Source organism: Phyllobates terribilis, unplaced genomic scaffold, assembly GCF_046119375.1.
Source record: "Phyllobates terribilis strain yellow unplaced genomic scaffold, ASM4611937v1 Scaffold_2__4_contigs__length_985480577, whole genome shotgun sequence".
Classification (NCBI taxonomy): domain Eukaryota; kingdom Metazoa; phylum Chordata; class Amphibia; order Anura; family Dendrobatidae; genus Phyllobates; species Phyllobates terribilis.
The window spans coordinates 379,881,417-379,953,505 of record NW_027362762.1 but is presented as its reverse complement, the minus strand read 5'-3'; the positions used below and the strand labels follow the sequence as shown (position 1 = coordinate 379,953,505).

General features: G+C 41.8%; 1 protein-coding gene across 2 annotated transcripts; it reads right to left on the bottom strand.

The window, feature by feature from the left end:
• Positions 1-26,703: 26,703 nt before the first annotated feature.
• On the bottom strand, positions 26,704-68,783 carry IL1R2 (interleukin 1 receptor type 2). 2 transcript variants are annotated; one of them, XM_073670496.1, is made up of 11 exons: positions 68,681-68,783; positions 68,527-68,588; positions 65,519-65,601; positions 62,387-62,633; positions 58,617-58,797; positions 46,456-46,630; positions 46,182-46,247; positions 45,820-45,952; positions 43,238-43,383; positions 35,396-35,528; positions 26,704-27,216 (listed from the first exon to the last, which is right to left on the bottom strand). In XM_073670496.1, exons 3-10 carry the CDS (start codon positions 65,598-65,600, stop codon positions 35,401-35,403), a joined length of 1,158 nt encoding a protein of 385 aa, XP_073526597.1. In that variant the 5' UTR covers position 65,601; positions 68,527-68,588; positions 68,681-68,783; the 3' UTR covers positions 26,704-27,216; positions 35,396-35,400. The 2 variants fall into 2 exon arrangements, with proteins under 2 accessions (XP_073526597.1, XP_073526600.1); XM_073670499.1 differs by having other exon boundaries at positions 68,667-68,732.
• Between the last annotated feature and the right edge of the window lie 3,306 nt (positions 68,784-72,089).

Below are 72,089 nucleotides of genomic sequence, written 5' to 3'. Positions count from 1 at the left end.
CTTGCTACTTGAGTTTGCATCGGGTACTCAGGTATGCACCATGTATCGCGCGTGCTCGAGTGACATGCTAGAGTCCTCGCCCGCATGTTTCATGGTTATTAGACACCCAAAAAAAAAGACTCGTGCATGGCAGGCAATCCCCGCAAGGTTTTTTTGGCCACGAAGCATATGGGGTGGAGACTCGAGCATGTCATTTGAGCATCCGCGATACTCAGTGCACACCCAAGCACCCGATGCAAACTCAAGTAGCGAGCTCAATACTAGTTGTCATATCGTCATCTTTTTTTTTTACTTTTGAAAAAACTCCCAACCCTAACCCCAACCCTAACCCCAACCCTAACCCTAGCCCAACCCTAACCCTAGCCCATCCCTAACCCCAACCCCAACCCTAACCCTAGCCCAACCCTAACCCTACTCCAACCCTAACCCTAACCCCAACCCTAACCCTAACCCCAACCCTAACCCTAGCACAACTCTAACCCTAGAGTTTATTTTTTACGCCGTTCTTCGTGCGGTATAAGTGATTAGACGACTTTATTCTTCGGGTCGGTGTGATTACAGCGATACCAGATTCATATCGGGTTTTTATGATTGACAGCTGTCACACACTAAAAGAAGCATTTTTTTGTACAATCTAGTTTTTGCATCGCCATATTTTGAGAGCTATAATTTTTCCACATTTTGCCCGACAGAGTCATGTGACAGCTTGTTTTTTGCAGGATGAGTTATATTGGTGCCATTTTCAGGCATGTGACAGTTTTTGATCGCTTTCTATTCCAATTTTTGGGAGGCAGAATAAACAAAAACCAACAATTCATTGGTTTTTTTTTAATTTTTTTATTCTGTTCTGCGTGTGGTAAAATTGATAAGGTAGCTTTATACTTTGGGTCAGTACGTTTACAGCGGTACCACATTTATATCGATTTTCTATGTTTTGGCGCTTTTACGCAATAAAAGTTATTTTATAGAAAAAAATATTTTTTTGCATCGCTTTATTCTGAGACCTATAACTTGTTATTTTTCGGCTGATGGAGCTGTATGGTGGCTTGTTTTTTGCGGGACAAGATGACGTTTTCAGCGGTACCATTTTATTTATATTCGTTTTTTTGATCGTGTGTTATTCCATTTTTTGTTTGGCGGTATGATGATAAATCATTGCTTTTTGCTTTGTTTTTTTTTTGCTTTTTTTTACCGTGTTCACTAAACGGATTAACTAGTGGGACAGTTTTATAGGTCAGGTTGTCCAAACGTGGCGATATCAAATATGTGTACTTTTATTGTTTTGTTTTTTTCATAATAATATTTATTGATGGGTATTTTATATTTTTATTTTTGGTGGATTATTTTTTTTAATTTTTTTTTATATTTTTACAATTTTTTTTTTTCATTTTTTAACACTTTTTTTTACTTTTATTCTTTGTCCCACTATGGGACTTTCACTTTTTTTTATTCTGATCGCCTCTATAGCAAAGAGATGGAGCACCATCCCTGCGCTATACAGGCTGTCAGCGCTGCAGATGCAGAAGATACTTTGGTCATGCACTACGCATGACCAAAGTATCTTCCTGCTGTTTGGTGACCCGGATGTTGTCATGACGACATCGGGTCATCATGGCAACATCCGGGAAGCCGCAGCAGACAGCGCTGGACGCCGGCAGGAGAGGTGAGTATCGCAATCACCTCCCCTTGCCACCGCAATGCTGCAATCGACTTCGATTGCAGCATTGTGGGGGTTAATGTGCCGGGAGCGGTGTGGGACTGCTCCCTGCACATAGCACCGGCTGTCAGCTGTGACAATCAGCTGACACCCGGCGGCGATCGCGCCCGCACAGCCTGTGTGGGGATGTGATCGGCATGACGTACTATTCCGTACCTGGCTCTTAAGTCCCAGGGCACAGGTACGTATTAGTACGTCATGGGCTTTTAAGGGGTTAAATATGTATTAACAAAGGATAAAAAGCCTTGAATAATACAGATAATAAAGTATGATGCCAACAAAGGTTCCACCCAAAAACAATATGATACTCCCACAGTGAATTCTTCCACAGTACCCCCCACATGCACAGTATGATGACCCTACTGTACCACCCTCCCTCAAAACTCCCTCTGGCAAAGTATGGCGACCCTATCACAGTATGATTCCCCAACTGTAATCCCCACACAGCCCTCCACACATTATAATGGACCTCACATAGTCCTCCATGCAGTATAATGGACCCCACATAGTCCTCCATATAGTAAAATGGTCCCACATAGTGCTCAATATTATATAATGGGCCCTACATAGTCCTCCATACAGTATAATGGCCCCACATATTGCTTCATACAGTATAATGGCCCCCGCATAGAGCTACATACAGTATAATAGGCCCCATATAGTGCTCCATACAGTATAATGAGCCCCACATAGTGCTCCATACAGTATAATGGCCCCCGCATAGAGCTACATTCAGTATAATAGGCCCCACATAGTGCTCCATACACAATAATGGGTCCCACAATAATGCTGCACAGTACATAGTGGGCCCCAAATAGTGCTTGATACAGTATAATGGGCCCCACTTCGTGCTCCACACAGTATAATGACCCCACAAAATGCTCCATACAGTATAATGGGCCCCACATAGTGCTCCACAGTGTAATGGGCCCCAAATAGAGCTCCATACAGTATAATGGGCCCCACATAGTCCTCCATACAGAATAATGGCCCCACGTAGTGATCCATACAATATAATGAGCCCCACATAGTGCTCCACAGTATAATGGGCCCCAAATAGAGCTCCACAGTATAATGGACCCCACATAGCGCGCCATAAAGTATATTGGCCCCTCACAGTGCTCCATACAGTTTAATGGGCCCCACATAGTGCTCCATTCAGTACAATGGGCCCCACATAGTGCTCCATTCAGTGTAATGGGCCCCACATAGTGCTCCATTCAGTGTAATGGGCCCCACATAGTGTTCCATACAGTATAATGGGGCACACATAGTGCTTCATATAGTATAACAGGGCCCTACATTGTCCTCCATACAAAATAATGGGCCCCACATTAGAAAAAAATATATAAATACTCACGTCTCCTCGTTGCCCCGCTGCTTCAGTCTCGGTAGCGAGCACTCTGAAGCTTTTCACTGCTCGGCACAGCAGATACGTTGTAATGACTTCATCAAGCTCACTGTGCTGAGATGTCAGATGCAGAGGAGGAATGATGGTGGAGTGAGTGTCAGCTGACGTTCCCTCCATTGCTTTCAACTGTATCGGCATTCAGGATGCCGATAGAATTGCAAGTGCAATGCCAGGCGGGGGGGCGTCGCTGGCCAAATATACTCACCTTGTGGCCTGTTTTTGGCCTGTGGGCGAGAGTTTTACATATGTGCTGTAGTCTGTAAACCCGCAAGGGCAGGGCCCTCTCCTTTCTGTACCAGTTTGTAATTGTTTAATTGTTCATTGTAATTTATTTGTATGTAACCCCTTCTCATGTACACCACCATGGAATCCATGGGGCTCTAAAAATAAATAATAATAATAATGAACAAAACAAAGTTACTAGACCTGTTGTCATAGGAATGGCATATATCTTTCGAAGGGGAGCACTTTAGAAAAGAAGGGGATGGGTGACCAGATCCTGTCCGCATTTACTGCAGTTATAATGCGAGTTTGTATTACACTTGGTTTTCATGTGAAATGTGAGCAGCTGCTCCCCCTAGTGCTTAAAATTATAAATACTTATAAAAACTTATTAAAGAATTTCTCATGTTATAGCATTAAAAAATTTAATATATACAGAATATATATATTTTTTATTATTGTTATTTATTATTATTTATTTATTTTTATTTAAGCATTAATGCTTGAAAAAAATAGTTTAAAATAGTTTTATTGATTTTTTTATTTATGATACATTCCCTTTTAAATGTGAACTGTATAACACACTCATTATTTCCAGAATTAGCCCCAGCACAACCAGATGATCAGGATGAATCATAACCTTGGATGCATGACACAAGACTTAAAAGTAATCTGTTATATCGCTCCATATCTCCCAGATTGTGACACTGCCCATCATATATAATAAGGTCAAATTCCTCTAACTATTTATTCGCGCAGCGCAATCTGGATAATGATAAAGTTTGTAAAGGCAGAACTCAGGACCTAGAGAGAAAGAGGTAAAAACAACTATTCATTATGATTCACAATCTGATATACCAAAAAAAGAGCAAAAATAATAAAACAAAAAACATGATTTGATGTTAACAAATAAAGAAAATTTGTCATCCAGAAGGAGAAACAGATCTATCATCACCAGCATTGAGTTCAGTTATACATATATTTGTCTCTTCCATTCTATGTACAGTAATTATAACCATAGTGATCTTATGGAGTCACACATGGAATAGCATCACATAAATTTACTGTAGGCAACATCAGACTGAACAGTCTCTTTCTAAATATTATAATTCACCAGTGAATTATCTTGGTCTAATAATCTCAAGGTCTAAACAGTTTGAAAAACTAATAATACTATAATATACCGTAATAATGATAACTTAGATTGTGAGCCACAATGGGGACAGTGAGTGATGCTGATGTCTTCAACAGTGCTGTGGAATTAATAACGTTATATAAGTCACTAAAATAAATAAATAAGGATTTTATAATCTGATTTTCCTGCAGTGTCCACTGCAATCTCATCTACAACAATAAATAGAAAACCTTGTTAAAGCAAGAACATTGTATGTGGACAGTGCAAAATTTACAGCCAAGAACATCTACGACAGTGACATCCTGTGGTAGGTCAACTCAATCGGCTTCTTAAAGAGGTAGACACAGGAACCGTTTTTATTTAAAGTCTGACAGGTTTATTGCAATCCTCATAAACCATGTCACCAGAAAACTTAAATACAGCCTTTGTCCGGCACAAGGTAAAACATAAAATAACAAATCCATATAATAGTGCTGGTTAGCTCACCTGGCTTAGAGTCCAGCTTCCATGTCCTTTAGCAAAGGACATTCAATCCAGGAGACCTGCAACCTCCATACTTCCAGCATGTGTGAAACAAACAACTCTCAATTTACCTGGTGAATTCCACCCAGGGGTGGAGATATGGTGAGCAGCCGTTCAGCTGCTCCTAATCAACCTGTCATGGCTGATTAACCCCTTTTAGTCCTGTATGCATTAAAGCATTGCTTCAAGTTTATCTCGAAACCACTAGGTGGCTAAAAGCCACCTTACATACCTCTCGCCTCTACCTAAAGCTGTGGCTTGGCACCTTCTACCACTAGAAAAAGGATTCTCAAGAGGGTATCGGCATTACCATGTAACTCCTGGCTCTATGTTCTGCATGGAAGTGGAAATCCTGTAGGGCTAGAAACTAGTGGGTAACATGAGTATTTTTCCCTTTTTTCTCCATCATCCACCAGAGTGGGCTATGATCTGACACCAGGCATTCCTATTCTACAATGGAATCATTTTTCTCCCATGCCGACAGTTTCCTACTCAGGTAAAGAACAAGATGCTCCTCTCTGTGTATCTTTTGAGAAAGGACCGCTCCTAATCCGACTTCTGAGGCAGAGTAAAAATTCCTTCTTAAAGTTGGGGTTAATCAGGACTGGCTGTTTACACAGTGCCACATTCAGTTCTTGAAATTCTGTGTCTGCCTCCAACGTCCATTTAGCCATGACTGATTTTGTCCCCTTAAGGAGGTCGGTGAGGGGTGTGACCACGATGGCAAAGTTTGGAATGAACCTTCTGTAGTACCCCATGATTTCCAGAAAGGCCCTAACTTGCTTCTTTGAGAGTGGTTTCAGGCAGTTCTGGACAGCGTCCACTTTATTGAGCTGGGGTTTGCTTTCGCCTCTACCTACTATATATCCAAAGTATTTGGCCTTTTCTTTCCCCATGACACATTTTTTTGGATTTATAGAAAACCCCGCCTTCCTGAGTGCATCAAACACTGCCTGGACCTTTCCCAGATTACTTCCCCAGTCTGGGTGAAGATTATGATATCGTCCAGGTATGCCACAGCGTAATTCTTGAGGGGTGTGAGGATCTGGTCCATTGCCCTCTGGAAGGTGGCCGGAGCTCCCTGCAGTCCGAACGGCATTTGGACATATTGGAAGCAACCATCGGGCGTAAGAAAGCCATCTTCTCCATGGTTTCTTGTGACATGGGGATTTGCCAATATCCCTTTGTTAGATCCAAGGTGGTTATGTACCTTGCAGGCCCAAGTCTCTTGATCAACTCATTGACACCCAGCATCAGATACAGTTGAAATGAGACGTTTAGGTACACTATATAAAAAGACACATATGCATGTTTTTCTCAATATCTGACATGCAATCAGAATAAAACTTTCCTGTTTTAGGTCAATTAGGATTACCATAATTTTTAACATTTGCCAAATGCCAGAATAATGAGAGAGAGAGAATGTTTTAACAACATTATCGCTTGTTATTTCTCTGGTACCTGCTAAGGAATTTCAGACATCTAGAAATATCTTCTATATAATAGCTGCTGGGGATAGCTGCGTTGAGATTAGTGATGAGCGAGCATGCTCGCTACTGCTCGGTGCTCGCCCGAGCATATCACTGCTCGAGATGCTCGGTGCTCGCCGAGTATTTCCGGGTTGCTCGGGCGGGTACTCGGGTCCCCTCCCTGCATGTTTGGAGCTCTTTAGAGAGCCAATGAACATGCAGGGATTGCCTGCCATGCACTGTAAAGCCGTAGCCATGCTGGTTGTGGGTATTACAGTGATTGGCTGGCCGCACAGCATCATCAGGTCTATATCAGACCTGGCGCCGCCATGCTCGTCACAGTCATTCCGGATCAGACAGTGTAGGGAGAGCTGCTGCTGCGTTACGGAGAGATTTGATTGTGTATTAGGTAGTGTAGGGAGAAAAACCGTACATTACACATATCCATCTTAAGTCTTAACAAACAGTCCTTCTGAGGACTAATCCATCTGCAGAGATATCAGGCAGGCAGGGTGTATAGGCAGGCGGTGTGTATAGCAGACTGCAGTGAATATAGCACAAGAGGCTCCATTCCAATTCTGCCTTCTGCTGCTGTTAGATATTTCTATACAAAGGCCCAGGTCTCAGGGGCCAGGAATACTTTTCTTTGGATCTTAATCCTCATTATTTGCTTAAAAAGCAATCCAGAGAACACAGTTTTTTCTGCGCCATTTGCTTGTTGGCACTACAGAATACAGCCAGGTCCTTTCCACATTACAGCGCTAGAAATCCAGCTATTTAAAACTGTGTATTCTCCGTTACACGGATCACATATACGTTGTCAGAAAATACTGCCATTTCTGGCCTCCATCAAAAATTTCCTTAAGTGTGTTAGTGAAGCAATTCACTGCAGTTTGCTGTTCAAACTACTTACCTACAGGTCAGGTATTTAAAACTCTGTTTTCTCCGTCAAACGAATCACATATACGTTGTCAGAAAATACTGCCATTTCTAGCCACCATTAAAAATTTCCTTTAGTGTGGCAGTGAAGCAATTCACCGCAGTTTGCTGTTCAAACTACTTACCTACAGGCCAGGTATTTAAAACTCTGTTTTCTCCATCACACGGGTCACATATAAGTTTGCTCCAAACTCAGTCATTTGTAGTGAGCGTGGAAGATACTGTCCTCCATTTAAAATGGGCAAGGCACATGGCAAGGGACGGGGAACTGGACGTGATGGTAATGGTGCATGCAGAGGCCGAGGACCAGGCCATGTGCAAGGCAAAATTGTGCCACAACAAACACCAACATCTTCTCGCCTGACCTTCCTGTCTCAATTTCTAGGGGACCGCAGCACACCACTATTGAACCCAGAGCAGTTTCAAAAGGTTGTTGGTTGGATAGCGGATAATGCTTCCAGTCACTTAGCCACCACCACCACCCTGTCTTCCACACGGTCAAGTCTCAGTAGCCGTGAGTCTGGACCGCATATTCCTCACCCTGATCCTCCTTCCTCCCACCATGCCGAGTACCCAGAGACAACTGATCCCACACTTGGACACTCTGAAGAGCGGTTCACTTTTCCATTTATAGATTCGGGCCTCTCGCCCGGTCCACTTGAAGCAGGGCAAGAGGAGATCGCGTGTAGCGATGCCCAAATATTTGAGCAGCCACGGTCACACGAAGGCGACGGTGGGAAAGTGTCACAAGAGGTGGACGATGATGAGACACAATTGCCAGAAAGTCAGGAGGAGGACCAGGGTGCGGAAGTGGAAGACGAGGTGGTGGATGATATAGTAACTGACCCAATCTGGCAGGACGACATGCAGAGCGAGGAGAGCAGCACACAGGGGGAGGGAGGCAGAGCACCCCAACAGGCAGGAAGAAGCAGTGTGGTGGCCACAGACAGAAGGCAGGCAACCGTTCCCCGTAACACCAACACAATACAACTGTTAGGTCTTCCCGAGTCTGCTTGTTTTTTAAAGACTTTGCCGATAACCCCAAAAAGGCCATTTGCACCACCTGACAGGCCAGCATCATCAGGGGTGGCAAAACGACCAGCCTGACCACCACCAGCATGAACAGGCACATGGCAGCAAAGCACCCGACTTTTTTGGCCGAACCCCAGGGTCCAGGAACAGTGTCTGCAGGTGGCACCATTGCTTCTTCTGCTGTTGTGCATGCAAGCCAATCCCCTGTCCATGGTGCATGCGAAGATGCCTCCTGCCCTGCACCTGTCGTTGCCCACTCTCAAGTAGCAGCATCAGGAAGCACGTCCATATCCTTGTCCCAGCGCAGCGTTCAGTTGTCCATACCCCAGTCCATGGAACGCAAGCGCAGATATGCAGCCAACGCCCCACAGGCCACACTACTAAATTCTCACATTTCACGACTGCTTGTGCTCGAAATGTTGCCTTTTAGGCTGGTGGAGACGGAAGCATTCCGCAACCTGATGGCGGTGGCCGTCCCTCGGTACTCGGTCCACAGCCGCCACTATTTCTCCCGGTGTGCCGTCCCCGCATTACACAAGCACGTGTCCCAAAACATTAGCCGTGCTCTCAACAACTCAGCTACCGGTAAAGTCCACCTAACCACGGACACGTGGACAAGTGCTTGTGGGCAGGAATGGTACATCTCTCTGACGGCGCACTGGGTTAACATAGTGGAAGCCGGGACCCAGTCGGACCTTGGGATGGAACACGTCCTCCCGACGCCAAGGATTGCGGGCCCTAGGTCAATCAGGGTTGCCCCCACGGTCTACAGCTCCTGCACCTCATCCTCCTCAGCCTCCACCTCCTCTTCAGCCTCCATCTCTGAAATGACCACATCAGTCACAAGCTGGAAGCATTGCAGCACTGCCTGGGCCAAGTGGCAACAGGCTGTGCTGAAGCTAATATGCTTAGGTGACAAATCGCACAATGCTGAAGAGTTGTGGACAGCTCTGAAAGAGCAGGCAGATCTGTGGCTCACACCGCTGAACCTACAGCCAGGCATGGTCGTGTGTGACAATGGCCAGAACCTGGTAGCGGCTCTGAGTTGAGGCGAGCTCACACACGTACCATGCCTGGCCCATGTGCTTAACCTCGTGGTTCAGCGGTTTCTCAAATCTTACCCGGAGCTGTCGGATCTGATTGTTAAAGTACACCGCCTGTGTGCCCATTTTAGAAAGTCAGCTACAGCTTCCACCGCCCCTTGCAGTGTTTCAGCAGCGTTTGCAGCTTCCGGCTCACAGACTGGTGTGTGATGTCCCCACGCGTTGGAGCTCTACACTGCAGATGTTGGGAAGGATTTGTGAGCAGAAGAAGGGATTTGTTGAGTACCAGCATCAACAAGGCCGTCGGTATTTAGTTCAGACTCCACACATAAGACCTCAGGAGTGGACATGGATGTCAGACATATGTAACAACCTCCAAAACTTTGAGGACTCCACCAAAATGGTGAGCGGAGATGACGCCATAATTAGCGTCACCATCCCACTTCTCTGTCATCTGAAACGCTCTCTGCTCACAATCAAAGAGGATGCATTGCAGGCGGAGCACGATGAGATGGAACAAGGAACCATACAGGGTGATTACACACAGCCAAGCCTCATCTCATCCCAACGTGGATTGGGTGACAATGAGGAAGAGGAGGAGGAGGAGGAAGGACAGGAGCTAGTTTCATGCACTATAGACGGTACTACCTGCACAGCTGTCATACTGTCTGTTTAGTGTGGATGGACAGAGGACAGTGAGGAGGAGGAGGAGGAGAGCATGGTCAGTCATCCTCTTGGTGAGGACACGGAAGTCTTGCCTGTTAGTAGTCTGGCACGCATGGCTGAGTTTATGTTACGCTGCCTTTCCCATGACCCTCGCGTTCTCAAAATTTTGGGTGACAGTCATTACTGGTTGGTGACACTTCTAGACCCACGCTACAAGGAGAACTTTATATCTCTTATTCCTGAGGCAGACAGGTGTACAAAAATGGGGCTGTACCAGAAGGCCCTTGTTGCGGAACTATTAAAAAAATTCCCATCTGAAAACGCTGGCGGCAGGGGGCACACTTCGTTGGACAACCAAGGAGTACAGGCGACAGAGACACAACTTCAATCCAGCAGAGGCAGGGGAACACTGTCAAAGTTCTGGGAGAGTTTTCTCAGACCCTCCCATCGCACAGGCCCTGAGGCGCGGGGTACTCTCACAAGGAGTGCAAAGTTTGGGAAGATGGTGAGGGAGTACCTTTTCGACCGTACCTACGTCCTCCGTGATTCCTCTGTGCCTTATAATTATTGGGTATCCAAGCTGGATACGTGGAATGAACTGGCTCTCTATGCCTTGGAGGTCCTGGCCTGCCCTGCCGCCAGCATTTTATCAGAGCGGGTTTTTAGTGCCACTGGTGGAATTATAACTGATAAGTGCATCCGCCTGTCAACTGAAAATGCTGACAGGCTGACTCTTATAAAAATGAACAAGGGCTGGATTGGGCCAGACTTCTCACCACCACCGAATGATAGCAGCGTAACATAAACTCAAATCCAGTGTCTTTTCTTGGGAGGTGTATTCCCATGCACCTTTTCACACCCACACATGGGTATACTCTTCCTGATTTTGGCTATTTGCTCTTGTCCTCCTCCTTCTCCTCATCCTCCACCACCATATCACCAGGGTGACCGTGGTCCGTGATGTAACACCCACATAATTTTTTTAAAGGGTGTTTATGAAGCCCTTAAAAAAAATTTTTTATACAGTATGTTCATGTATACCCCCCAGGGGTAAATGTTTGTCAGCCAATACACTTAGTGCATGGGCATTACACGTATAGGAGGCGCGCTCCTTTCTAATGGGAACATTTTTTTTATGAGGCGTTCCTCCACATCTCTTCCAAGGGTCATTGAAGTGCCTCCAAATTTTTGGCAGCCCTTGCATTCACTGCTTAGGCCAACACTATGGGAGACTCTCTCCGTTCTAATGGGAATTTGTCATTACTGTGGCGCTGCTCTATGTGTCTTTAAACTCTTAGTGGGGTTTTTCCTAAAATTGGTCAGCCGTTGGACTCACTGCATACCCTATAAGGCTATGTGCCCACGATGCAAAAATGCTCAGGATTTTTTCCTGAGCGTTTCTGCATCTCCCTGGCAGAAAAAAATGCATGCAGATTGTACATGCGGATTGTACATGCGTTTTCCTGCCAGGGACATGCTGAAGTGAAGCGTTCTTCAAATGCATTTCCGCATGCGGGTTGTCAAGCGCTTTCCAAGAGATTTTAGCATCACTTGGAAAGTGTTTGTCAACTTGGTCACACTATATAAATCCATGCAAACGGCATGGATTATATAGTGTGACCGAAAAAATGGTAAAAAATAAAAAAATAAATCTATACTTACCTTTTGATGGCCCCCGGTGTCTTGTTTCCCTCCGTCCTGGCTGCCGGCAGTGGTACACTGAAGGACCTGCCGACGTCAGTGTCGCGTGACCCGTCACATGACTATTGCGTCAGCGCAGGTCCTTCAGTCCATCGCTAGCTGCCGGCATGAAAGGACGAGTGCAGCGGGGGCCGCCAGAAGGTAAATATAATCTTTATTTTTTATTTTATTCTTTTTTTCAAAGTTTCTATGGTACCCGGGTCCGGAGGAGAGTCTCCTCTCCTCTAGACCTGGGTACCATCCACACATTGGAACGCGTGCATTCCGCATGTCCTTATCTAGTGAAGCGGAATGCACGCGTTCTAATGCAAGTCAATGGCGGCGAAAATACAGCACTTCCGCAAAATAATTGGTAGTGCTGTGTTTTTTTCCGCAATGATAATCCGCAGCGGAAATTTCCGCAGCATGTGCACAGCACATGCGGATTATCATTGGGGAACATGGCAGGCCTTCTACCATGTGTTTTTTAAGCGTTTCTGCAGCGTTTTTGCCGCTGCGGAAACGCTTAAAAAACGCATCGTGGGCACACAGCCTAACTGTATAGCAGACTCTCTCCTTTCTAATGGGAACATGTCGTACCTTGTTACTGTGGCCCTGCTCCGTGTGTCTTTAAATTCTTGGTGGGGTTTTTCCTAAAATTGGTCAGCCGTTGGACTCACTGCATACCCTATAACTGTATAGCAGACCCTCTCCTTTCTAATGGGAACATGTCGTACCTTGTTACTGTGGCCCTGCTCCGTGTGTCTTTAAATTCTTAGTGGGGCTTTTCCTAAAATTGGTCAGCCATTGGACTCACTGCATACCCTATAACTGTATAGCAGACCCTCTCCTTTCTAATGGGAACATGTCATACCTTGTTACTGTGGCCCTGCTCTATGTGTCTTTAAATTCTTAGATGGGTTTTTCCCAACTTTTGGCAGCCCTTGCAGTCACAGCATGGACATTACCACTATAGGAGACCCACTCCTTTATAATGAGAACATTTTTTTTTACTGAGACCCTCCTCTATGTCTCTTCCAAGGGGTATTGGGTTGCGTCCCAATTTGTGGCAGCCCTTGCAGTCACTGGATACGCAATAACAGTATAGGAGACCCACTTGTTAATAATGGGAACAACAAAGCATAGCTGGCTGATGGCTCTCTAACAATAGCTAGGGCCGACTGCTGGCCTTTTAAGAATAGTAAGGGCCGTCTGATGTCCCTATGAAAATAGGCTTTATGACTTTCAGAGTCCCTCCATCATAAATAAAACAGGATGTGTCTGATGATGTGTCACACACCACATTGCCAGATAAGGTTGTAAAATGTTAAAATGACATTTCCCGATGAATGCATTTGTCTTAAAAAATAACGTAAAAAAACAAAACAATAGGATCTTTCTTTAGTATAAAACACAGCGTCACCAATTTAACCTCAATGTAATCACATTGTTCAGCTCACGCACAGCCTCCTCCATCTCCGAAATGACCACATCAATCACAAGCTGACAGCACTGCAGCACTGCCTTGGCCAAGCTTCAACAGGCTGTGCTGAAGATAACATGCTTAATGCTTAATTGACAAACCGCCCAGCGCTGCAGAGTTGTTGAAAGCTGTAACATAGCAACCTGATCTGTGGCTCTCACCGCTGAACATACAGCCAGGCATGGTTGTGTGTGACAATGGGCGGAACCTGATGACGGAGAAATGACAGCTGGGGTAAATACGGTTTCCCTCTATGCCAGTCCTTTCACCGAGCTAAAGAATATGGCTGTGGTGAAATACAACTCCCACTGAGAAGCTGTTTCAGATTGAAAAACATTGTGCCCACCAGAGGATTTGATTCTGAGGGCGCTAACCTTTCTCCCCCGCTCAAGAGCCCCATAGCAGCTGCAAAGTTAGCGCTATCATGAACTCTCCTGAGGTAGAAGCCAAGGCACACCAGAGGATTCTCTGGTGGGACTGTCCAACCCTGCTGAGAAGCAGTCCTGGCTAAGAAAAGTGTGTGGGAAGGTTCCAGGACACTCTATGGCTGCTTTTTTACTGAGGAGGAAACACATGCAAACACGGGGAGAACATACAAAGTCCTTGCAGATGTTGTCCTTGCTGGGATTTGAACCCAGGATCCCAGCGCTGCAAGGCTTCAGTGCTAACCACTGATCCAATGTGCTGCCGTTCACCCTCTAATATCTAACAGGCTGGAGAAACTTGCACCTACTGCCACTCTATCTTCAGCTCCTTTGTGACAAAATGTATTTGGGCAGCCACTCAGTCTACCAACTAAAATTCCTGAGAAGAAAAATTGGGGATGGCTTCGCTACTGGTACTGGGGGCAGTGCTAATACCATGGCTCATACGATAGTTTGCTGGAAATATTCCAGGCTGGTAGGAGGCAAGCAAATTCCCACAGAAAAGTGCCAGCAGTAATGTTCAGGCCACATTTCAAGTGCAAGCAGCTTTAAAGGACTTCCTCTGTGGGTGGGTGTGTGGCTGGCTGCATACTTGCACTTGCATTCCAAGTAACAGAAAACTAAGCAGATGGTGGCCTTTATCATCATCATGACCTCACTTCAGCACTATGAACTCTCCTGAAGGAGAAGCCAGGGCCCACCGGAGGAGTCTCCAGTTCTCTGGTGGGCCCGTCCAACCCTGCCGAAAAGCAGCCCTGGCTAAGAAAAGTGTGGGGGAAGATTCCCGGACACTCTATGGCTGCTTTTTTAATGTGGATCGGCCATGCTTATGCATGTTATTTCTCAAAACGCATTACAGATCAGGCCATTGTCCAACTCTGTATTCAAGAAATTAAATGCGCAAAGAAAGATGTGTGTGTGTCAAAGCACCACCGACAAGTGCGAGTTGATGTTGGACGGGCTGCCATTGCTTCTGCAACAAGCTCAATTAGAGGAATTCCTGGGAGAAATGACAAGCAGGGTACATACGATTTCCCTCTATGCCAGTCCTTTCACCAAGCTAAATACAACTCTTAGCAAAATAAGTTGTGGACTGGCTCCGTAGCGTCCCTGGCCACATTCACCTGTCCACGTGTTTGTGGTTAGGCGGTCCTTCCCAGTAAGTGCACTGGGGAGGGCACAGGTAATGTTGTGGGACCCGTGCTTGTGGAAGGCGGAGGCGATACTGGGAAACATAGTGGCGGCTGGGGACCGAGTATGGACACCCGGCCGCCGCCGGCTTGAGGTTGTGAAAAGCTTCCGCCTCCACGAGCTTAAAAGGTCATATTTCAAGTACAAAGAGCTGCCCCGAAATCTGGCAGTTTAGTGTTGCGGCCTGTGGGTGGGTGGGTGGCTGGCTGGCTGCATACTTGCACTTGCATTCCAAGTAACAGAAAACTAAGCAGATGGTGGCCTCTATCATCATCATGGCCTCACCTCGGCACTATGAACTCTCCTGAAGGAGAAGCCAGGGCCCGCCGGAGGAGTCTCCAGTTCTCTGGTGGGCCCGTCCAACCCTGCCAAAAAGCAGCCCTGGCTAAGAAAAGTGTGTGGGAAGGTTCCCAGACACTCTATGGCTGCTTTTTTAATGTGGATCGGCCATGCTTATGCATGTTATTTCTCAAAACGCATTACAGATCAGGCCATTGTCCAACTCTGTATTCAAGAAATTAAATGCGCAAAGAAAGATGTATGTGTGTCAAAGCACCACCGACAAGTGCGAGTTGATGTTGGACGGGCTGCCATTGCTTCTGCAACAAGCTCAATTACAAGAATTCCTGGGAGAAATGACACGAAGGGTAGATACGGTTTCCCTCTATGCCAGTCCTTTCACCGAGCTAAATACAACTCTTAGCAAAAAAAATTGTGGACTGGCTCCGTACCGTCCCTGGCCACATTCACCTGTCCACATGTTTGTGGTTAGGTGGTCCTTCCCAGTAAGTGCACTGGGGAGGGCACAGGTAATGTTGTGGGACCTGTGCTTGTGGAAGGCGGAGGCAATACCGGAAAATATAGTGGCGGCTGGGGACCGAGTATAGACACCCGGCCGCCGCCGGCATGAAGTTGTGAAAAGCTTCCCCTCCACGAGCCTAAAAGGCCATATTTCAAGTGCAAAGAGCTGCCAAGAAATCTGGCAGTTTACTGTTGCAGCCTGTGGGTGGGTGGGTGGTTGCCTGCATACTTGCGCTTGCATTCCAATGAATGGGGTAGGGACAACTGAACGCTGCACTGGGACAAGGATGTGGACGGTGATTGTTGCAAGTCTGCAATGACAGTTGCATGGCGGGAGGCATCTTCGCATGCGCCAAGGATCACTTATGATGGGCACACTTTTAGGCAGTGACCTGGGAGTCAGAGATGCTTCCAGAGGTCTTCCCCATGCTGTTCCCATGTCTTTTCAGCACTCTATGCATGTGTCTGATGATGTGTCACACAGCACATGGCCAGATAAGGTTGTAAAATGTTAAAATGACATTTCCTGGTGAATGCATTTGTCTTGGTTGAAAGCAATGCAAAAGTTCAAAAACGCATCAAAAACGCTACGTGTGCACATAGCCCAAGGTGTGGAGGAGTATTTTTGTTTTTGGTTATTTATTTTGCCTTATATACAAGTCATTACCCTGGAAAGGATGTTCCTTAACATATTTCCCAGGAAAATCCATTTTGGTTTAGTTTTTGTATGTTTTATTGTGAGTCTGTAAAAGTGGCGTAATACTCTGACAACGTTGTTGACAGCAGTGATCTGGGAGTCAGAAATGTTCCCAGGGGTCTTCCCCATGCTGTTCCCAAGTAATTTGAGCACTGTTCTCATCGATTTGGGCAATTTTTAAGCCCTCTGCAGACCGCCGGGGGGAGCCGCCTGAAAAATGCTCGAGTTTCCCATAGACTTACATTGGGCTCGTTGCTCGGGTCGAGCACCCGAGTATTCCAATTTGCTCGACCCGAGCAACGAGTACCCGATTATTTTAGTGCTCACTCATCACTAGTTGAGATCACTCCTCCATCTCTTCAGTAGCCATCATTTCATGACATGTCTGTGATACCTGAGTCCTGGTCCCTGTCTATGTGAAAGCTCACATTTCCACCATTTTGTCAGTCTTCTCTTCCTTACTATAGGATGACAATAGTGATATTATCCAACAAACTACCATTAGTAGAACATAGGTTGTCACACCATTATTGGTATGTATATGTACAATCAACTGCACATACAGTATGTTTATAGGCAGCACAGTGGCACTGTGGTTAGCACTGCCACCTTGAGTTTGATCAAGGATTATACCTGTAAGGAGTTTTTATGTTCTCCCAATGTTGGTTTCCCCCTACACTGCTATGTTTATTGGCTTCCCACCAATTTTTTCCCAGTATTTTTATTATGAATAAACTTTAATAAACATTTGTGTGGTATTTTCCTTTAAAACCTTTTCAGTCTGTTAAACCGTAAAAGTGTTCATGGCAAACCAGTTACCACTGTCTGATTAAAGTCTTACCCTTGCCATTAGCTAGAACAAAGTGGCAGCCATGGTGGGAAATTGTTGTCGGTGTCCACAGGAGAGTCTGATCACTGGAGGTCCCAATATTGAGACCCCCATTGATTGCTAGAATTGGAATCTCAAGTCCCCATTTCTCCCAGTTGCAGTTTGAATTGAACAGAGCCTTAGCATGTAAGTAATCAAGAATTTCTAATGAGGTATGTGTCATGTGATGAGAGGTTTGTGGCATCAGACATTGTGGGAACTTCTCCCTTTTCTCTAACACCTTTCTTTGTTCTAGTACAGCAAGAATCAGAGTCATGTCACAAGTTGAGCATATTAGCAATAAGCTCATACATTAGCCCACGCCTACACTTTGTGGCCTATCATACAATAGCCTGCACTGGCAATCTTTGCCCAATCATACAAAATGCCATAGTGGCACTGTGTGCCCCATCAAACAAGATCCCACAGTGACACGCTGTGCTCCATCATACAAGAGGCAACACTTGCACTCCATGCTTAGTAGGCATCATAGACAATGGATTACATTTAAATGGAATTTGTGGTGTCATCACATGTTTGTGCGCAATTCCTCTATATAATTCAGTTTTCTCTTTCACTCCCAAAACATGCTGATAGACTAATTGGATTCAAATTGGCCCCCATATGTATGTGCTAAGAATGGAAATTACTGTATAGAAAATTACACTTTTTATGCACATTTTCTGCTGTGTTTTACAGTACCAGCAAAGTCTATGAGATTCCACAAATCTCATGCACACACCTTGGTTTTTGTTTGATCAGTATTTTGTGCTTTGGGCTATGTTCACACATTGTGTTTTTGCTGCGTTTTTTGATGCTATTTTATGCTAATTTTCTGCTGTGTTTTACAGTACCAGCAAAGTCTATGAGATTCCAGAAATCGCATGCACACACATTGGTTTTTATTTGGTCAGTATTTTGTGCTTTGCATGTTTTTTTGCAAAATAGAGCATGTCACTTCTTTCAGCATTTTTTCAGCGTTTTTCACCCTTTGGAACTAATGGGTAGTGAAAAAAACGCTGAAAAGACACCTTGTGTGAACATAGCTATTATGTTTTGCTGCGTTTTTAGTGAAAAAAAGCAAGTAGAGCAGTATGTGAAATACATTTAATTTTGTGATTTTACCATCTTGTCTTGGTTATCTGAGATGGCAGTTTAGATAATACAGTTTAATTAAATTAGTAATAAGTGGAACAGTAAACATTGGCTGAGCTAGGTGTGAGATTGAACAATACCTGTGGCCCAGGGAGGTGTGAAATTGAGCAATGACTGAGCAGGTCACTGGCAGACTATAGTGTGAAAATAAATAGTGTCCTACAAGCTCAATGCACTGCCAGTGTCTTAGAAAAACTATTCCTAAACAATTCACCTCCCCCACTGTTACATTTGAAATTCTGGCTAACATGGTTTCACATATGTCTTGCATTGGTGACCTGTGTTCGTGCTTCTGTGGAAGCAATGTTGAACTTTGGGATCCTGAAAAATGCAGCAAAAACGCAACAAAAAACGTTTGTTGATGGATTAACAAGGGAATATCCTATGCAGCCCATTAAAGAGCATTTGAGATATCTGTCCAATTACTTTTAGCTCCTTTAAAGAGAGGCAGTTACATATTAAAGAGCTGTAATTTCTAAACCCTTACTCCAATTCAAATGTGAATACCCTCAAATTAAAGCTGAGAATCTGCACTTTAAGCGCATATTGATTATATAACTGTATCTTGAATATGTTTTTGTAAAGAGCTAAAATGCCAAAATATTTCTGGACCTACCTGTATATTGAAAGAGAAGATGCTACCACCACTCCATTCCCTTTGTAGATGTGTACTTTTCCAACATGACAATTATTATTATTATTATTTATTATTATAGCGCCATTTATTCCATGGCACTTTACATGTGAAGAAGGGGTATACATACAAGAACAATTACAATAATCTTGAACACAATGTGACGGCGACTGGTACTGGAGGAGCAAGGACCCTGCCCGCGAGGGCTCACAGTCTACAAGGGAAGGGTGAGGATACAGTAGGTGAGGGTAGAGCTGGTCGTGCAGCATTATTTGTGGAGTGGTGGTTACTGCAGGTTGTAGGCTTGTCGGAAGAGGTGGGTCTTCTGGCTCTTTTTGAAGGTTTCCACGGTCGACGAGAGTCTGATGTGTTGGGGTAGAGAGTTCCAGAGTAGAGGGGAATCACGGGAGAAATCTTGTATGCGATTGTGGGAGGAGGAGATTAGAGGGGAGTAGAGAAGGAGATCTTGTGAGGATCGGAGGTTGCGTGCGGGTATGTAGCAGGAGACTAGGTCAGAGATATATGGAGGAGACAGGTTGTGAATGGCTTTGTATGTCATGGTTAGGGTTTTGAACTGGAGTCTCTGGGCAATGGGGAGCCAGTGAAGAGATTGACAGAGAGGAGAGGCCGGGGAATAGCGGGGGGACAGGTGGATTAGTCGGGCAGCAGAGTTTAGGATGGATTGGAGGGGTGCAAGAGTGTTGGAAGGGAGGCCACAGAGCAGGAGGTTGCAGTAGTCAAGGCGGGAGATTATAAGGGCGTGCACTAGTGTTTTTGCAGATTCATGGTTGAGGAATGTGCGGATCCGGGAGATATTTTTGAGTTGGAGTCAGCAGGAAGTGGAAAGGGCTTGGATATGTGGTTTGAAGGAGAGTTCAGAGTCCAGGGTTACCCCAAGGCAGCGAGCCTGAGGGACTGGGACAGTGGGCAGCCATTGACTATGATGGATAGGTCAGTTGGGGGCTTGAATGAGATGGCGGAAAGATGATGAATTCTGTTTTGTCCATGTTAAGTTTTAGAAATCTAGCAGAGAAGAAGGATGAAATAGCAGACAGACATTGTGGGATTTTGGTTAGTAAGGAGGTGATATCAGGTTCAGAGAGGTAGATCTGTGTGTCGTTAGCATAGAGGTGATAATGAAAGCCATGAGACTCTATGAGCTGTTCCAGGCCTAAGGTGTAGATGGAGAAGAGCAGGGGTCCTAGAACTGAACCTTGGGGGACACCGACAGATAGGGGGTTAGATGAGGAGGTGGTCTGTGAGTGAGAGACACTGAATGTCCTGTCTGTTAGATATGAGGAGATCCAGGATAGGGCCAAGTCTGTGATGCCGAGAGATAAGAGAGTTTTTAGTAAGAGGGAATGGTCCACCGTGTCGAAGGCAGATGACAGGTCTAGGAGGAGGAGGACAGAATAGTGTCACTTAGATTTGGCGGTTAGTAGGTCATTGGTAACTTTGGTCAGTGCAGTTTCAGTAGAATGGTGCGGTCAGAAACCAGATTGTAGGCAGTCGAAGAGGGAGCAGGAGGAGAGGTGGGAGGACAGCTCAGAATGGACGTGTTGTTCCAGTAGTTTTGAGGCATCGGGGAGAAGTGATATGGGGCGATAGCTAGACAGAGAGGATGGGTCAAGGGAGGGCTTTTTGAGGATGGGTGTGATTGAGGCATGTTTGAAGCATGAAAGGAAGACACCAGTTGTTAGTGACAAGTTGAAGAGGTGGGCTAGGGCTGGGATGAAGATAGTGGTAAGGTTTGGGATGAGGTGGGACGGGATTGGGTCAAGTTTACAGGTGGTGAGGTGTGATTTGGAGAGTAAAGAGGAAAGTTGATCTTCCGTAATGGTGGGGAATATGGTTTTGGAGGAGGAGGGTTGAGTAGGTGTGGGGAGGGGCTGTGGGGGCTTTAGGTAAAAGCTTTGTCTGATGGTGTCAATCTTCTGTTTGAAGAATGAAGCAAAGTCTTCAGCTGAGATAAGAGGAGAGGAAGGAGGCACTGGGGGACGGAGGAGAGAATTGAAGGTGTTGAATAGTTGTTTGGGGCTGTGAGACAGGGAGGAAATGAGAGATGAGAAGTATGTTTGTTTTGCTGCAGTGAGTGTGGACTTGAAGGTAGTGAGGGACTGTTGGAATGCGATGAAGTGCTCATTGGAGTGGGACCTTTTCCATCTATGCTCAGCAACCCTGGAGGCCCGTCGCAGTTCTTTACTTAGGCTGATGTGCCAGGGTTGTCTGTTGATTGTGCGAGCTTTGGTATGTGTGAGGGGGGCGACCGAATCGAGAGCTGCAGCTGTTGTGGTGTTGTATAAAGTGGCAGCAACATCTGCATCATGTAAGGAACTAATGTCTGTAAGAGGGAGAAGGGATTCAGAGAGTGAGTGTAGGTCAGGATGTTTGAGATTTCTGCGAGGGTATGCAAGTTTGTGGAGTGGGGATTGTTGCCCTGGAGAGGAGAGGGTAGAGAATGTAAGTAGGTTGTGGTCAGAGAGAGGGAGAGGTGAGTTAGAGAGGTTAGATAGGGAACAGAGGCGGGTGAAGATGAGGTCCAGCGTATGGCCGTCTTTGTGGGTGGGTGTGGAAGACAACTGCGTAAGACCAAAGGAGGAAGTGAGGGATAGAAGCTTAGAGGCAGCTGAGAGGGAACTGTCAATGGGGATGTTGAAGTCGCCCATGAGGATAGTGGGGATGTCAACGGAGAGGAAATGAAGTAGCCAAGTATTGTCATAGAGAAAAATTATATAATACATAAAAACATCTCCAAAGGGGGGATATATCACCTTCACATTGAACATATGGGATTAATTATAACTAGGGAAGTAAGATACTAATTATAACTGGGGAAGTGAGATAGAGCTGACACTTCAACCTTCTTTGAAGTAGGATCTCCAGCAGTTACCAGATAATTACAACAGAAGATCTACTCTGAGAACCAGATACCAAGGCTAGAATTTGTATATTCAGACGAAGAGAAGTACACTTCTGAGGCAAGAGGTTCCTCTGTTCAAAGCACTGGTCACAGACCTTTTGGAGCTAGTGGTCAGTGATGAATATTGGGGTTTGCATCTATCTGAAGTTTATGGGAGATATATTTTCAGTGTCATAGCAAAGAGACGAACATAACGCATTCAATCACATCACCGAAAGGCCAGCAGAACACCTCCAACCTAATATTGGTCAGATAGATGATGCTATCCATTCCTTGTTTTATCTATGTCATAATCTGCTAAAAGACCTAGCACATCCCACAATGGGGAGGTATGTGGGCGTAATCTTGATCTAATAAAAATCAGAGTTTGGGTTTCTGTCATTTTTCATTTCTGGAAGACACAGTTCTATGTGAGAGTGTTCCATTTTCCTAATCGGAGCACTTCCCTCCATAAAGATAAGAGCCATTCCTGCAATAACAGTTTTAGTACTTCTCTTCCGTTTTTCCTTTTTATTTTATGTAATTGTATATACCATATTGTTTTGTTCCCATTTTGTAACATCTTTATATATATTTTACAAACACGGCCTACCTGTCCATATTACGTATACAATATTTAATAGCTCTTTTCCTCTTGCTCTATACACCTCACCCCTGAAGCCATATGTTACCTGTAACGGGTGTCCAATTGTCCTGTATAAATGATTGGTGGTGGCAGGTAGTAGAAGCAGGAGGGAGGGGGAAAGGAAATGAAGCTCACCATGCTGCGTAGTAGTAATCGGTGTCCATGGTAGGAATCCAGGTGGAGGGTGCCGCTCCTGCTGGTGAAGCACAGCCGAAGGGAGGACAAAGGAGGAAGGAATTTGGCTCAACCATTCAATGATAAATCTTTGATTCATTCAAAAATCAATAAAAACAGGAGGATGCAAGCAATCCATGTTAAAACCTGATGCGAAGTGGCAGCTAGTAGTTCCTTTTGTTATTGTGGCGTTAGCAGTGATAGTATCGGGATATATATATATCTCAAGAGTATAAAAAAATCTTTTTACGTGGATATACTGTATATATACAGTTAGGTCCAGAAATATTTGGACATTGACCGTATCTTCATGATTTGGGCTCTGCATGCCACTACTTTTGATTTAAAATTAAACAACTGATATGCAATTCAATTGTAGACTTTCTAGTTTAATTAAAGAGGTTGCACAAAAATATTCTGTGAAACATTTAGGAATTGCAATCATTTTTCTACAAAGTCTCCTTATTCTAGGAGCTCAAACGTAATTGGACAAATTATCTTTACCATAAATAAAATGTTCATTTTTAATACTTTGTAGAGAATCCTTTGCAGGCAATGACTGCCTGAAGTCTGGAAGCCATGGACATCACCAAATGTGGGGTTTTGACCTTTGTGATGCTTTGCCAGGCCTTTACTCCAGCTGACTTCTGTTGTTTGTTTATGGGTCTTTCTGCCTAAAGTTTTGTCATAAGCATGTGACATGCATGCTCGATGTGGTTGAGATCTGACGATTGACTCATTCCACTTTTTTGCCTTAAAAATCCCCTGGGCTGCTTCTGCAGTATGTTTTGGGTCACAATCCATCTGTACTGTGAAGCACCGTCCAATCAACCTTGCTGGATTTGGTTGAATCTGAGCAGAGAGTATAGTCCTGTACACTTCAGAATTCATCTGGTTGCTTCTGTCTTCAGTCACATCATCAATAAACACTAGTGACCCGGTGCCATTGGAAGCCATGAATGCCCATGTCATCACACTGTCTCCACCATGTTTTACAGAGGATGTGGTGTGCTTTGGATCTTGAGCAGTTCCAAGTCTTCTCCACACTTTCTTCTTCCCATCATTCTGGTACAGGTTGATCTTAGTTTCATCTGCCCAAAAAATGCTTTACCAAACTGGGCTGGCTTCTTTAGATGTTTTTTTTTTTTTATAACGTCTAATATGGCCTTTCTGTTTATAAGGCTGATTAATGGTGTGCACCTTGTGATGAACCCTTTATATTTGCTCTCATGAAGACATCTCTTTATGGTAGACTTAGATACTGAAACACCTACTACCAGGACAGTATTCTTCACTTGGGTGGATGTAGTGAAAGGGTATTCTTCACCATGGAAAGGATTTTGCAATCATCCACCACTGTTATCTTCTGTGGATGTCCAGGCCTTTTGGAGTTCCCAAGCTCACCAGTGCCCTCTTTTTTGCAGAGTGTACCAAGCCATTGATTTGGTTACTCCTTAGATTCCTGCTATCTCCCTGATTGATTTCTTCATTTTTTCAGCCTTATGATGTTCTATTTTTCTTTTATTGAGAGTTCTTTTGACCACATGTTGTGGATTCACAGCATCATCTGCCAAATACAGATACAACACCTAGAATCAGCTCTAGACATTTTACCTGCTTAATTGATGATGGATTAATGAGGGAATAACCCATGCAGCCCATTAAGGTGCTTTTGGGATTATTGTCCAATTACTTTTGGTCCTTTTAAAAAGAGGCAACTACATATTAAAAAGCTGTAATTCCTAAACCTTTTTCCCTCACTCCAATTAGGATGTGAATACCCTCAAATTAAAGTCTGTACTTTAAGCCCATTCAGATTATATAACTGTAACTTGAATACTTTTTGGTAAACAACTAAAATGCCAAAACTTGTGCCACTGTCCACATATTTTTGGACCTAACTGTATACATATATTCCATGCATTGGAATCGGAGGTGTATACCATAGACTTGTGAGAGGCTCAGGGTGGTAGTTGTGGCAAGGGGCTGCTGTTCTCCCATGCCATGGCTTCCCCACAAGTAAAAGATAATGTCCTGTTCTTTGTGTGGGCTGTGTGTATAGGATAACATGCTTTATCTTGAGGGCCCCATCTGGCCAACAGTCCTAGTCTCAGCCACACAGTTCACACCAGATACTTGATTGGTTTCCAACAATCCAACTTTATTTAAAACGTTCAGTTCCATTCATGGACACCGTACAACATGTTACAGTGGTAACAGTTTCTGACGCCTGCGTTATCCCTTCTTCTCCTGGAATTTCTTGCCCCTGGGATATTTCTCACAGTTCCGCATCCTCCCGCACCGCTGACCTAACTTCTGTCTGTGAATCCCCGTCTGTTATTCCCCTTGGGAACTAAAGCAAGGCTGGCTCCTCCATACCTTTTCCAGGCCATAGGCCTCGGACATTAAGGGATATTTCACTGAAATTGGTCGCTGCCGTTCTCATTATGCTACCTTCTTTTCCTTTCATTTTCTTGATGTTCTAAGTGACTGTCAGCCCACTGGCCCTGAACTCCTCCTGTATTACTTTTTATCTTGTTTCAAACAATACAACTTTATCTATGCTTCTCTCTATCTCTCTACATCTGACAGAAACAGGAAGTGCTCTCTCTTTTATATCAATTATGCCCCTCCCAACTAGGAAATCCCCTAAACACATTAACTAAGCCCCTCCCACAGTGGAGCTAGACCAATCACCAAATGCCTCCTTTGGTTGCTGGGCTAACTTCACCCTTCACCCACCCAACATCGGTTACTACCCTCTAACAACATGCACTGAACTTCCTATATCTAAAGTGTTAACTTCTTATTCTTACACTGTCCCTATCTAATCATGTAATACTAGAACATGTCAAAATCAATAAAATACATTTAAATCATTCACAGATTTAATATTTATAAAACCTTACATCAAAATATATACACAGCCTATAGCAATATCTACATTACTAAAGGAAAGCGTACTCGTTTAATTAAGGAGGCATGAAGCGCATGAGTGACCCCTGTCACCCTTACATGCTCACTGTCAGATCCCCAATAACTGGCCTAGCAGTGGAAGCGGTGCTGGCCTCATCCATCACTCGTCAGTCAATTGCGTAATTGTCCTGACGATTGAAGGCAGTGGAGTTGCATCCTCTGACAAAGTGGTGTCAGAGTTAGCATCTGCACGATTCCCCCTGCTGTTATCCCTGACAACAATGATCTAAAATGCACACCTAAAGCCACTGTGACATTTCTGAAGAAGAAAAGAAGACGAACAGTATATGTAGTAGTTTTTGATATGGGGTGTATTCATTTTTGCATCAACTAATTTGAGTAAAACTGAAAATTTCATAATGAAAATGATATTAGAACCTTACTTTCATATGATGGGTTAAAAATGTTCTATGAAACTCAATCTTGTCAAAATTTTGGAAAAGTGTTCTTGTGTTTAGTGAGATATTGATTAAAATCTTACTCTTCAAAGGGGGGTGTACTCATTTATGCCGAGCACTGTATAAACATATATGTAGTAACCTCTTCATTTATTCAATTCTACGAAATTAAAGTACATTTTGTCACCAGATTTCAATAAAAATTGCATACATTGTTAAAAATCTACGGCAGACTGGCTGAATAATCTTGCAAAGAAATGAGTTTTTTAAAGTCTAGCTAGAAAGGGAAACTTTAAAAAAAACTACACAGACATTCAGATATGGATTTTGAAAGTAAATACACCAGCCTCATCAGATCAGGTTAATAATATATGCAGTTTGCATTGTGAAATCTGGTGACGGATATACTTTAAAAGGTTATGTGTCATTAAAGTTATTCTGAATTGCAGTCTTTGCCTTTTTGTGCTTGTAGCCTGAAGTAGTTTTGTTGTAGTACAGAAATGAGAAATAATAAAAATGCTTTTAATATTTCATTTTAATGTACATTACCCTAAAGGGTCATAATCATATATACATGCAGTTCTTTCAACAGTTATTTCCTTTCCATATATATACACATCTATAATAAGCCATAAGCATTTATCACAAAAAATATAAAACACAACTAATACGGCCATAATGAAGCAATCATAAAAATGTGTTAAATTGGTAACGTATACAGTAAGTGATCACTTATGTGACAATAATCACTTATTATGCATTAATAATTATTACAAGTTATGTCCAAATGTTTTATTAATTCCATGTGGTAAAATGGGCCGAATCCATCATGTTATGTCAGAGACCAGTTAATTATCACTCTCATTTTTTCCCTTTTCCTCATGCACAGTACATACATGTGAAGCTTGTATTCTCGCCTGGTCAGACTAGGTGCTATATCGTAAGGAATGATAGATGGAGGAATTACTTGTGGGATCCTTTATCTGTTATTATCTTTTAATTGGTTTGCTTAGTAATCTCCACAATATAAGACCTGAAAAGAAAGTGAAATGTATCATGATTTATGGCAACATGCAATAATCTGTGATTTATAAATATATTATTGCAACAGTTAAATGTATGAATTTCAGTATTTTTATTAGCAATTATAAATGTTGTTATGTGTCCCACTCATTGGTGTTACTATACATATATTATCTTCTATATTACTAAGATCTTATGTAATGTTACATCAATCTTTTTTTCTGTTGGAGGGGTCACCAATATATTTGTTAGGCCATGTTCACACGTTCAGTCAAAACCAGGAGTGTGTGATAAATACAGAAGTGGTGATGTGTTTCTATTATACTTTTCCCCTGATTGTTCCTCACCTGGGTTTGGCTTACAAATACGGAGGTAAAAAACTGACCAAATACTGAACGTGTGACCGAGGCATTAGCATTCAACTAGTCCTCGGGAAATAGCATCTTAAATGGTAATTGTGCTTTCATGTAATTTTTCAAAGCAAACTATAGTGTGTGCACATAAGGAATTGTCTCTTCAGAGGAAGAGGACTAGAACTCTAGTGCCACCTACAGGAAGTAGCAATCCTGAGTCTGACGCCTCTCATCCAGCCAAACCAGAACTCACACTTTACACTGACGAGGGGCAGTACCCTGAAACACAGCATCTGCAAATTGAGTTTCTGGTATTGGCTTTTATCCTAAGTCATGTGATAAGGCTCGTAAAAGGGTCACTATTGACTTTTATGATTGCTACTTCCTATAAGTGGCACTAGAGTTCTAGTCCTCTTCCTCTCTGAAGAGACAATTTGCATATTTCCCAGAGGAGCATTGCGGCTTTAAATGTCTCCTCACCTGACATGCTTAACATGTCACTCTCCACAAGGGGAAATATTACCCCTAGATACATAAGGAATAACATTATTTCTGGAACTATGTTTTGTATCCTGCATTTTTACCAGTTTCCCCTCTGCAGGCTCGATTTATTTATTTTCAATTGACTCTTAGCTGGTAAGAAAAGATTAAACGGGTTGTTCACTTTCAGGAAATTTGACCCCAAACTGTGTAAAATACCAAACTCAGCTGGTACTTGCCCTCCCTGGGTTCAGCACCTGCTCCCTGCCACTCTTCCGGTCATGGTGATTGGCTGCAGTGATGACATCATGTCAACAGCGTCCATCTCCGCTCTAGCCAGTCACTGAGCTCAACAGCTGTGCCAAGGTTGACCGCACATGATGCTGAGTTAAGAGCACAAGCACCTATCTCATTAACCGGCTAGAGCGATGGCCGGCACTGTTGAAGTGACGTCACCGCTGCAGCCAAAACACCGGAACCGGACAGCAGCAGTGAGTCTAAACTGAAACTAGGTAGGGTGAGTACCTGCTTAGTTTGTTTTTTTAGGTATTTTACACAAATTGGGGTCCACTTTAACTGAATAAAAATTAGATTACCATCAAATATATAATAATATACAGTATGTTCAAATCAGTAAAAGCTCTGGGTTTGGGTAAAGAAGCATTTATAAGAAGCAGCCTGACATATATTGCTTCCAACTTTTAAAGGGAACAGTTTTGATAAGGGTATATAGAGTACAGATCAAAAGTTTGGACACACCTTTGAAGAACCTAGAATATAAGACATATTTTCAGTTGTTTCACACTTTTTTGTTAAGTATATAATTCCACATGTGTTAATTCATAGTTTTGATGCCTTCAGTGTGAATGTACAATTTTCAAAGTCATGAAAATACAGAAAAATCTTTAAATGAGAAGGTGTGTCTAAACTTTTGGTCTGTACTGTATATATTCTGCACAGACATCGATGGACCCATACTCTCCTATAAGAAAAGAATGATATCACATTGGTAATAGCTGACATTTTTGCACCAAATTCTTAAATATGCTAAAGGGCTGGCACGACCAGAAGAATAATAATAAATGAAAAATGAGATCGACTCACTGTATAATACAGAAAATCATGCAAAAAATCAAGAAAAAGCAGTATATTAACAGCAAGGATCATCAATGAACGTGTAGCATTTATTAAACATCTCGAAATAAAAAAATATTAAAATCATTTAAAAAGTCTCAATTGACTAGTACCAACCAGGGGCCCCTGGAATAAGGGAACACTCCTGCCTGCTCTGCATTACAATACATGGCCCGAATTCTAAAGTAAATTCTAAAATAAATCTACCAATACCGTTAATGCGCCAAAGCTAGTCATAACCATATAATAAGTACATACAAAGTTCCATAAAGTTATACCAAACAATTATATATAGGCATAAGGTGCAGGATTTATAATATGCAAGAAATGAGAAACCAGACCAAATGGTTCAGCACAATAGTAATATATATGTGATTGCCCTTAATAAGGAAAAAACAAAATAATATGGATAATGTAAAAAATACATGCAGAGTGCAAAAAAGCTCCACTATGGCAGTGGGCAATACATATATAAGATATGATGGAGTATATGCTCTCAAGACAATTCTGCAAGTAAATGACCTGAGTCACAAAGAGAAAATGATGGTGACCATTAAATGTGGGGTAAAAAAAACAAGGAGAAGGCAAAAGCAGGGCAGACAAACTTCCCATGATTTTCGCCACCTGGTTGGTACTAGTCAAATGTGACTTTTTAAATATTTTAATTTTTTTTGTCTTGGGATGTTTAATTATTACTAGATTTTTAATGGCGATCCTTGCTGCTAGCTTACTGCTTTTTCTTGATTTTTGCAAAATTCTTAAAAACGCAGCTCATAAATTTGGCACACAATTTAAAAAGAATGCTCTTTATTTTTGTTTTTAACCATTTTTTGAAACTTTTCTGCACCAAAAATTGCAAATCCTTTAAAAAGTTGCAAAAATACACGAAATGAAAACTCCTCCAGAAATCTCCCTTAGGCCACAGCCCCACTCTCAGTATTTGGTCAGTATTCGGTCAGTATTTTTTCTCAGGAGTGGGTGATAAATGCAGAATTAGTGACTTGTTTCTGTTATACCTTTTCTCTGATTGTTCCTCACCTGGTTTTGGCTCCAACTCTTGAGAAAAAATACTGACCAAATACTGACCAAATACTGATAGTGGGGCCGTGGCCTAATACTGATAGTTGGATTGTGGCCTGAGGGAAGAACTAGAGTGAGAAGCACCCAAAAATGTGACATTTGGTGAAAGTCGCATTTCATGAATCTGTCTAAAACATCCGAATAACCAAAGCTATCGAGCAAAATCAAAAAAAAGACTTAAAAATATAAAAAAAACAACTTAAAAAGTGGAATAAAACATTAACAGAATAAATACTAAAGTCACTAAAAAGGAGCAAAATACTTCAGAAAAGTGGAGAAACAGCAATGATGAATCGGGCCCAAATGTCTATGGTAATACCATAGGGACTCTGTGTGCCACTGTACAAGCTCTTTGCACACAGATTGACAATAATGTGAATAATAAGTAAACTGCATTCCATAATAGATTGTCTGAAAAATTAATTTTAAAGAGGAAAAGGAAAAAGTTAAACTCCCACCCTACAATCTAAGGCTGAAATGTGGCGTACACTTATTAATCAATCTCTACCATGCGCTTCTGTCTTTATAATAGTCCAATATTCTAGAACAGTGCTGGCGAACCTATGGCACGCGAGCCAGAGGGGGCACGCGCGCCATCAGCTCAGCACTAGCGCTCCTGGATCTGGGCCGGGCCCAGCGGGTGAGTTCTCGGAGCCCACCGACGCCAGCCCCTACTTTAGCTAGATGTGCATTCTCGGACACACATCTAGCTGAAGTGTATTGCAGTGCACGGACTTGCCAGGCCCGTGCGCCGCAATACACGCAACGGGGCGCATGGCAGTGATATCATGTGCCCTCGTCGCTTGGATGCTGAAGTCAGCTGCCAGCTACAGGAGACGACGCTGCGTGGGAGAAGAAGGAAGGTGAGTAGGAGTGTTTATTATGTTTGTTTGTTTTTGCTATGCAATGAACAGCGGCACATATAGCAATATGGGGGAGCATATACGAGGATTGGGGTGGGGGGGCATATTCATGGGTGGGGCATGTACCAGGATAAAGGGCGTAGACAAGGATGGGGGAGCAATATATACAAGGATGGGGGAGCAACATATATACAAGGATGGGGAGCAACATACATACAAGGATGGGGGAGCAACATATATACAAGGATGGGGAGCAACATACATACAAGGATGGGGGAGCAACATACATACAAGGATGGGGGAGCAACATATGTCCAAGAATGGGGAGCAACATATATAGAAAAATGGGGGATCAACATACTGTATATACAAGGATGGGGAGCAACATATATACAAGGATGGGGGAGCAACATATACAAGGATGGGGGAGCAACATATACAAGGATGGGGGAGCAACATATATACAAGGATGGGGCAGCAACGTACATACAAGGATGGGGCAGCAACATACGTACAAGGATGGGGCAGCAACGTACCTACAAGGATGGGGGAGCAACGTACGTACAGGATGGGGGAGCAACATACGTACAAGGATGGGGGAGCAAAGTACGTACAAGAAAGGGGGGCAGCACATACAAGGATGGGGGCAGCACATACAAGGATGGGGCAGCACATACAAGGATGGGGGCAGCACATACAGGGATGGAGGGAGCATATATAAGGATTTGGGGCAACTTATAAACTTTCGGTTCCCCCGCCTGCTCTCTGTATGAGTGGTTTTTCTAAACTAAAACCTCAATATTCAGGTTAAATGGCCGTGTTGGCACTATGCGATAAATAAGTGGGTTTTGGGTTGCAGTTTGGGCACTCGGTCTAAAAGGTTCGCCATCACTGTTCTAGAATATAAAAAAACAACAGCTTTCTGGCCTCCTTCCCGAATTATGGAATTAATCTTTGAATCTTTTTACATTACTGCAATGTAATATTTTATCTCGAACACTTAACAGACTCCAGGGAAATGAAATCATCTGGGAAAGGAAATACTTGAAATCAGTAGGCTATTTATCAGAATGAACTTCAGCACAGTTCACTGGAAATATACAACAGCGGTATAAAACCTCCCCACAGCGCAGTACGGCGTGATTTCCCTCATCTACGGATCACCATGCACCTTCTAACAGGTGGTAATATTAACAATGTTAACAAATAATAAACCACATTAGTCAAAGTTTATCCATTACATTTTCATGATTATGATCCAGAAACCAATTGATATCTGATAGCTTTAAATGAAGAGTAGACTTATCTTTAGTCACTGTTTAAAATGTATAGATTTATATCTAAGATTTCATCTCTTAGAAAAAAATATATGTTCCCCCAGCACTGTAACTAATTAACTAATTATTCTGACCAACATAGAGTCAATTGTTAGTGCCCTCCTACAGTACAGTAGCACTCAGCACATCGTGCACTTTCCCCAGCGGCTCCTCTCTGTTCATCTATATCTCAGAGGTGTAATGTGTGAAAACACACTGGCTCAGATTCTAATTCTATAATTCTCAATGTGAATTGAAAGGAAACCTGTCACCATGAAAACACAGTCCAATCTGCTGGCATCATGCTATAGAGCAGGAGGAGCCGAGTAGACTGATAGTTTTCTAGGAAAAGATTCAGTATTGAAATGATATTGATCATTTAATCTTCTGCTCTTTCTGGGCTTTCTGGTCCAGTGGGCAGTCCTATCAGTGACTGACAGCTGTCTCTGTATGCACACTTATATAAAGAAAGCTGTCAGTCACTGATATGACCGCCCACTGAACTGAAAATACCAGAAACATCAGAGATTTAAGTGATCAAATCACAGGTAATACTCATTATTTTTCTAGAAAACGATAGATTAATCTACTCTACTCCCCCTGCTCTATAATATGGTGCCTGCAGATTAGACTGCATTTCCATGACAGGTTCCCTTTAACCCCTTCACACCATGGCCATTTTCCTTTTTTTTTTCCATAACCTTTATTATTTTTCTGCCAATATAGCTGTGTGAGGACTTTTTTTTTACAGGATGAGTTGTACTTTTCAAAGACATCATTGACTTTACCATATAGTGTACTGGAAAACGGAAAAAAAAAATTCAAGTGCGGTGAAATTTAAAAAAAAAGTGCAATTCCACAATTATTTTTATTTATTTTTTTAATTGATCAGGTTTACTATATGATAAAACTGACCTGGTTCAAGTGGTGAAAACAAATTCCGAAATTTGTATGAAAAAAAGTTTCGTTTGTCGCCATTTTCCGAGACCTGTAGTGTTTTAATTTTTCGAGATCTGATGGCTTATTTTTTGAGCGGCAAGCTGAAGTTTTTATTGATACCATTTTTAGATATGATGTTTTAATCTCCTCTTATTGCATTTTATTGCAATGCTGCGACGACCAAAAGAACGTAATTCTGGGGTTTGAGTTTTTTAATTGTTTGATTTTCAGTAGGGCAAAAGGGGGCTGATTTGAACGTTTGTGTTTTTTTATTTTTTTCATATTTTTAAAAACATTTTTATTTTTTTTTTACTTTATGTAATAGCCCCCTTAGGAGACTTGAAGCTGCGATCATCTGATCGTCTGTGCTATACATAGCAGGGCTATAGCACTACTATGTATAGCAGAAATCACAATCTCCTATGAACGCCGGGTATGAGCGAGCATCCACAGAAGTATCATAATGACAGGCACGGGGGTCTTCTGCAGACTCCCGGCTGTCATAAGAACCCATCGGCACCCCACGATCACGTGACAGGGGAGTTGACGGGTGGGATTTGTGACGCACTCTAGGCTGGCATACGTCATATGTCATGAAGGTGTTAAGGTCTGTTCACAAGGACTGACCGGCAGCATGATATGACTTTTCCTGCTCGGTGGTCATTTAAATGCACACTGAGCAATCTATGATAGATCGCTCAGGGCACATGGGCTGCCATACTTAGCAGTACAAGCTTTCTACTCGTTCTTTGGCGGCCTGTTTACATGGAAGATAATCTTGAAATGAGTGCTTTTAACAACACTTGTTCACAATTATCTTCCAGTGTAAATGCAGTTTTAGACTAGACAGTCTTAAAGATCAGCAAAAATGTAGTTTTATTAAAAAATATAATTAATTATATGTGTAACTTTACTTATTTTAGATAAATACTGACTACTTTGAAAATCAGTATCTTGCTAAAAACCTTTCGTTTTTGTACCTATTTTTCAATGGACGTGCACTGCCATCTGGTGGATGATACGGTCTGTAATATGCATGTACAAACAGGGAGACTGGAGCGCTGCTCCGAGGGACATACTGGTACTTTATCAGAAGACTTTTCGTTACCTTTCTGCAGCTTCACTATTTACTATTCTCACACTGGGCTGTGCTCTGATCAGAATAAAAATGCTCCAATCAGACGAGACCAGTGTAAGGGCTCCTGCAGACGGACAAATTATTGGTCCAAGTGCGATATGACAAAACATTGGATCACACCCAGACCAATGTTAGTCTATGGGGCCATGCAAATGTCCGAGTTTGATCCGATATTCGGAACGCACTCAACCATGCAAATCAATGAGTGCATGGAATTTATCGGACTGCACTCGGGTGACATCTGAGTGCAGTCCACTTTCGGCGTACTGACACAATGGAGAAGTTGGAGAAATTTTGTTCTTCATCTTCTCCTGACGGTGTGCTCCGATTCTCTCGCCTGAGAGAATCAGAGCACACTATGCTGACACTCTGATCAAACTCTGTCACATAGAGAGACTGCAGAAATTTCTCTTGAACCTGGAAAACACCTTTAAAGGGGCTCTGTCAGCACAAAATGACTATTCAAACCAAGATGCTCTGTGCTTCATGGTGGAGCCAATCATTTATATACACCTTCCCATCTGCTTGGTTTCCATCTATCTCCTCCCTTCTTTGGCTCTATGAAGCCAGAGCTGTCAATCAAATAAGAGGTGGGGGTTGAGATGGATGGAAAACGAGCAGGTGGGAAGGTATATATAAATGATTGGCCGCGCCATGAAGCACCGAGCGGCAGGACTTAGTTTGATCAGTTATCCTGTGCTGACAGAGTCCCTTTAATTGACCATTTTACTGTATGCTCAACTAATTTTCCTGCAAAACAACAGGGTGGTCTACTAAAAACCACAGAGATTAAGTGATTAAGTCATTTTAGGTAAAGAGAACATAGTTTCCCAGCAAAATTATAAATAAAATTAGCTACTCATGTTTAAGACTGAGATACACTTACCATTTTTACGACTTGGCCAGAGAGTAATCATTCTTATTTCCACATTTCCTGTGTTTGGTCGTGAAAATAATTGCTATAATCAGAAAAACCACAAAGGCAGGAACTGCTGCAATGTACCAGGCAAAAGAGGAGGCTGTAAAAATGTAGAAAGATAACACTTACTAACATGTAGCACAACATAAATCAGAGTTAGCAATGACAGGAGCGGGCCAGTGCTCCACAATGTGAGTGATGTACTGTATTATTATTATAAATAAATGTAAAATATGGACAAAATATAAGGGACATGGGAACAATAAAGTAGTTAAAGGGATTGTCCGGTTATAGATATTTCATGAGCCATCTACAGAATAAGTCATCAATTGCAAATTGGTGGGGGTCCGACAACCAGTGCCCCCACCAATCAGCTTATTTTTGCTCTGTAAACACTTTGAACAGAGCTGCTGAGCACAGGTCTATTAAAAGTGTAGGGACCCCTGCTGCTACTGCAGTACAGCTCGAATACAGCAGCCGCTTGAGCAAAAATCAGCTGATCGGTGGGTGCGCCAGGTGTCGGACCCCCACCAATCTGCTACTGATTACCTATACTGTAAATAAGTCATCAATTACCTATGATCGGACAACACATTTAATGCATTAAATGCAAAATAGGAAAGGCCCATAGTACGCAAATGTTACATATGTCTATAAATAAGGCTTCATACACACTACCGCAATATGGTTCTGTTTTGTATTAAGCCTCAAAAAGGACCTATCAGTTCTAAGAAAAAAGACGGTGACAGTAAATAAAATTATAAGAATTTTCTCAAATACATATTATTAGCCAATCAGATTAGCAGATTATATCCTTAGCCAATCAGATTATTTTCTTCAAAGTAAGAGCAAAGTCTGGTGAGAATGTCATCTCTGGAAGATGCCAACTGTGAGAGAAGAGCGGATTCTACACCAGATCTGAATGGTAAATGAAGTCTTATGCTCGGAACGCCAGGATTCGCTGTTTTGCTGCTTTGTAGAGTAACCATATAATACAATGGGAGAATTTTTTTATCTATTTTTTCAATAAATGTACCTAAATGGATTGATTCATAAGCATGGTGAATTATTTTACCATTTTATGGCCATAGAATTACTAAAATGTTTACTTCATATACAATATTGCTATTTACGAAACCTGTAATAAAATGTCTGCAGGATAGCTAAAGTAGGAGACTGCAGCGGCTTTTAAAGGGTTAATCGGCAGGAGAACATGGTTGTTTCTAAAGGATTAATCTGCTAAAAGAGGATATACTTGTAAAGGGTTATTATGAGACAGCAGCAACCAAACCACACAGAGGAGAAGGCTGTTTCTACCCTCTTCTTCCTGCTGTTTTACTCTACACAGGAATCTATCTTACATTATACATTTTTGACATACAATGGTTATAAAAAGTTTACACACCCCTGTTAAAATGCAGGTTTTTGTCATGTAAAAAAAAACTCATATCAAGTAGAATAATTACAAAATTGTTTCAACCTACAATGTTACATATAATCTGTACAATTCAATTAAAAATAAACTGAAATTTTTGGGGGTGGGAAAATAAAAATAAAAAAATAAAATAATGTGGTTACATAAATATTCCCACCATTAAACAAACTCTTTTTAAGTACCATTTGAATTTATGACAGCATTGTCTTTTTGGGTAGGAGTCTATCAGCACGGCACATCTAGCATTGGCAATCTTTGCCCATTCTTCCTAGTAATAGCGCCCCAAATCTGTCAGATTGCGATGAGATCTCCTGTGTACAGTATTCTTGTAGTTAACCCATAGGTTGGACCATTCTAAAGTTTTGATCTTCTTCTGACAAAGAGATTATTTTGTTGATTTGAATGTATGCTTAAGGTTGATGTCATGCTAAAAGGTGAAACTACTCTTCATATTTTTAGCAGAGATCTGAAGGTTTTGATGCAAAATTGATTGACATTTGGAACAGTTCATAATTCTCCCCATCTTGACTAAAGCCTCAGTTCCAGATGCCAAAAAAACAGCCCCAAACATAATGCTAAATCCACCATGCTTCACTCAGGGTATGGTGATCTTTTGGCAATGCGCAATGTTTGCTTTGCTTCAAACATACCTTTTGGAATTATGGCCAAAAAGTTCAACCTTTTTCTCATCAGACCGTTTTATTGTCAGACTTGATGTAGATTTTGGCAAAACATAGCCAAGCTTGGATACTTTTCTCTGTAAGAATAGGCTTCCATTTTGCCACTCTACCACATAGGCTAGACATATGATGAATTATGGGAGATTGTTATCACATGCAGTACACAGCAAGTACTTGCCAGAAATTCCTGCAACTCCTTTAATGTTGCTGGAGGTCTCTTGGCAGGCCCCTAGACCAATTTTGTTCTTGTTTTTTAGCAATTTTTTGAGGGGCGTCCAGTTCTGGGAAATGTCATTACTATGCCAAATTTAGGCTACTTCTTAATACCATTATTCACAGTATTCCATGGTGTATTTAATGCCTTGGAATTTTTTTGTACCTTTCTCCTGCCTGATTGCTTTTAACAATGAGATCACTTCGCTGTGTTGTAACCTTGGCTTTTGCTGTAAAATGCATCTGAGAGAATGTCATGAAAATCCTACTAAAATAGCTAAACTTTATATGAGATCAATTAAAATATCTGGAAATGATGGCAGCTGTGTACTTAATACTATTTTAAATGAGTCTAAATGTGATTGGCCAATTCTACCCACAATCATATTCCCAATTATGGTTTTCTCACTTATGCAACCACATTATTTTAGTTTTGTTATTTTTATTTCTCCCCACAAAATGATTTTAGTTTAATTCTCAATGGATTTGTACAGATTATGTGTGACATTAAAGGTGGAAAAAGATTAGAATTGATTCTTCTTGTACGATTTTTTTACCCGACAAAAACCTGACATTTTAAAAGGGATGTGTTGAGTATTTATATTCACTGTATATCTTTACATACAGTTGAAACCAGATGTTTACATACACTATATAAAAAGACCATATGCATGTTTTTCTCAATATCTGACATGAAATCAGAATAAACCTTGCCCGTTTAGGCTGCGTGCCCACTATGCGTTTTGCAAGCGTTTTTGCCCCAGAATTCCCGCAACGAAAATGCTTAAAAAACGCTTGGTAATACGTGCCCCATGGTCCCCAATGATAATCCGCATGCTGCTGAAATTTCCGCTGCGGATTATCATTGCGGAAAAATAAGAAACATGTCCATTATTTTTGCGGAAACGTGGCGTAATTGCCACCATTGACTTGCATTGAATCACTTAACATTCGCATGACTACATGTGCACATGCGGATATTAAGCGATTCAATGTGCGTATGGTACCTGGGTCTGGAGAAGAGGAGGCTCTCATCCAGACCCGGGTACCATAGTACCTGTTAAAAAATAAACATTATACTCACCTTCTGATGTCCCCTGGTCTCCTGTATGGTGCGTCCTGGCTCCCCGGCGGCTCGCGATGGTGTAAAAGGACCTTCCATGATGTAATTTAGTCAAGTGACAAGTCACGCGACCGCTGACGTCGGCGGTCGCGTGACCTGTCACATGACTAAATGACGTCATGAAAGGTCCTTTTACACCACTGTGAGCCGCCCAAGACACCGGACGCATCGGAGAGAAGACCGGGGGCCATCAGAAGGTGAGTATAATGGGGTTTTTTTACCATTTTTATTCTTTTTTTAACTATTAACTTGGTCACTCTATATAAATCCATGCCGGTTGCATGGATTTATATAGTGTGACCAAGTTGTCAAGCACTTTTCCAAGTGATACTAAAATCGCTTCGAAAAGCGCTTGATCACCCGCATGCAAAAATGCATGCAAAAACGCTTGACAAACGCTTCTACCTGACAGGAAAAACGCATGTAAAATCAGCATGCGTTTTTCCTGCCAGGGAGATGCAGAAAAAATCCAGAGCATTTCTGCTTCATGGGCACTAGGCCTTAGGTCAATTAGCATTAACATATTTTTTAATATTTGCCAAATGCCAGAATAATGAGAGAGAATGTTTTAAGGAATTTGTATTACTTACTGTAAAGTCAAAAGTTTACATACATTTCATTAGAATTTGGTACCATTGCCCCTAAACTGAATGACTTGGGTCCAACATTTGGGATATCCTTCCACAGGTTCTCACAATAGTTGGTCGGAATTTCGGCCCATTCCTCCAGACAAAACTGGTGTAACTGATCCAGGTTTGTAGGTCGCCTTGCTCGCACCTGCCTGTTCAGATTTGCCTATAAATTTTCAATAGGATTGAGATCAGGGCTTTGCAATGGCCACTCCAAAACATTGACTTTGTTGATCATTAATGCTTTGGGTCATTGTCCATTTGGAAGACCCATTTCCGCCCAAGTTTTACCTTCCTGGCTGATGTCTTGAGATGTTGCTTCAGTATTGCCACATAATCTTCTTTTCTCATGATGCCATCTATTTTGTGAAGTGTACCAGTCCCTCCTGCAGTAAAACAACCCCATAACATGATGCTGCTACCTCTGTGTTTCACAGTTGGGATGGTGTTTTTAGGCTTCCAAGCTTCTCCCTTTTTACTCCAAATGTAACAGTGGTCATAATGCCAAAAAAGTTACATTTTAGTTTCATCAGACCACAGGACATGTCTCCAAAAATTAAGGTCTTTGTTCCTGTGTGCATTTGCAAACATTAATCTGGCTTTTTTATGTTTCTTTTGGAGTAGTGGCTTCTTCCTGGCAGAGTGGCCTTTCAGTCCATGTTGAAACAGTACTCGTTTCACTGTGGATATTGACACAATCTTACCAGCTTCCGCCATCATCTTCACAAGGTCTCTTGCTTTTGTCCTTGGGTTGATATGCACATGTCGGACCAAATCACATTCATCTCTGAAACACAGAGATGTCTCCTTCCTGAGTGGACATTCCCATCTTATTTGTACTTGCGTATAATTGTTTGTACAGATGAAAGAGGCACCTTAAGGTATCTTGAAATTGTACTCAAGGATGAGCCAGACTTCTGCAAGTCCACAATTCTCTTCCTGATATCTTGGCTAATTTCTTTAAACTTTCCCATGATGCTACACAAAAAGTAGTGTGTTTCATGTGTGCATTTAAATACATCCACAGATGTGTCCCTAATTAACTCAGATGTTGCCAAAAATCAGAAGCTTCCAAACACATGACATCATCATATGGGCTGTCCAAAATTGTTTAAAGGCATAGTTATTTTAGTGTATGTAAACTTTTGACTTTGCAGTAAGTAATAAAAATGCCTTAAAACATTCTCTCTCTCATTATTCTGGCATTTGGCAAATATTAAAAATTATGGTAATCCTAATTGACCTAAAACGGGAAAGGTTTATTCTGATTTCATGTGAGATATTGAGAAAAACATGCATATGTGTATTTTTATATAGTGTATGTAAACTTCTGGTTTCAACTGTACGTATATAACACCATTTAGCATGAAGTAAGGTAGCAGCACAGATCTTCCATGTGTTTACATGCTGCATATAGCAGGCAATCTCACACAGCTGTCAAAATAGTGATTAAGTTAGCTTCCTCCTTTAAAGGACCAGAGATTTAATTACTAAACAAGAAATGTATTAATTTTCCAAATTGTATATATTTAAAAAAAAAGTTGATTATAATAATATTTAATTGACTGTTACTTCATCAGGTTCCTAGAAGGTGCTAGGTCCACTTTAACACCTGCCCAATCTGTGACATACCCCTTCCCTACGTCGGGTGCCATTATATAGAGCAGGCTCGGTTGTGAAGTTCACTCCATACCCAGCATATGCCAGCCTTGTTACACAGATAGTATCTCCCTTTAACAGCAGTGTGTGTGGAGGTTACTGTAGAGGAATTCATTGTCGGGGTATCATATTGTGTTTGAAGGGCACTTTTGTTGTCTTCATACTTTTTGAGGGCTGTGAAAGGGCATCTAGGTGTGTGGGAACACTAAGGGGCTTCAACAGGAACAAGATTACTTTGTAAGCTCTGCAAAGTTGTGAGATGCTCTTCTGTAACCCCATCGAATATATTTTTTTGGGGGGGTGGACGGATGGGGGGCCCAATTAGGATTTCTGCTATAGGGCCCTATCATTGATCTGTATGCCTCAGTGTACATGTGTGTATTGTGTACATATATGCATACTGCCCTGCTAAAATGAAAGCTGCAATATGCACTAGTCTAGTCGGTTTTACATATTAGACAGAGTTAGTTTCAATGGTAGATAGCTTATGTACTTGTAGCACCCTGAGGATTCGGCTGCTACAGGGGTATTGCACCTCAACCCAGAGGTGTGATATTCCACTCCCGGGTAAGGATGGAGTGTGGATCTGAGCTCGGTAGGCTGCATGCACTACACACATCCCATTTCCGAGGAGCAGACCGACGGTACTCCCACTTAGAAATGTGCAGGTACGACCGAGTCTGTTCCTGGCTGGAGTGGGAGGGGGGTGGAACATCCCAAGTAGTGTAGGGGCAGATAGGGGGAGCAGCCTGGGTAAAGATAGGAGCTCATTGGGTGCTGGTCACCTGAGCTCACACATAGAGGGTGTATATAAGGTGGGCACCAACTAAGAACAGGGTCAGTTGCAGAGAGAAAGTCAGGAGCAGAGGAGAAGAGAGACCCAGAGTGAGAGAGGAGAAGAGAGAGAGACCCAGAGGGGGAAACAGCAGAAAAGGACTCCAAGATCCCAACTTAAATCCCCGGGTGAAGAGTCGGCATCAGGGTACCGGAACCCAAGCTGGTGGGGGTAAAAACATTCCCCAGCCAGAGACCGGAGACCGTGGGCAGCGTTTGCCACGGTCACCCACCACATCCACCACGAAGGCATACCACGAGGAGGGTCAGGGAACCCAAGGCCAAGGGTGTCCCAACAGAAGGCCCGAGGGAGCTGGACCTGGGTGGATCAATAGTGGGGACGGCCAGAGAAAGGACTGAAGGAGAGCTCAGGGTCACGCTCCGGACTTATTTGGGAGTTGGCTGGATCCAGAACCTGGTGGACGCAGCACGGCTCGGGAGGTCACTCGAAGCTGGAGTGACCAGAACATCAGCAGTGAGTAAACATCCTAAACTGCATAACCCGACTCTGTCTCTGATTGCCGTCTACACTGCATCACCACAACTCCCATCCTCTGCACCTGATCCCCCTGAGGCTATACCCCACCCGTTGGGGGCTATACCACCAAAAGCTGCACCTGCACCACCAGCCTCAGCGGACCCCGCTGCAGCGGCGGCCACAGTGACCGCAACACAACGGGTGGCGTAGTCGACAAATAAAGAACTTATAACATCTGTAGGACTGCCACATACAACTCAGTTTGACACCCTGGGCACGGACCGGGTCACAGCCACTCGGAAAACTACAACCCCCATCTGATCCGGCTCCGGATATTCCCACTAACGAATATGGCCCAGGGGGCGCGTCATACTCATCTGCAATATGGACAAGTACAAAGAGCAGCACACTAAATGGGTCACATCCACAGTGTGAATTTGAACGTTTCTGCTTTTTACTGATATATCTTTGTTTACTTTCTTCGCAACAAAACTATTCTTCAAAAAAGGAACATTATCCAATTTTCCAATCTAATTTCTGCAAAATTCTGTTTTGGCTATGTGTTGGATGCACAAGTCCACAGTTCATTGCAGAACACAGGCAAATTCTGTCTTAAATTGAGTTGGGCACTTGAGTACTTTTTATATCACCCAAAGGGAATTGTATCCATTGACAGGAAACCCGGAATAATTATATAGGGTGCCTGAAAATATCACATAAACCACATTGGAATTCTCATTATTGTTATGGATTATTACCTGCTTCTTTGATTTGTGTTGGCAGAACTTCTTTGCCATAGTCATTCATTGCTATACATTTGAAGTCAGTAATAAAATCCTTCTCTTCAATCTTTTCAAAAATCAATAGTCTTTCAAAGAACTGCCCTTCAGTCTCTGTAGTAGCTCTAGTAACAAAAAAAATGTTGTATGATTATTGGTGGAAAGGAAGGATTCTGGTGAAGCACAGTAAAATAAAAATGAAGGTGCGGAATTATATCTCAGAGAAGTGGGATCTAATAAGTTCTCTCGTTATTAGCAAGTGAACATATACCAGCCATGTCAGGTAACTATTCCGAATAAGCCGTCATATAGCTGTACAGAGTAACACTGTTTCTAGACATTACATGACTTGTCTCCTGCAGTTTCCCCTCTATTAGCTTAAACTCTATTGTCCAATAGGCGTCCTTTCTGTGGTCTCTATCCCTCCTCCCGGCTGCTGATCGCCGTCCTCCTGCTCTGATTGACAAGGATGACACCACCTGCATCATCCACATAGTCGGGTGAAATCTCGTGCTTGCGCAGAGACATCGTCAGCTCGCACCTGCGCACTTTGCTCTGCCGTAAGGCGGACAGAGCATAAAACATAAGTGCACATACGCCCTTTAAAGCAGAGCGCGCAGGTGCAGGATTTCTCCCGGCTATGTGGATGATGCAGATGGCGTCATCCACGTCAATCAGAGCAGGAGGACGGCGATCAGCAGCCAGGAGGAGGGGTAGAGGTTGCAGAAAGGACGCCTATCGGACTGGATCGACAAGATTTACATAAAGCGAGAGAATTTATAAAGGTTTTTGCGATTGTCTGATCCCTGGTGCTATATACAGCAATACCACAATATTGCTGTATATAGTGAAAATCAGTCTTCTTTGAAGCCCGGCCACATGCTGGGTTTCAAGAGAGCTCTGTAATGGAGGTCTCCAACAGACCCCCGGCTGTCAAGGCAATCAATTGGTGACCTGGTTACTGCCAATGTCAGTTTGACAGTGATAATTAATAGGTTAACAATCAGTGCTTCGCTCTACCAGGGATTTTTAGAGAAAGGTCCTGATTTTAACACATAGCCATGACCTGCTGGGTATGGGGCGAGCTCAGCCCATGAGCCCGCTCCATACACCTGCTACCGACTTACGCCATACATGTATTGCAAATGTTAATAAGGAATTAAAGGTGAGTAATTATTTAAAAATATCTTATATACAGTTTAATGCAAATAGTGTAACCAATAATGGCTATGAAATAAGATCTGACATAGTATCAACCATTCCAGTATTAAAAAATATGTTATTTGTAAGACAATAGACTGACCAGGAACCACTAGGCAGAAATAGTTCTGCGAAAATCAACCAGAGAAATTCTTAAAGAAGCACTCCCATCAACATTTTTATCATATTATATGGCCCTTTGTACTTACAATTGCTCATTTTGCCCTTCTACCCAGATAATTCATCTGTTTTCCATTAGGTCTAAGACATCACGTGATTAAAGACTGACTAGCTGAATCCTAAGCTCTATACAGAATAAGGAGGTCATTTTCTCTGCACAAGTCATGAATCAGGGCAGGAGGGGAGGAGGACCAGCTGGGTCAGGAGTTGAAGAGGGGGATGATAAATGCAAGGACAAGAAACTTCCTGTTTCTACATAGAGCAGAAAAAAGAGAAGAATTATCTGGGTAGAAAAGCAAAATGAGCAATTGTAAGTATAATATGATGATTGCAGTACATTAAGATGATAAAAACTTTGATGGGAGGAGGAGTGCTTCTTTAAAGGAACGTCCACCAGATGACAGCATTCCAAATGAGAGATGGCTATAACATTATGTGTCTCTCATTCATGCTTAAAAAAGTTTTATCTTCATATGCTCTATGTGTATTTCCTTGTTCAGACAAGCATATAATAGGAACGCGTGCCATTCCAGTAACAATTGGACAGCACACTAACCAATGTGCACACAGAACATCCATGTGGCATCTGATTTTTACAGATACATTTCTATAATTAGGCCACATTCACACGTTCAGTATTTGGTCAGTTTTTTACATCAGTATGTGTAAGCCAAAACGAGGAGTGGAACAATCAGAGGAAAAGTATAATAGAAACACGTGACCACTTCTGTATTTATCACCCACTCCTGGTTTTAGCTTAGCTGATGTGAAATACTGAACGTGTGAACATGGCCTTAACCTCAGAAAGTGATCATTTTTGAATGTAGATGTCTGAAAACAGGCAGGTGCAGATGTCACACAGATGTAAAAAAAAAAAGGACACACGGATTGCACATGGACGACACTATGGATGAAAATCATCCAAGTTTTCTAGATAAAACTGAGATGTTTTTCCATAAGCCAGTCTGAACCTGGCCTGAAGAGCATAGCAGGAGTCTTGGGAGCTGTGCTGCAGTGTTGAAGATTCACTATCTCAAGGCTTTTGATAGCTCTATTGCCAGGGTAGCATGAAAAAAGGAGCACCTGTTGATCTAAGAGGGACCTCACAAAGTCATCCCCTCTTTGCTTACTGAGACTTACATTTCCTATACACTCTCTAAAATCAAATAAAGTTTACTTACTGTAGCGATCCCTGTGTAACACGGCGATCTTTTGAGTAATTGTTCAGGAAAGTGTCATTTGCCAACCACCAAACCATAAGATCACTATCACCATGGCCTGCAAATACTTTGCATGGAATGACTAATCTGGAACCTTGTAAAATATATGAAAAACAATTGTCAACTAATCAGTAAAATAAACTCAGAATAATAAATCTGATAATAAGAACTGAATAGGAGAATGGTAAACTGAAACAAAATATCATCCATACAGCTAATTGTCATTTCTTCCATAATCCAAGTGTGTTATGACAGTACTATGACCTACTGTATCATATCTACTGTATTATACTTGACAGAATCCGAAAGCAGAGGTATCATACCTATGGCAGCCGCTATAGCCTTGCGATTAGGATTCAATATGACAGGGTGTTGTCCCTTCCATTGTTCTAAAATAAAAAAAAAACAAGTGAATAAAACTGTTAACAACAGAATTATGAAACTGCAATAAATTCTAGAAGGATGCAACTATTTTACAACTAGGTGAAAAATAAGGTCATTATGACAAGTTCCGTTCTTCTTTCAAAGCACAGCTTGTACGGGACATTTCCTGTGTGGTCAGTATTCGCATGACAAAGTCCTTAAATTAGTAATTACCAATAATCCGAAGTTGGATAATCCTTGAAATGCTGTAATCTACATTCTCAAAGGAAAACGTTAACTGACATTTGTAATAGCCTTCATCATCATGGCAAACATCATTTATCGATGCATATGTGGTCCCATCCAAGTATCTGTACTTGGAGCTGTCATTAGTCAACGGTTCTCCATCCTAATAAGAAAAAAAAGATCTGGTCATATATTACTTTCTCTTATGCTGGGGTAAGATTAGCGTAGATTCTCTCATGTAAGAGAATTGGGTCGATTATGCTAATGACCCTGGGCTCAAACTCTGTCAGAGTATAAACTGAGTGCCATCTTACTGTGATCCAATTCTCTCGCATGAGAGAATCGTATCACAGGTGCGGAGAAGACGGAGAACTTAATATCTCCATCTTCTACATTGTCTCTGTGCACATACATCGGATGACATTTGAGTGCAGTCCGATGTTTCATACGCACCCATAGACTTGTATGGGGTGCGTGTGATCCTTTCATCAGATGCACTCACAGCATGAATCGGCATGAGTAGATAATCGCAGACCTGCACTGCCCCATAGTATAACATTGGGCTGAGTGCAGTCTAATAACACATCGGAGAGCACTCGGCCGTATGTGAGCGAGCCCTCATGCTGTGGATATTGTCTGGAGGTTAACATAATATTGCATTACCTGCGTGTATAGCAGGTATTTGTCTTGTGTGGGTGCAGATATGTATAAAAACAAACAGCATAGCATATATTATCTAAGCTTCCAGCACGGATGAGTTTTGGCTCAGGTTGCTTCATATTCTGCCATCTGCCACAAGTTAGCATCTAATTTGGTTTTTTTTGTGGGGTAACAGAAGACACAAAAGGACAACTAAATGGGCAGGCAGTAGCAGAGAGTAGTTACCTCAGAGACCCACAGCAGCACAAATTGTGTGGACAACAACCATCTTGTGCACAACCTGACATTCTGTAAATGAGTGTTTGCTCCTTACTATAGAAACAGTATCAGCTGGAACTATACAAATACTGCATATCAGTGTAAGTAACCACCAAGTGTTGTGTGAGTACAAAAATGAAATCACTTGTTATATAATAAGGGCCGCGACATTTCAGTAGGATGCCATCTTTTATAAGTGCAATTGGACATATATTTACACACAAATGCATTAAGTGAACCTGACATCTGGAACATACTGCCTGATCCACAGGCATCATGTATCAGGCACTGGTTGTATGATCTCACCTGGGCATGTTTGACTCTGAAATGCGACAGCGTTCCAGACAGAAACATACCGTACTTTATAAGCCAAGGGAGACCGAGCCGTGCTGTAGACTAGTTGGACAGGCAGGTCCCCGGTGGCTTCTCCTCGCCTGCAGCCTTGGATTGACAGGTCTCTGCCTACGTGCATGTGTAAGCAGAGATCTGTTAACCCAGGGCAGCGGGCGGGAAGAAGCTATCTGACTAGTCTCCCATGCGGCTTGGACCCCGGCGACCTTTAAAGTATGTTTCAGAGTCAAACATACCTGGCTGAGCTCATACAGCCAGTGTCTGATGCATGCTGCCTGTGGATTGGGAAGCATGTATCAGCTGTCAGCTTCACTTTAAGGCCTTGTGCAGACGACCATATAAATTGGACGAGTGCTATCCGTGGTTTTGACAAATAACACTCGCATTCATGTTGTTCTATAGGGCTATGCACATGGTCGACTTTTTCAGCGCATCGATGGTTTTAACGGATAGCACTCATACCTAAATGTCTAAATTTTTTCCTCAGCCTTCCTCAGTTTTTAAGGCTGAAGTCACTTTAGGAACCACTAAGGGTATGTGCCCACGTAGCGTTTAACAAGCGTATATGCTGCGGAATTTCCGCAGCGGAAACACTTGGGAAACACTTGGTAATCCGCCCCCCATGGTCCCCAATGACAAGCCGCATTGTCAATGCGGCGTTTATGCTGCGCTCAAAAATCCGCAGCATGTCCATTAATTTTGCGGACAAGCAGCGTAATCACCGCCATTGACTTGTATTGAATCGCATAATATCCGTGTCAGTACATTTGTACACACGGATATTATGCGTTTCTATGTGCGGATGGTACCCGGGTCTGGAGGAGAGGAGACTCTCCTCCAGACCCGGGTACCATAGAAACTGTAAAAAAAGAATTTAAAATAAAAAATAAAGTTTATACTCACCTTCCGATGTCCTCCCGGTGTTTTATCTGCTCCGTCCGGTCTCTTGCAATGCTCCTGCTGTTGTGAAGGACCTGCCATGACGTCACTGAGTCATGTGACCCATCACATGGCTCAATGACGTCACCGCAGGTCCTTCACACCACCGCGAGCTGCCCAACACACCGGACGCGGCAGAGAGAACTCCGGGAGGACACCGGAAGGTGAGTATAAACTTTATTATTTTATTTTTTACCATTTTATTCTTCTTTTTAACTAATTTGGTCACACTACTATAAATCCATGCCGGTTGCATGGATTTATATAGTGTGACCAAGTTGTCAAGCACTTTCCAAGTGATGCTAAAATCGCTTGGAAAAGTGCTTGATAGGCTATGTGCCCACGTTGCATTTATGAAGCAGAAAATTTCTGCTTCATTTCTGCAAGTCCTCTCCCGGAAAAACGCATGCGGAATTCCGCACGCGTTTATCGCGCATTTTTCGCTCGTTTATCACACGTTTTCCACATGCGGAATTGCCTTGCGTTTTTTATGCATTGGACTAAGGCAATTCCGCTTGCGGAAACGCAAAATTAAATGACATGCTGCGGATTTTTGAACGCAGCATAAACGCTGCGGAAAAATCCGCAGCATGTGCATAGAACTTGCGAAATCACATTGGGGACCATGGGGTGCGGGTTACCAAGCGTTTTACAAGCGTTTCCGCTGCGGAAATTCCGCATCAAAAACGCTTGAAAAACGCTACGTGGGCACACAGCCTTAATGCAGGGATGTCAAACTCAAATACACTAAGGCTGTGTGCCCACGTAGCATTTTTCAAGCGTATATGCTGCGGAATTTCCGCAGCGTAAATGCTTGAAAAACGCATGTATATCCGCACCCCATGGTCCCCAATGGGATTCCGCAAGTTCTATGCACATGTTGCGGATTTTTCCGCAGCGTTTATGCCGCGTTCAAAAATCCGCAGCATGTCATTTAATTTTGCGTTTCCGCAAGCGGAATTGCCTTAGTCCAATGCATAAAAAACGCAAGGCAATTCCGCATGTGGAAAACGCGTGATAAACGTGCGAAAAATGCGCGATAAACGCGTGCGGAATTCCGCATGCGTTTTTCCGGGAGAGGACTTGCATTTATGCAGCAGAAATTTTCTGCTTCATAAATGCAACGTGGGCACATAGCCTAAGGCTGTGTGCCCACGTAGCATTTTTCAAGCGTATATGCTGCGGAATTTCCGCAGCGTAAATGCTTGAAAAACGCATGTATATCCGCACCCCATGGTCCCCAATGGGATTCCGCAAGTTCTATGCACATGTTGCGGATTTTTCCGCAGCGTTTATGCCGCGTTCAAAAATCCGCAGCATGTCATTTAATTTTGCGTTTCCGCAAGCGGAATTGCCTTAGTCCAATGCATAAAAAATGCAAGGCAATTCCGCATGTGGAAAACGCGTGATAAACGCGCGAAAAATGCGCGATAAACGCGTGCGGAATTCCGCATGCGTTTTTCCGGGAGAGGACTTGCATTTATGCTGCAGAAATTTTCTGCTTCATAAATGCAACTTGGGCACATAGCCTAAGGCTTAGTGCCCACGATGCAGAAATGAAGCAGAAATTTTCCTGAGCATTTCTGCATCTCCTTGGCAGAAAAACGCATGCGGTTTTTACATGCGTTTTTGACGCGTATTTGCATGCGTATTTGCCATGCGTTTTTCCAATGCATTGTATAGGCAAATACGCATGCAGAAACGCACAAGAATTGGTCATGTCCTTATTTTTTCTGCGAGTAAAATCTGCGCAGAAAAAATACGGACCATGTGCACAGAACTTGCAGAATGTCATAGGAAGCCATGGGATAAGGTATACAATGCGTTTCTGGAGCGTTTACGCACTGCAAATACGTACCAAAATACGCACCAAAAACGCATCATGGGCACACAGCCAGAAGGTCAAAATATAAAACCTGGGTGAAGTCGCGGGCCACCCTTGATATCTATTAAAAAAATGTCTACAATTGAGGAAGCTATTCCTTATCATCAAACATAACGATGAACCTTTTCATATGGAAACAAAGTTAAAGGGTTTGTCCCACTAACAAAGTACATTTTAATTAATAGATCTTAGAATAAAATAAACACATAATCACAAATGGGGCATAATGGAATAATATAATGTTATGTAAGAGCAGTACGAAGCATATGGCCCAATAGCCTAATTTAAATATGTAATATAATAACAAAAGATGAAAAACCTTAAATTAATAAATAATACATATAATAAAGTATGATGCCAACAAAAGCACCCCCCCCCCAAACACAGTATGATACCCCCACAGTGAATTCCTCCACAGTACCCTCCACACGCAGTGTATGAGAACCCTCCAGCAAAGTATGGTGACCTCAACACAGTATGATGTTCCAACTGTGATCCCGACACAGCCCGCCGCACAGTAAAATGGCCCCACATAGTCCTCCATGCAGTATGATGTCCTCCACATAGTCTTCCATACAGTATAATGGGCCCCACATAGTCCTCCATACAGAATAATGGGCCCCACATAGTCCTCCATACAGAATAATGGGCCTCACATAGTCATCCATACAGTATAATGTCCCCACATAGTCCTCCATACAGAATAATGGGCCCCACATAGTCCTCCATACAGAATAATGGGCCCCACATAGTCCTCCATACAATATAAAGGCCCCACATAGTCTTCCATACAGAATAATGGGCCCCACATAGTCCTCCATACAATATAATGGGTCCACATAGTTCTCAATATAGAATAATGGGCCCCACATAGTCCTCCATACCGAATAATGGGCCCCAGATAGTCCTCCATACAGAATAATGGGCCTCACATAGTCCTCCATGCAGTATAAAGGCCCCACATAGTCCTCCATACAGTATAATGGGCCCACATAGTCCTCCATGCAGTATGATGGGCCCCACATAGTCTTCCATACAGTATAATGGGCCCCACATAGTCATCCATACAGAATAATGGGCCCCACATAGTCATCCATACAGTATAAAGGCCCCACATAGTATTCCATACAGAATAATGGGCCCTTCATAGTCCTCCATGCAGTATGATGGGCCCCACATAGTCTTCCATACAGTATAATGGGCCCCACATAGTCATCCATACAGAATAATGGCCCCACATAGTCCTCCATACAGTATAAAGGCCCCACATAGTATTCCATACCAAATAATGGGCCCCACATAGTCCTCCATACAGTATAATGGCCCCACATAGTCATCCATACAGTATAAAGGCCCACATAGTATTCCATACCAAATAATGGGCCCCACATAGTCCTCCATACAGTATAATGGTCCCACATAGTTCTCCATACAGAATAATGGGCCCCACATAGTCCTCCATACAGTATAATGGGCCCCACATAGTCCTCCATACAGAATAATGGGCCCAACATAATCCTTCATACAGAATAATCGGCCCCACATAGTGCTACAGACAGTATAATGGCCCCACATAGTCCTCCATACAGAATAATGGGCATCACATAGTCCTCCATACAGAATAATGGCCCCACATAGTCCTCCATACAGTATAATGGCCCCACATTTTCCTCCATACAGTATAATGGGCCCCACATAGTGCTAAAGACAGTATAATGGCCCCACATAGTCCTCCATACAGAATAATGGGCCCCACATAGTCCTCCATACAATATAAAGGCCCCACATAGTCTTCCATACAGAATAATGGGCCCCACATAGTCATCCATACAATATAATGGGTCCACATAGTTCTCAATATAGTATAATGGGCCCCACATAGTCCTCCATACCGAATAATGGGCCCCACATAGTCCTCCATACAGAATAATGGGCCTCACATAGTCCTCCATGCAGTATAAAGGCCCCACATAGTGCTCCATACAGTATAATGGGCCCACATAGTCCTCCATGCAGTATGATGGGCCCCACATAGTCTTCCATACAGTATAATGGGCCCCACATAGTCATCCATACAGAATAATGGGCCCCACATAGTCATCCATACAGTATAAAGGCCCCACATAGTATTCCATACAGAATAATGGGCCCTACATAGTCCTCCATGCAGTATGATGGGCCCCACATAGTCTTCCATACAGTATAATGGGCCCCACATAGTCATCCGTACAGAATAATGGGCCCCACATAGTCCTCCATACAGTATAAAGGCCCCACATAGTATTCTATACCAAATAATGGGCCCCACATAGTCCCCCATACAGTATAATGGCCCCACATAGTCCTCCATACAGTATAAAGGCCCCACATAGTATTCCATACCAAATAATGGGCCCCACATAGTCCTCCATACAGTATAATGGGCCCACATAGTTCTCCATACAGAACAATGGGCCCCACATAGTCCTCCATACAGTATAATGGGCCCCACATAGTCCTCCATACAGAATAATGGGCCCAACATAATCCTTCATACAGAATAATCGGCCCCACATAGTGCTACAGACAGTATAATGGCCCCACATAGTCCTCCATACAGAATAATGGCCCCACATAGTCCTCCATACAGTATAATGGCCCCACATAGTCTTCCATACATTATAATGGGCCCCACATAGTGCTACAGACAGTATAATGGCCCCACATAGTCCTCCATACAGAATAATGGGCCCCACATAGTCCTCCATACAGTATAATGGGCCCACATAGTTCTCAATACAGAATAATGGGCCCCACATAGTCCTCCATACCAAATAATGGGCCCCACATAGTCCTCCATACCAAATAATGGGCCCCACATAGTCCTCCATACAGAATAATGGGCCCCACATAGTCCTCCATACAGAATAGTGGGGGTGGTGCATGCATCGCCTGCGTGCCAGAGTTCGACATGTGTGATTTAATGGCTATGTGCACACAAAATGTCTTAAATTCAGGTGACCCTGACGCTTCAGGAAACTCTGGAGTTTTTTTCCTGAAGCGTCTCTTTGGTTAATTTTTTTGGTTATTTAATGAGCGTTTTTCCGATGCTTTTGGCTGCCGGCATTTTTTTGGAGGGTTTTCCCCATGGTTTTTATGAAGTCTTTTTTACTGTCATTTTCCATTCATTTTTTTCACTCCATTGAAGCAAAACTATAACAAAATATTCCAAAAAATGTCCAGTCGCCTTCCAGGCGCTGTTTGAGCTTTAACATTGTATTGTACAATACAGAGCATCTTCTGAGCAGGAAACGCCAGAAGAATGGACATGTCACCTTTTTTTCTTTTAACATCATTTTTAGAAACCTGAAGTGGTTAAAAGACAATCTGAACATTTGCACAGCAAGTCGTTTTTACATAGAAATGCATGTGTTCATTCTTTTCAAGGGTTTTCAGGCAGTTTCCACAGCGGAATTTGCCTAAAAAAGACGTCCTGTACACATAGCCAATTTTTCTGGCGTTTTGAAAATCTGAAGAATCTTTTCATCATCAGTTTTTTTATGTTTTTTCCCACCAGCAAGTTTTTGAGTATTTTTTTGTTGTCTTATTACTTGAGTTTTCCATATGTTTTTTTTTTAAATCTATTAAACAATTAAGAAAAAGCTACAAAAATGCTGAAAAAAAAACCACTCAGAAAGATGCTGTGAGATCATTTCTCTTTGACTTCAATTGTAGGGTATTGATTGACTTCCTAGCGGACAATGCCAGAAGAGTGTTCATGTTACTTCATTTGAATACTTGACACCAATGAAAGTCTGAAGCATTTAAAAGACTGAACATATGAATAGCAAGTCATTTTCCCATACAAATTAATAGGGCCGTTCTTTTGATTGTTTTGCTAGTGCTTTTTACGCCATTTTGTTTAGCAAACCTACTCAAAAATAGCAGAAAAAGATGTACCATAAGGGTATGTTTCCCCATTCTTGTATTTGATGTAGCTTTTTATGTTAAAGCCAGTAGTGGATTTACAAAAAGAAGTGTCTTTTCTTTACTGGATTCTTTAGTCCATGATCCATTCTTGGCTTTGGCATTAAAAACTGCATAAAAAATTCTAAAGTGGAAACAAACCATAACTTAGACATGACTTATTAACTGCTATAAAAAATTGAAAAATTAAGTAAACTAGCGCCACCCACTGGTGAAAAGAAAACATCTCAGATGATCTAAGAACTGTAAGAGGAACTCTGAGCAGCTAGAACTACTATTATGCCAGGGTCAAAATAGTGTATATTCTCTCCTCCGAGAGAATCGGATCGATTGTGGTAATGAAACTCTGATCCGAGTTTGAGTCGAGTGTCAGTTTACTGTGATCTGATTCTTTCGGATGAGAGAATCGTAGCACAGGTGAGGCGAAGATGGAGAACTTCATTTCTCCATATTCTCCATTGTGTGAGTCCACGGAAATCGGAATGCACTCGGAAGTCATTCGAGTGCAGTCCGAAGTTTTCCCTGCACTCATAGACTTCAATGGGTTAGTGGCATCCGATTTTTGCTGCAAATTGCAACATGCTGCATTTTTTTTCCCATGCCTATTCATCATGAGAAAAATAATGCTGATCAGCACAGCCCCATAAAATAACATTGGTCTGAGTTCTATCCAATAGAATACCGATTAGCATGAGTTATACGCTCATGTGAGTGAGCCCTTATGAAGACTGTATTACATCTTAGGGAAAAGTAGGAGATTCATTTTCAGTTGTTAAACTATAGCTTTTTTGTGACATATAATTATTCTTACTGTTTTAGTACATTAAAATAGTAATAAAAAAATATTGTTTTCTAAATTTTACTCATTTAATGTTCAATTATATAACGCCGTCCCAATATTATTTTTATTTTTTATTACTCCCAAAACATGACTCATATTGCACTTTCCTGCAATTTTTATGACATAGAAGTCTATATTGTAGAGGAAAATCGCTCTGTATTTGTGACACTTGATGAGCTGTATGTATGGAAAAGAGATTTCCTGTCTTCTCAACTTGAGTTAACAAAATTGCTTCTTCTTCCCTGTAACATTGCATCGGAATAGTCTGCTTAAACTACTAAAGGTTTAAAGGAGATCTCCATCTTTCAGTTGTGTCTCCGGCAATGCCGTTGGTCTTTGTAGACAAAACTTCAAAGGTGACGTCATGATTATAGTACATGACCACTTCAGCCAATCTGTGGGCCCAGCAGTCATGCCAATGTTTTTTTGTGGCATAAGAAGAAAAAATGGGAAGATGGGAAACCCCTTTATCCACTTCCGGACATCTGCTGTATATGTATGACACATGTCGGGTGCGGAAGTATGGCACATGTTCAGGAGCCTATAACATATCTGTCAGATCCCAGCTGTGCTACACAGCCAGCATCTGCCTACAACAGCAGTGATCAGTTTAGCTCTGATCACAGCCATTTACCCTTTAAATGGCACTATCAATCTCTGACAGCGGCATTAAAAGCACACGGTCCAGGCATCCAAATCCCCCCTCACACACATACACAACCCGAACATGAGATGCACTCAACCCGAACATGAGATGCACTCAACCCAACATGAGATGCACTCAACCCGAACATGAGATGCACTCAACCCGAACATGAGATGCACTCAACCCGAACATGAGATGCACTCAACCCGAACATGAGGTGCTGGTAGGTTTCTATGGCAGCTGGGTTCTTGCTGAAGGCCCTCATGTCTATCATGGTGGTATTCCTGTGAAATCCAGCCACAAGCTTGGCTTCATTGAATACCAGCATCTACACGTTTGTTCAAGTGTTACCATTCGAGAGAAATGGACACATTTCTTTCTCATGTGTCATCCATTTGGGTTCATCCATTTTTTTTCTCATCCATTTTATTCACTGAAGCAGATAGACTCTCCAAACATTTTTTACCCATTGAATCCACGCAACGGATTAGTTAAAAATGGAAGAAACTTGGATGGAACTCTGAAGTACAAAGCATGACTTCTGTGTTTCAGCCATTTTATACAGAACCCCAACAACTTTAATGGCAGAGTTTGAACTGAAAAACCGATTAGAATAGGATCTGCTGTGGGTCTCACAGACCGGAGACATGGATCCATTTTTCTAAATGGACATGTATATCAGTCTATGAGACTCTACGGGTCAGTGTGCTGTCCGATAAAAAAATGGATAGCATTAGGACATGTCACAAGGATGTGTGAATGCTGCCTTAGTTGTACACTGCAATGGAATGGTACTGCAGTACATAGGAAAAGCAATCAGACAAACAAAGGTTTGAGTACTCTAAGGAAACTAAAGAAAAGAGTAACAAAAAATCTTTTAAAACATATTAAAATTAAAATATTAAATCCACAAAAATCTGATCTATCAAAATATATCATTATTTAACTCATATGATAAACAAAAGAAAAATGAAATACCAGAATTTACATTTTTTGATTGCTGCACCATTGGAAATAAATGTAAGAAAACGTCAAAATATCTTAAGTGCCGCAATATGGTATCAATGAAAACATTAGCTTGTCAGTCAAAAAATCAGCCTTCATACTTCTCAACTTCTTTATTTTCCTGTCCAAAATTGGCGAGCCAAACTATTTTGTTTTTCTCCACTAAAATAGTTTAAAAAAAACTATGGAAGTTTGATCTCACTGTAATTGTACTGACCTGAACAATTATGTTGCCTGTCATTTTTTACCATATAATGAACACGGTTAAAACTAAACACCATATAAAAAAAACAGTGGCAGAGTTGCAGTTTTTTGTAATTTGACAGCACTTGTTTTTTTGTGTGTTTTCCAATACATTGCATGGTAAAATAAATTATGTAATTCAAATCTACTACTTGTGACCAAAAAACAAGCCCTCATATGGCTATGTCAACGGAAAAATAAAAAAGTTATGGCTCTTGGAAAAAATGGAACGTGTGAAATCAAAATTGGCTGCAGGAGGAATGGATTAAAAATGGATTAAAAATTAAAAATCTGCAAGTATATTAAAAAAAAAAGTTAAAAGAGTTAAAGGATTACAAAAAATTCTGTTCCAAAAACTGTGCAGTCTTATCCATGCACTGTCTGGGGTCATTGAACAGAGTCCCTCTCACAAAATCTCTATCAATTAGCTTTTGAGGACTGCAGCTACAAAAAAAAAACTACAAAGCTATGTTCACATTGAATTTTTTAGGAGGTTTTTTTTATTTTAGCAGATTCCCCAAAATCCTTGTCAAAAATTGCTTTAGGCTAAGGTCCACCAGTGAGAACAGTACATTTTCACTTCCAGAACATCTGTTGCCTTTTACAGTGCCATCAAAGTGCATGAGATTTTAAGACGTCTCATGTACATGTTGTGAAATATATCCATATTGTAAACTGAGAGGAGCTGCACGGTTGAGATCCACAGCATGACAATTTATATTTGCTATATAAAGGTTGAAATATGCGACTTTATCGCACCTTTTTTTGCAATGTTAACCACATTGGCTATCTCTGAGGGACCTGTGTTGCTGAAGGTCCACAGCTAATATGTTCTTTGAGAATGTAGCCTTGAAGACTCTAGGAAAACTTTTCCAGTTAATTTTTATGTTTTATACACTTTGCTGTTCATATCAGTTTTTTTGAGCTTCTTTTTCCTGGAGAGGTTTTGAAAAAAGAGATGGAAAAAAGAAAGTGTATGTTACTTCTATGAAGTAGATTCTGAAGGAACGCGCTCCAACCTATATACTGTCAAGGAATAGAATGCTTCCAAAACTATTCCAAAACCTCTTGAAAAAACTTTAGGAATTGAGAAACTGCTTCAAAAATGCCCCAGAATTGAGCATGAACATAAAGCTGTTTCTGATTGAAAAACTCGTGTTTTTGGAAACACTGAACATAGCATTAGGGTATGTGCTCATGGTATCTTTTTCAGGCAGATTCTGACCCTTCTTTACCAGTTTAATTTCAAGAGCTATATACAATGTAGAAAGAGAGTGTATATGTTTTACTGATAATGTAAGGAAATGCTTCCTGAAGGAAAATGGACAGCTATCGCATACAGTTAAAAATCATACCTTAAACCAATTAATCGTCATATTCATATCTTCTGTTATAAAATAGGGTAAAGCTGGGCAAATCATCTCAAACTCCATGTTTTCAAAAGCAATTTGCTCATATTTAACATAAGGGAAGGATGCCGGTGTGTCACTCATGACATTTAGCGACAGTGATATTTCCACACAGTAAGATGCATTTCTGAAAAAAAAACAAAAGTGAAATTGAGTTTAGTTGAAGTATGTATCAATAGTTTTTGCTTGCTACAAATTACATAATCAGAATTATAGGAAATCTTTGTAAATGGGTGTGTATTAATAAGAATGTGTAGGCAGAAATCAAGTTGGGCAGAACCTGATAGGTGACTGTTATACACTTACAGGGTGAGGTGGACTCTGTAAGCCATAGGTCAGGGTAAGTAGCATGGACAGGAGGTGATGATGCAGTGGAGCAGGTGTGGGGTTTTAATGACAGAGTTTTATGCTTGCAGCAGATAGATGGCTAACCACAGGACAGCAGTGATGAATAGCCAAACTGAATTACCTTGATTGCAAAGATTGAGGTGTGAACAGGACCATGAACAATTACAAAAAGTTGGTTGTCTGGAAACTTGATTACAGACATAGATGTGTACTACTGGAGTGAGATTAGAAATAAATGCTGGCAGTCGAATGAAAGTCAGAAGTTTCAAGAGATAATCAGATACCTGGCTGGAGCTTGAGCTACATGGTAGGTGAAGCAACTCCTGGCAAGAACATGATTGCTGAGAGCATACTATCTCAATACTCAGGCAGGACCACAGTAACCCGGCATGGGCAAGTATAAAGGGAGAGGGCTACAGGGGAAGGAAACAAAGCAAAGCACCTGAACCATTACGGTTGAGTAACAATGACCAAAGTGTATTTCTCTTTAGCTTTTAGCCGTAAAGTATACAAAAATAAAAAAATGTATACAATATGACTAGGTGATGTCACAGGATGAGGACCCTGTACTACTAAGACACAGCTTACATACCATATTCATTTGCAAAATTTAATTCCTTGGCAGTTCTGGCCCATTTCTTCATCTAGATGCCTATATTTAAGGCCTGTTTAGTTTGGTTTTAGCGCAATCTCTTGGCCAGCTTTCAAAATTAAAAAGACACAAAGACCCTAATTCATTGGCATTTTGCATGCCAGTCTTAACGAACAAGACAACTGGAGAAGATGTATATAATTCATTAAGAGGTGCAAGCGACTTAATCAATTAGGTTCACTTTACAACTGGCATGCATTCATTGGCATTTTGCATGCCAGTCTTAACGAACAAGACAACTGGAGAAGATGTATATAATTCATTAAGAGGTGCAAGCGACTTAATCAATTAGGTTCACTTTACAACTAGCATGCACCTCCGTAAAAGATGTTACTCCAGTCAGGAGTCATTTCTTGCAAAATTTATGCCACTAAAGTGGTGTAAATTATGATGAATTAAATAGGTAGACTTCATCATGCCCCGTCCTATCTCTGCCTACTTTGGAAAAGCTGGCCATGACAAGCTAAAAATGGGAAAAAGACACTCAATTTTTGTGCAACTTTGAGTAGCACAAAAATTTTGCATCATTTGAAGGTGTCTTATGCCAGAAAACTGTCAAAAACACCTTAAAAATTCAGCCCCTTAGAGCTTTGTCAAGTCATACATTCAGGGAGTACTGATAGTTTTGCCAACATCCTTTATGGCACTATATGAAACAACTGACAGCAGAAAGTTGGATGGATTCCATAGGAAATTTTAAATTCTTTTATGTGATTAATAGAGTTTACATATAAAAGTGTTTAGTAAATAAGACTGGAAAGTTTCTTAATCTCATATTAGGAAACAATGTCCTATGTAATATCTAAATATATAGATCCTCTTTTACACTAGTTCTCATCTGCCTCTTTACAGCCTTATTAGGATATGTGAAAATGTAAAGTTGACCACAAACATGTGTATGGAGGCCTCCCACTCTCCCCCAGATATTGTGAGAGGAGATAAGGATAAAGTAGTTAGAATTCAAACTCATGATCCATTTGTTTTCTTGGTGGACAAGCCACTGTCAGTTGAGTCTGGCCACAGCTTACTCTGCTTGTGCCATAGAGAACACAGGAACGCTCTGCCGAGTCAAGGGTTCAGCTGTATGGAGGAGCCAAGGTGATAGCTGTCAACCAACAGCCATCTTAGGTATATGAACAGCTTTAGTATTGTCTGATTTGCAGACAACTGCTCTCAGAGGAGTAACCAGACTCTCCTGGATTACTGTTCCATTTAGACTGCATGGCAACTTGGCCATGCAGCTCAGAAGCTCACCACAGACTCATTGAGTTCTACCTTTAGTTTTCTTCATAGTCAACATGGACTACCTACTAGAGATGAGTGGATCTTTGGAAACTCAAATTTGCCAGCTTCAATGAATTTTCCCCAAATATTTGATTTGATGAGAATACATTTTCTTGAATCTCATTAGTGGAAAGCTTGTAATTGCTCAGAAAATACATGTGGGGGAGAGGAGAGAGTGAGAGAACCCCAATGACCATAAGAGCTTACACACTACGAGAGAGAGAGAAAACCCTGCTGACCATGAGAGCTTACACACTACAGGAGAGAGAAAACCCTGCTGACCATGAGAGCTTACACACTACAGGAGAGAGAGAACCCTGCTGACCATGAGAGCTTACACACTACAGGAGAGAGAAAACCCTGCTGACCATGAGAGCTTACACACTACAGGAGAGAGAGAACCCTGCTGACCATGAGAGCTTACACACTACAGGAGAGAGAGAACCCTGCTGACCATAAGAGCTTACACACTACAGGAGAGAGAGAACCCTGCTGACCATAAGAGCTTACACACTACAGGAGAGAGAGAACCCTGCTGACCATAAGAGCTTGCACTTGCAGGAGAGAGACTTACCCAGTGATTCTGGAGATGGAAACAACTCTGCCATACAAACTGTGTTCCACTGTAAACCACTAATATATGATGGCCTGGCCCATGTATGCCCCCCCCCCTATACAATTTATGATGCACTAGATGTTATAGCTGCAGGTCATTATGGTGGGGAGGTCTACGCGGTCACACAAAAAGACTTTTATATAGCACAGTGGGAGTTTTCTTATTTCATGCTTGTATTCCAAGTATATGTGTTTATTGATTCATTTGAGGGACTTTGGGTGGGGTGCTAGAGTTCTATTCATAGAATGAGACGTCTGGACCAGCTGCACGTCCCCTCACCCAAACTCAATAGCCTCGTAGGCATTTTTGACCAACAGTCAGTTCCTACACCACAGTCCATACTCAGACGCTACATATTGGATGCATGAAACTGGCCAATGAGTGTGTAATGCATGGTTCGAGCAATGGTCACGTGACCGCAAGTATGCGATTTTCATGTGCAAATTAGCGCCTCATCCACTAATTGGCACATGTGTTCACACAAAGAATCATTCACACTGCTCTATGAGTGCCTAATTAATATAGAAAAAATAATGTGCGTATGAATATATAGTATTCGGTAAGTTCTTTTGTGAATTGTCCCTTTAGCAGGTGCCCTTCTTCCAGGGCCACCTACATATAGCCACATGTTCTTTATGCCTAGTAAAATCCAGGTATGACAATGATTAGGTCTACATTTTGAAACCAATGCAAAAAGCAGGTGCAGAAATCTTACTGTTTCCTGTTGTAAACTGGACAGCCTCATTGTAAGTAAGTATGAAATGCAAAATGTATATTTGTTGACTGAAAGGTAATATAACTTAAAGTATTACACACCTCAAAATACAAGTGTAGATCCCTGTATCCTCTTCTACTGCTGGTAAGAACCACAAGGCGTCTGCTTTTCTCTGTATTCTAGGTTGCTCTGCAGTATCCAGGATCTCAGAACCTTTTCTAGTCCAAACCAATTGAAGTGTTGAAAGGTCCAGTGATACATATTCTAAGATTGGACACTCAATGGTAGCTAGCTCTTCAGCTAGTACATAATGACCCAAAGAATGTGTGATCTGATCTTGGCATTTCTCTATATGGATAACACAAATAAGTACTCTGTTACACTCTCTGGAAAACATATAATCTAGTTTTAAACCTTATATGCCAAACACTAACATTGTAGAAAATGTATCTTATACACTTTACTCCAAGTTGGTGTAGAGACTTACAGGCCATGCAATGCTCCTCTGGGAACTTAGATATGCAAGTATCCTCTTCAGAGAGGAAGAGGACTCTAGTGCCATCTATTGTAAGTAGCAATCTTAAAAGTCAATATCCAGCCTTTAAAAGACCTTGACACATGATTTAGGATAAGAAGTCAATGGCAAGACCCTTTAAAAAAATTTATATTGACTTTCAGGATTGCTGCTTCCAATAGGTGGCAACTAGTGTTACTTTTAAATTTCAAATGAAACATTGTATGGCCTATAAGTCTCCCTACTCCCAACTTGGTACTCTCCACTAGGAAAAACGTTTCCCCTTAGATCCCATGTCAGTGGCCTTTCAAACAGCCAAAACAGTTCTGATTTGCACTGATAAGGGGTAATCACCCTGAAACATGTGTCTACAAATGGAATTCATAGTTAGGCTTTTACGCTGTAGTTCAAGGGAATAGAAAACTATTAAAGTACTCAGCTGCTAGATCAGTACAGTCACAAAATTATGCGTTTGAAATGGATTAATTTTTGTAATTGAAGTGTAGCTTTAAAGGGGTGTTGTATGTTAAGGTATTTAGGATTTGTCTGCTAAGAAAAAAATAAAATAAAGAATCAATAAATGTCATTATATACTAAAGGAGTTGTGAGGGAATACAAAATCGGATCAATGGGCATCTCACACCACTTGCCCTCATGATCATGTGTTAGCAGGTCCTGTGGTTGCCTGGAGTACACTGTATACAAAGCCAGCTCCGTACACTGTGCGGTTGCCATTCTCGAATACTGCAGCTTAGCTCATACTTAAATAAATGGCCTTACTGTACTCTCACAATGAAGTTTTAAGAGACTGCACTTTGAATATGTATTTTTAATACCATATTATTTTTCGGTCCAACAATCTCTATTGATTGTAAATTGTTGCATATGTAAAAGTCAGGTTTTGCTGTGATCCGATTCGTTAGATTTTAGCAATGTTTCTTAGACTTGAAACAATAAATGACCTCAAAACCAGACAGAATGAAACACTGATACATTCCATAAAGGTTCAGCTCTTTCAAAATATAACTCAATGAATTTGATATATTAATAAATAAAAATAATGCAATTACCGATATTTACCATGTATATCTTATACAAACTTTTGAATATATTCTATTAAGTAACGGTAATAAAGCAAATATGTTGTCATTTCCATGCTGACCCCAGAGAGAGCACAATATTCACATTATTGCACAAGCTAGGAGAACAAAAAGAAAAGAGAAAATAAGCTAAATGGGCATTTGTAGAGAAAATAACTTTCTGGGTACACAAGTGTAGTTTCCTGTGCAGGTTCCCAGGTAGCTAATAAAAACCAGTGATTGGGAACAGAACCGGCAGCTATGCTGAAGGGGCCAGCCACCTCAAGGCCTCTGTGGGGCTCCAAAAAAGCCAAGGCTGGAAAGTATACCTATTAAAGGATTGTCCGGGACTTTTATTTTGATGGCCTATATTCAAGATAGGTCATCAATAACTGATCAGTGGGGGTGCGACACCCGATACCTTCCCGGATTAGCTGTTCCCGATGCTGGCGGTTTTCAAAAGTTTAAAGCGGAGCCCTAGCAGAGCTATGGGCAGGGCGTTCCATGACTTGGGCCATCAGGGGTTAAGTGCCCTGCACATAGCAGGGTATTGGAGTCAAAAGTTTAAATGGGAGGTCTATTAGGGGGGGGGGGTTTTAGGGCATCAGTTAGGGACATATAAATATGGTGGGTGGGGCTGTGAGGGCATTCAGGGCATGGTGGTACAACTAGTGAAGGTCCCACCCACCCAATTCTTTATATGTTTGTGTCAGTTATAACAGAGGCAGAGTTTGGTTATGATGGTGTCAATTCGGCTTGGCAGTGTTAAGGGGTTTTTGGAGTTGGTGGAAAATTGTGGTGGGGGGGTTTGTGCATCAAGTAGATGGCACCCTTCAATTGTGTTTGGAATTTGGAAATAGCTTGGCGGATTTTCTGGGGCTCTTCAAGGTGGGGTCCCTAGGTAGTCGATGGCATGGTGAAGGTTTCCGGTGACTGAGGTGCCTTCGAGCTGGTGGTCGCGGCTTGGGGTAATGCTGGAAGTTCATTTCAGGTAATGTCAGGCCTTTTGGAACTCCAAGAACCTCCTTCAGCCAAAAGTTATTTATATATGTTTGTTATAATAAGGGTCGATTTGGCCAATTTAATCCAACAATCTGTTTTGTCTTTATTTCATGGGTGGTTAAACTGGTTGTTAATACATGGCAGGTTATTATGGAGCAAAGAAGACCTCTACAATACTCAAGTCGTGTGCTCAGTTGCGGAACTGCAGAACTCCATCTACTGGACAGTGGACTCAGCTGGGTACTGCATATTTGTGAACTATTCTAATTAATAGGGGGTGGATGTACAGTACACCGCAGATGTCACAATGCAGTTGAAGGAGCTGTGTAGTTCTGTTCCGCAACTGAACACATCCAGCTGCTGCCAGTACCGTGAACAGTTGATTAATGTTGCACCCCCACCGACAAATATCGATGATCTGTCCTGAGTATAGGCCATGAATATAAAAGTCTCGGAAAATCCCTTTAACTTTAGAGAGTAATGGTGGGCAGCTTCCTTCTGGTATAAAGCTTAAGTTGTATTTTTTCCCAGACTGTCATTTGAAATACACAACCCATTTAATAAAAGTAGCCGCAGAAAAAGAGCACACATACACCCTAATAACATGTAATACATGGGCATTGATAATGACACTTTACCTCCAGTAGGAAACCTGTAAACATTTAATCCAGAGGTCTCCAATAAGTATGTTCCAAACACGATCAATGAAATCCAAATCATTCTGTAAAAAAAGAAAAACTGCTGAATCAGCTAGGAACAAATTAAGAAATTTATTGGAAAACCTAGGTTTTTATACACTTTTTTGACTCCATGTTTTTAATGAATCTTCAATAAAGCATGAAATAATTTTTATTCATTGTTGGACGGATGTGCCGCTTTTTTTCCTTTCCTCTAATCTTTGGCAGAACTTCACCAGCAGGACCGGCACCCGACAAGCAGTTTTTCAACTTCAGCATTAGAAGACATAGCGGGGTGAGCTCATATTTACATGTACTATTTATTACTACATGTACTATCACTATTTATTTGCTTATTATAGGGTGTTTGCTCATTTTGTTTTTATCTTAGGCTCTGCTTGTTAAATGGCCACAATGTAAATTAACTATGCATTGCACTTATACAAAAGTGCTCTGGCTCCGATTTTATTACTTTGTTTTAGTTTTTTGTACTTTATACAAACTGGGGCACTGCTCCCCTTTTTTGTCTCTTCATTTTGTTTATATAGCTCTCCACAGGCAAATGTCTGAACAGTCAGCATCCAGGTCCTACTCTGCCCTTATCTATTTTTATGTCTGCTGACACATAGTGAGCTGAGCTGCAAGAGTTAGGTACCGTCCCAATTGGGGGACACCTTGTTGTGGTGGGATGGATTTCTCATTTTTTTATCAAATCAATCTTAACCAAGTACCCTATGTTATCTGCATGTACTATTACTATTCACTTACTTACTATAGGGTATTTGTTCATTTTGTTTTTATCTTAGGTTCTACTTGTTAAATGGCCACAGAAGTGAACGTACACCTATGCATTGCACTTATACCAATGTGCTCTGCCCAATTTTTTTTTATTTGACATTGGCTGTATGCTTTGGATTATTGTCCTGCTGCAAAAAAATTGGAGCCAATGTGATGCCTCCCTAATGGAATTGCTTGATGGATAAGTATCTGCCTGTGTTTTTCAACATTGTGGACACCATTGATCTTGAGCAAATGCCCAACTCTATTTTCTGAGTTGTAGACCCAATCTTGCAAGGAACCTCTGCTATGCTTCACTGTATCTGCAGACATTCATTATTGAATCACTTTCCAGCCTTCCAGCAAACAATCTGTCTTCTGTAAAAAGTCAAAGATTTAAATTTTTCACACATCAATTCAGAGAACCTGTTGCCTTTTTTGTGCGCCCAAGTTCCTAAGTTTTCCTGCATAGTTGAGTGGTGTTTCCTTGTTTCCATGTTAAAGGTATGTTGTTGGCCACACTTTTTCCATGAAGACCAGTTCTGAGTGGACTTCTCTAAACAGTAGATGGGTGTACCTGGATCCCATTGGTTACTGCCAGGTCTGAGATGATGGCATGTTTCAATTTTGAACATAAGTAATCATGATGTGTCATTCACCTTCTGCATTATGTTCCTTGGCCAACCCTGCATCTTTGGGCTTCAAGGTATCCCTCTTCTTGGCGTCCTCAATGTTAAGAAATATAGGCAGATATATGTCCATCATGCAGTAGTATCAGGGAGACATCTGGGTGGCTCTGAATTTATTCTGTTCAGTACAACGACCCCAAACATACAACCAATGTCTATTGGTTGAACTATCTTCAGTGTGAAGAAGAACAAAAGTCCTGGAAGTGATGATATGGCCCCCACAGAGCCCTGTTCTCAACATCCTCGGAAAAATTTGAGCCAGTGCACAATGGTGTAAAAGCAATGCATAGATGTGCATTTACACTGTGGAAATTTAACAAGCAGAACCTAATACAGTCAATGTTATTATGCAATATCTTCAGCATAATGAAGAACAGAGAGTCCAGGAAGTGATGATATGACCCTTACAGAACCCTGATCTCAACATCATCAAGTCTGTACTGGGATTACATGAAGAGACAGAAAGATTTCCGCAAGCCTTATTGAGCAGATTTATGGTTACTTCACCAACATGTTTGGAACAATCTCTGTGCCGAGTTCCTTCTAAAACTATGTGTAAGTGTACCTAGAAGAATGAATGCTGCTCTAAAGGCAGAGGGTGGTAACACCAAATATTGATTTGATTGAGATTTCTCTTTTGTTTATTCACTTTGAATTTTGTTAGTTGACAAAATAAACTATTAAGACTTCTATTTTTTAAAACTTTCTTTCCACATCTGCCTAAAACTTTTGTATATCACTGTACAAAGTGTAATAGTATGGTGTTAAACACTAACCTGTGACTAATCTATGAAAAATACCCTCCAACAGTCCAAACACCACAGAAATGAGCTGCAATTTGCAAATATAATTTCCCAAATTCAATAAATAATGTACTTTGCTATATTATTCTATAGCAGTCAAAGATTAGATTAGCAAAATTAATAATTAATATTTTTAGAAATGAATTACTGTGTTCACTGTTTGGTTTGCCCCAACTGGAAAATTCCTTTCTAAAACTCAAGCCACCCAAGAAATTAGCTGGTTCCAGTAGGTCTTGTTAATTTGTCTACTAGAGAACATATTTCTAGGTATTTTTTACAGTATTTTGCCCAGTTTTAAATTTATGAAGTTAACAATACAAAAATGGTTATGAAAATGGTCAGTATCAATCAAAACTATTTAAATGATTATATCACCAGATTTTTCTTGATTGGTAACCATATTGTTACATTAGACAGCTGTAATATACCGTGTTTTTTTGAGCCACTTAGAAGTTATATGAATATCATTATATAGTTTATCAATCAGAAATCCAAAATTGTCTTTTGGTTCTGGAAATACCCTTTGAATTCTTATCATGTACATTAATCACATCAAGTAAATCACAACAATTCACTTTTCCACTAAACTCTGGATATGCATAAGAGCACCTAGACTCCAGTTAAAAATGAAGGTAAAATAATTTATTTACATATATGCATCTCATCCTATGAAAATATTAATGAATAAGTCTGGTCTTACCTTCTTTAGGATAATTCAATGGAAAATTGAAAATAGAAATTCCTTGAATGGCGTACTATGTTCTGCATACAAATAGTATTGTTTTCAGTGAGAAACAAGCGTAATGAAATAATAAGAATACATGGTGTGGATAAACATACATTTATATACATACGTTCCATGTGCGTTGTGGAACTTCCTCACACATTTCTCAATCAGTGTCTAAAATAGAGCAGACACTTTCCAGGTCCTCATCAATATCCTGATTGCTCAAGAAAGGACACATAAAGGGAAAGCACATCACAGGTTCCTTTTTTTTAGGATTTTTTTTTTTTGAGCTTATAACCACAGTTCTTAAAGGAGTTGCACGATACCTAAAATGTTCTTTATATCTACATTTAACCCCTAACCATTTTTGCAATTTGCTTTATATTAAAATACCCTACTCTTCGCTGTATACAACTAATCCCTATTTGTGCTTTTTGTACTTTACTTCCTGTGACGTTTCGTTAGAGAGGCGTCTCAAACTAGATGTCATCAGCAGGCTGTGGCCGCACTCACTTTCCTGAAGCTTATATCACCCCGCCTAGAACAAAATGTCATCAGGGGTCAGAGGTCACTTACCGCACCTTCTTTCATCATTGCCCTGTGATGATGTTAAATATACATATTTTGCGTATATTTATTTATTCAGGACTTCTTACTAGATGCGATACTCCAAACAAAATGTCACAATAATTCTAATAGAAAAATGTAGTGGTTTATTGGATTGTCCACCAAAAAAGAATCATTGCAGCACAATATAAAATATGTGAATTAGTCCAATGGTTAGTTCAAAACATTGGCTGTGGTTTATTCTTCCATCTTTCTCTGGATACTGTGTAGAATTTTTATCAGCTGCTTGTCCGTGAGTGTCTGTCCAAGTTACAGTAGGCAGCAGAAGCACGTGTCAGCTGCTTATCCATTAGTGTCAAAGTGCAGGATATAGTTGGCCCCAGGAGCACATGTCAGTTCCTGAACGTAGACCCTCTGAGAGGCGAGAGAGAAGAGAGACACCCTGCTGAGTGTTATGTGGTATCTATATATGTCTACTGGTGTGTCCATTTATAAAATTCTTAATTTACCGTGTAGCGTTAACACTAGTGATGAGCGAGTATGATCTGTTAACCCTTTCGCCGAGTATACTCGGGCGAGCACCGAGTATTTACAGCGTGCTCGGGGGTTAAGTTTTCGTCGCTCCGTGAACATGATTTGCGACTGTTTGACAGCTTTAATACATGTGAGGAATGTCTGCTTCTTACACATTCCTCACATGTATCAAAGCTGTCAAAAAGTCGGAAATCATGCACACGGGAGTGATTCAAACATATCACCGAGCACGCTATAAATACTCGGTGCTCGGCCGAGCATACTCGGCAAAAGGGTTAACAAAACATACTCGCTCATCACTAGTTAACACCCACCCATGCTAAGTATACCACATGTAATGTCAACAACACCTTCCATTAGGGTAAAGTAATGTACCAATTACAGAGTAGAGATTGGAAATTAATTATTTGATTTGACTTAATATTTAACAAATGATATCCGCAATCAATAGCGCTAACAGAAGCTGTGGGAGAGGTGACTACTGCGACAGCATACTTCTGTCACCACAGCTTTCTTCTTTTAAACAGGACAACAAGGGTTGGTGATAGAAGCAGTGTTAGTGACAATGGTGCGAAGCATCTTCGAAGCTGAGGGCCAGAGCTGAAGTCACTCACCATGCTTCAAAAAGTTATAAGCATACAAAATGTATTGGTAGAATGAAACATTAAGATATACCCTTACTGGAATTATGGGGTGTAGGTCAACCCTTACAAAGCAACCTCTAAGACCCTTATGAATAATCCCTTCTTCCCCAAAGTTTACACTTGGTACAATGCTGTCAGGCAAATAGTATTCTCCTGAAATTCACTAATCTGATACTACATCAGACTGCCAGATTTGTCACTCCACAGAACACAAAATCACTACTCTAACGTCCAGTGGCGGCATGCTTTACACCACTCCATTGTAAAATTGGCATTATTCTTGACCATATGAGTCTTTCAGGATGCTGCTTGACCATGGAAACCCATGCCCATTGCACGGTTTTTGATGTTACTGCTAGAGGAGGTTTGGAATTCTGCACATTCAGAAAAGCATTGGTGACTTTTATACACCATCAACCTCAGCACTTGGCTCTGTAACTTTATGTGACATTGCTGTGCTTCTTAACCGCTTCCACGTTTCAGTAATACCACTCACAATTTATTGAGGAAGAAATTTTACTGACTTCTTGTAATGGTGGCATCGTACTTCAATAACACGCTCAAATTCAGTGAGCTGTTTAGAACAAGTCATTAATTTGTAAAGTTTGTAAAAGCTGATTGCATTGCTAGGCACTGAATTTTATACACCTATAGCAATGGAACTGAATAGCGCATGTCTCTTAATGAATTTGGTGCATCTTTCTCCAGTGCATACTACATGAAGACTTTGGGGGCAACATTCTGCTGCCCCCAGACCCAGTCAGCAGTTCTCTGAGCCGGCTGTCAAGCTGCCAGCCAGGTCACAGAATGTGCAGCGCGCCGGCTCCCATTGTTCAATTGTACCCGCGTCTTTCAGACACGAGTACAATTTAAGCTCTGGCCGCCGGGTCAGGGTGATGTCAGCAGCGTAATCAGGTCATGTGATCATGCTGCTGCTGAAGTCACTTGCCGGAGTGTAGAAGCAAGAAGAACATTGGTGGTAAGTACTCCACATTAGTGGAGCTAAAGACACCGAAGATTAAATGTAACAAGTTGGGGTTGATTTAGGGTGGGGGAGATTTACTGTGCGTGTGGGGAGATTTAGTATAACAGGGCTGGGGAAGATTTACTGTGTGTGGGGAAATTTACTGTGTAGGGGTATTTACTGGGTGGGTGGATATTTACTGTGTATGGGGGTACGGTATTTACTGTGTGGGGGTATTTATTGTGTGGGGAGTATTTACTGTATGTGGGGGTATTTACTGTGTGGGGGTATTTACTGTGTGTGGGGATATTTACTTTGTGTGGGGTATTTACTATGTGCGGGGTATTTACTGTGGGGGGGTATTTACTGTGGGGGGTATTTATTGTGAGGATGATTTACTGTGTGGGGGAGATTTAGTGTAACGGGACTGGGGGAAATTTGCTGTGGTGGGGGAGATTTAGTGTAACATGGCTGGGGGAGATTTCGTGTAATGGGGGATGATTTGAGGACACAAGTTTGGGGAGCAAGGAAGAGACAGGTGCAAACACAATATGGGAAGCGGGAGAAATTTGAAGACCCAATATGAGGACCCAAGGGTGAGATGGGGGGCATGTATGGAGGAATGGGTGCACACACAGTGTGGGGAGATGGGCGCGGACACAATATGAGGAGCGAGAGGAAAATATATGCGGACACAGTATGAGGAGCAAGGGTGGTGGGATGGGGAGTTAGGGTATGTGTGAGGAGGCAGTATGGAAAGTGAGAGGGTAAATGTATGAGGAGGGAGGGGGAAACATGTGAGGAGACTATTGAGGGGAACAGTGTGA

What these genes read in the sequence shown, in the direction of transcription:
- IL1R2 (XM_073670496.1), bottom strand. Translation starts at nt 65,600, where the DNA reads ATGATTTGGATTTCATTGATCGTGTTTGGAACATACTTATTGGAGACC. An exon ending in GTTACACAGGGATCGCTACA is followed by an intron (nt 43,384 to 45,819) that starts GTAAGTAAACTT and finishes TTTTGTTACTAG; the next exon opens with AGCTACTACAGAGACTGAAG. An exon ending in AACACAAATCAAAGAAGCAG is followed by an intron (nt 35,529 to 43,237) that starts GTAATAATCCAT and finishes ACATTTTTACAG; the next exon opens with CCTCCTCTTTTGCCTGGTAC.